At 40.2% G+C, this 72,089-nt stretch overlaps 1 protein-coding gene across 1 annotated transcript; it reads left to right on the top strand.

The window, feature by feature from the left end:
- Positions 1-27,162: 27,162 nt before the first annotated feature.
- Positions 27,163-69,939, top strand: LOC119650315 (palmitoleoyl-protein carboxylesterase NOTUM). The gene is made up of 4 exons (XM_038052969.1): positions 27,163-27,693; positions 60,247-60,619; positions 66,610-67,113; positions 67,201-69,939. The coding sequence occupies exons 1-4, from the start codon at positions 27,667-27,669 to the stop codon at positions 68,022-68,024; spliced, it is 1,728 nt and encodes a 575-aa protein (XP_037908897.1). The 5' UTR covers positions 27,163-27,666; the 3' UTR covers positions 68,025-69,939.
- The last annotated feature ends 2,150 nt before the right edge of the window (positions 69,940-72,089 follow it).

Here is a 72,089-nt window from a genome sequence, read left to right as displayed (position 1 = left end):
GTTTTATACTCCATTGTGGATACCCATCCACGTTTCGCCCTGGGACCTATACTACCACCCCTGGGGAAATTCCCATTGGGTATCACGTTAACGCTTAGGAACTTCCTGTAACTCAGGCTATCGAGCTGAGCAGAAGCAGTTTGAAGCTAATAATGCTTCTAATCAACTGCGTTTTCCTACCGATTGTGGTTGTTTTAGTTATTCATTTTGATCCTTCACTTTCCTCTGTCAACCAATGCCAACCAACATTACTTTCAGCGAACTCCGACTAAGTTATATTATCTGATTTAGTGCATGGCCAGGAGCAGGATTCTTTAAGTCAGGCCAAAATCGCTTTATCAATAGGAGCCTAGCATTGTGCAGACATTTGTCTCCAGAATATTTAAAGAAAATGGCTAAAACAGTTCCAAAGTAAGTTCCTCGATAAGACAGACAAATAGTCAATTATAGGGAATTGAGCAGACATCAGGCGACTTACATATTCCTCGCTGCAGGTATCGAGTGCGATCAGCATAAATTGTCTTATTAGTTGGAATAATTATGTAAAGTCTGGCTACCAAAATACACCAATTTTCAGAATGCCTGAAATTATTTAAATGTAATAATTAAGTGGGATAAAGATCACAATCATTAAGTTTACGACTCCCCTTTTTGATTCAATTTAGATCTGCTTTTCATTTTTTCAGCTCCGTCTCCATCATTAAAAAAACAATTTGCCTTCAGTTCAAGACAATAATCGGAATCAAAACTGATGCCGGCAAATTTCAAAGTGACCGCTATTTTTTAATATCATGAATCGTAACTATTAAATGATATTTTTTCTCCCCGTCAAACAGAAACATTAAAAGACTAATTACAAAGGAAAGGAAAAAAACAGTTCAGCCTCGTCAATATGGGCAGTGAAAAGTAGGCGCGCTAGCCTTCTTGGACCAGTCTTAGATTTCCCTTCTCAAGATATTCACGGGTGATACCGCGAAGCTGATGGGGACGAGTTCAAATCCCAGCCTGAGCTAGTTATAAATAATCAATAGAGTTATAAAAGTCAGACTGGAAATGTGTTTTTAAAAAGATCACTTTGGATTTGGTGCTTTTGATGATTTCGATGATTACGATATTAATGGAGCTTTTCGTGGTATCAAAATGAATCTCAGAACCATAAAAGATGAAATTAAACATTATGGCGCGGTTTACCGCCAGAGATTAACCTAATAATCATAAGTTTTCGATTTAGAAGCTAATAAATGGCAATTTCAGTGATTTTAAGTCGTCATCACTCAGCCAATGATCAGACTAGATAAATAATTTATTTCAATCAATTAAATGTGTTCGTTATTCTCCGCGATGAAAGCATTAATATTAAATTATGAAAATTTCCTTGAAAAGTCATGTGTGGTGTTTTGATTGCATTGGCAGCCAGTAGGGGATTTTCGCTGATTCTGAATAAGCTTAAGGTTTCGGATCAACGATTATCTCTATTTGCTCCTGCTGTTGAACCTTTTTGTAATGGCACCAAAAGTATTGTACCCACGTACCCACGTCAAAGTGTCCATGTCATAATTCACGGGATCATTCCCGGTCACGGAGACCTAAGAATGTTCATATGTCGCACCATTTTCTCCACAAGGTTTCCATGTTCTTCAGAACGCACGTCAGGTTGAATCGGTTGCTGCGGCTAGAAGAAAGAACCGTACCTCATCGGTTTAGTATCACGCCTGATGTGTCTGCGGTTCACACTGCCGGTGATGCATCTCTGCTGTGCCACCACATCACTCCGCCACCAGCTGAAACCGCGAAGGTTCAAGGAAGGAACCCGGAATATGATTCCGTCAATGGTGTTACCGGGCGAATCTGACGCCACGCGAACGCTTTTTTGGAGCGTCCTTCGGTTCAGCGAAAGGTTTCAGTCTCGATAAGGAGACCCATTTGGCGCCGCCCTGGACAATGAGCTAGAGAGAGTGTTCTCATCACTCCAGGACTTTAAAGGGGTCCTCATATGGTAGGTGCAGCGGCTTCTGAGAAGCGTCGACCCTAATAAGGACCTACAAGTACGTCTCCATGTCCCAGGTGGTGTTGACCTCCGACGTCATATGCCGCGAAGGCAGAGTTGGCCGCAGTTTCGAAACCGCAACCCTGAACAGACGCAACAGGCTCGAGTCGCTTAACCTTCCGCAGATATTCAGTGCAGGGTCGGCGGGGAGCCGTGAATTCGCCCCGTAAGCCCTCTCCGTGGGGCTGGTCGTGAATTCCTCCCGGTGGCCTGTGAGAACACCCAGAAGGATGAATGGCAACAACTGCGACACGACGGATCGTCGTGAGCCATTAAGGCGGCCTTCAGCGTCCGATTCGAATGTTCCAGCATTCCACTGAATTGCAGGTGTTATGCAATAGTCCTGTGGCGTTTGAAACCCAGAAGCTTGCGTAACTCACTCACACTGGTTCCTTGTGAAAATTGACGGGAATAAATAAATGGTCTAGGTCTTCTGTCTGAGATCTTGCAGAATAAGTAGGAGTTTGAGTCAAAGGTAGCAAACTCTTTGAACTCGGAGTCGGAGTTTGTCCTCAAGATCTGAAGCTCCGCTTCGTCCTCCTGCACATCAGCCATTACCGTATAATAAACCGTGGTGAGACTGTAACCTCCAAGATTCGTGATAAAGCATCTGCAAAAATATTGTCTTTTCCAGACACGTGTTGGATGTTGGAGTTAACTAGCTGATGAAGCTCAGTTGCCAAAGTTGGCGAGGGGACGTTATGTCGTTCTTTTGTTTAAGTGCGAATGTAAGGTGCTTGTGGTCAGTGAACACAGTGAATGGCCTCAAGGGAGGACGGAAGTATTTAGTAGAGAAGTACGCAACGAATAGCCCACGATCGTAGCGCTGTAGGTACGTTGAGCTGGGTTGAGTTGTTTAGAAAAGAGGCTCAATGAACTGCTAAAGGATGAGATTCTATGAGAGAGGTCTGCACAGCCCATATTTTTGTTTCATAATTTTCATTTTTTTTGTAAGTATGTAAACACTTGCATTTAAATTTTTCTTCAAGCTTGCATTTTATAATACATATTTGAAATAAAAATTTTTCCTCAATAACTTCAATAACTATTTCTTGTTTATCTGCTTACAAAAAAAAAGTGAGAATTATGAAACTTTCCCATAGAATCTCCACCCGCATCCAGTGATAAAAAGTTGGTATAAAACCTTATAGTATAGAATCGAAAAAAATCTGCTTTTGAAATGGAAAATTCTCATCTTGAAAGTCTGAATGTGAAATTTGTCCTACTCCATTTGATATCCAGCATTATTTTCCATAAAACAAATTATGACTATAGGACGACCACGGAGTTTCTTTATTTTTGTTTCTTATATGTTTTATTTTCAAGGGAAATCTGGCTTTTTATGTAAGACATACTGGCTAGGCTTGAGTTGATAATTGTCTTTTGGTAAATCCCCACCCTTTGCTTATTTTTCGTGCCCTTCTTTGCTGTAAACTTTGTTCATTGTTAGGTCGTTTTAATTACAATCCCAATTGTTGGCTTTCCTCGACCATATAATGAACTAATAAGAAAGATGTTTACGGAAAGCTTGAATTGAAAATTTTAATTCAATACGGATAGCCATGAGAGTAGAACTATCAATGGAACTGCAAATTTGAACCAGCACCTAAATGCCGATCCTTTTAAGTACTAATCGACATATGTTTCACAATGGTTAGGCTGGAAGATTAAGTGGAGCTACAACTCCAAACACTTAGGCCTTGTATTAGGTCCATTGTACTATAAAAAAATTGCATGGCTTTCTTCCCGCCCTGTTCGTAGGCTTTCGGGAATATGAAAACGTTTTGTAGAGCCTTCCAGACTTTTCCTTGAAGGAAACTGTTCCGAAGTATATACGTTTAAAGTCTGAGAATGCCAGGCAGCTCCGTATAAATTCTGGGCCGACTCCTCCTCTTCCTTATATTGGCGTAGTTATTAATAATTTAAGAAGTACTAGAATTCGCATGTCCTCTTGCTTCAGGGACAATAAAAATGCTGCTCTGGAGGTCTGGAATTCTTTTACAAAGTATCTCCGGTTGCCAAAAGAAATAAAGAAATTCAAATTTTTTCATCGACTGCGTGAACCCTTGCAACTTCAGATGAGGTTTAGCAGTGGATGACCTAACTCCAAGTTCTGGGTGTGATTCTTCAATCATGGTGGCGGACCGATGTAGAATGTGTCTAGGCCTCTTTATTGCAAGCGAGGCACGAATGTCCTGGCACCGAGACACCACCAATGTTTCGTTTAGTTGGCAAGGTCCAGCAGCAGTTAGTGTCAGGACCAAAACACTTGGCTTGGTGAAAATCCCATCGGTGGAGACTATTATGTCTTTGATCTCAAAATACCTCTGCAGACCATTCTGAAAACGTAAATATCCCTTATAAACCATTCAACTTGTCTCTCTAGTCCTTTTAGGAGGAAGTTACGCTAATCGGTCGGTTGCTTTCTCCGTCTGTGTAGGTTGTTTTCCCTGGTTTGTGAATAAATATCGGGTTTACACTACGCCACATAATTGGAATATTAGTGTATATTAGTCTGCATATATTACGAATATTCAGACCTAGGAAAAATGCCATCTGGGACGGCAGGTTTATATCTGTGGAACAAGTTAAACTCCAACTTTACTTGCTCAAGTAACGATATTTTACACGCCATAGTCCTGGGTTAAAGGTTGTATATCTGTGAGTAGAATGGATGCTGTAGTTTCTGTGTACTTCCGCTGTTTTCCAGCTGTTGGTAAAATTGATAAGGATCGGCTTCAACTTCGAGAACACCTCGAGTAAGTTAGTCACTTTGCAAAAACATCTCCCTAATGATCTTTTAGCCGATGTTCTTCAGAGTTTTCTAAGCCATATTGTGGCCTTTAACTTTCTTTGTCGTACTTAATAGACAGCTTCGTTTTGAGGCCTGTTCTTATATTAGTTGTAATATTTTGGGTTATTCAATTCGGGCTTCCCATAGATCTCCTATGTTTCCTGTGGATTCTCAAATGCAGCGCTTGGAGGCAATTTCACGTCCAATATGAAAGCAAGCAATTGGTTTGTATGTCTTCCATTCACTGTTTTCTGGAGTATACGCCGCCCAAGCAATCCTTTCATTTTCATTCTTCTTTTTTTTAAATTTAAATTTTAAATCAGGCTGTCCTTAAGTTTCTTTACCATTGCACTTATGCTGTGCAAGTAATAATAATAATTGAGAGGCTGGCGCTCCGTATCCTCAACCATCGCGTTGTTTAAGAGCGTGATCTCGTTTGATAAAGAAATCACCAAAACCAAGGCGACCTTTTAAAATCACCATGCAGGAGGTTTACCGCTTCTGGATGTCAAAAGTGTTAGCCCTTAATTTTCTCATTAACAATCCCAAACACCGTTGAAGGAAAAGCAGTACTGCCTGAGAAAATAGTTCATACTTTCGTGGGCAAAGTTTAGGCGTACCATTTTAGGCCATACAACTAAAATTAATAACACTGGAGGTTATTAAAAAAATATATTTTATTGATCTTTATGATCCTAATACTAGTACAGTCCCAACTAGACTCATTATTTCTAATACTTAATGCTATCTTAACACCTACGATGCTCGCTCCATTGTTTACTTTTCCCATGATCTATTGTTTTGTGCATCTGTTATGCAGATGCACCTGCAATATTGTTATGCTGTTAAATTCAATAATGTTTATGATTCTATTAAAATGATTCATGTTTACAATGTTTGGCTTAATAATTCTCATGGGAGTTAACTGTGAATGGAAGATAAGCTTGGTGACCCAAGCGGATATTTAACCTCTCCCCTATTTAACTTAAAATTCTCCGGAATTTTACTGGATTGCGAGCTTTTTACAACAATTTTCAATTTTTTTTTGTCCATGATATAGGGTAAGTATTATGATAAATAGTATTAACAGAAATGCGATTACAATTGAACCAGATAGGTAATTTATATTTTTGTGAAATTTTAAAATATTGATATGTTCCAAGTTTCTCTTATTTTCTAAAACTATCTCTTTGAAATCAATGTTTTTGGTGAAATTATAATCCGTATTTTCGTTATAAAAGAACCTGTCAATAAATTTTACATTTGTGTTACCAAAGGTTTGATTTAGTATCTGGATTGTACAGTTATTGATGTTGATTAAATAGTTACCATTTAGGTGTATGTCTCTGTCGTCACAATAATTAACAATATTAGTTTGTTTAAGATTCTTACAGATTATAGTGTTATCATCAACCTTCACAATTTCTGTTCCAGTATTTTCTACAAGTACGCAATTATTTCTTGTAATACAATTACTCAAAGGTTTCAACTCCCTTTCATAATTCAAGTTTTCATCATAAACATATTTTGTTCCGTTTATTTCTATAAAATACTGATCTTCTAACATTGCTTGTAAATTATTCGATGTAATTAATTTGTACTCTTCAATTTTGTAAGAATTTGGAATTTTAAGGGCCAAAATTATTGTGTTTTCCTTATACTTCAGTAGTCCGGTTCGTACGTTTTTGAGTTTATAAAAGTCTAGTTTAGTCGTCAAAATTTCGGTTGCTGTTAGCATACTAGGGTGAATCAATCCATGTTTCATCATTGCTATGTTGTCAATAATCTGATTTAACTTCTCTTCCAAAATTCGGAGTTTTAAAATTTGGTCTGTTTTCAGTTGGTTTTTTTACTAATAATTTTTCGTTTTCTGTGAGTTGTTGAAAGGTTTTACTAATTGCGTTTCGGTCTGACTCTATCAAATTTTTAAGGTATTTAATCGAGTTATTAAAATGAGAGTTGAGTTCAATTTGTTTATTAAGGCTTTGAATTGCGTTTTCAGAATTCTCTTCTATTAGCTGGATATGTTCTGCTATTTCCTGTCTATCGTCATCATTCATGGTCCCAAAAAGCCATTTGTAAACGGTGCCTACCGCATTAAACCCTCGTTTCATCCTTTGATTGGGATCAGGTTCAATAGCACTAATTCTTGCGTATATGTTCGCCAGTTCCCTACTTATCAATGTATCGTTTTCTATCCTTAGCCTGCTAATGTTGTCTTTTAGTGAGTCTGCTGTCTGTTTGATTTCATCAGTATTAATCACGTATAAAATTGTTTTAGTGTCCTTAATTATTTCCGTCTGTCCCATGTAAATTGTGGTAAATCCATTACGCGTTTGAATTTCTGTTACTGTCAGGGTTGCGTCTATCTGTGGTGTTGCTAATAGTAGAAGTTGTAGTGCAACTACCCAAACTGAGGTCATCACCTGCAAATTTACGCGGACGTTTTATATTAATGGGATGTTCTCTATCTAATTCTTTAATCCTATATCTAGGTTCGTTCTTATAGTAATTACGTTTATAGTTCTTAACTGGAATAATTCTCCTAGTCTCCCTATAATCTTCTCTTTTCTTATTAAGCTTACTTATATATTTATTCTTGTAGTCCTTCAAGGTCTTTTCAAGCATTGCAGGATCAGCCCGTACTGCTTGATTCGGAGTCATTTTGATAGAAGAGTGATATCTATCGTTATAATTACTTACTGCCCTATGTATTTTCTGTAATAAAGTTAGATCTAATTTCCTCATGGATACTAGTTTTTCCTGTAATGTTGAGTGAAACCTTTCGATATCACTATTCCCTGTATAGATATTAGGTTTCGTGAAATGTAATGCTATCCCTTGCGCTCTAAAGAAGTCCTTAATATTAATACTAGCGAACTCATTATCGGTAATAATCTTCTGCGGTTTACCAAATTTAGAGAAGTGTTCTTCCAACACTTCGATCTCCCTATTCCAATTTCTATTTTGCAAATGATAAATATAAGCTTTTTTCGTCAGCTTATCAATTAGCGTTAGAAATGCCTGCTTCATGAAATAGTATATATCCATATGCAAAATTTCGTTTATACTAGTGGGAGTTTCACTAATTTTGTATTTAACTCTGAAAGGCTTACGTTCGTATTTGGTTTCCAAACACGTTTTACAATTATTAATAACTTTGGTTATCTCTTCGACTAACTTCGGGTAATACAATTTATTTTTTAGACTATTAAAGGTTTCTATAATCCCACTGTGCATACTCTCAACTGTGTTATATAAGGATATCTGTCTATGGATTTCCTCTGCTGTTTTTATTTCTCTAGCCCTCATTGTAGCTTTGATAAATTTTATGTTCTTATCGTGTCCAAATAGTTCAATTAATACTTGCTGAATTTTATTAAACTGATGGTATGAAAGTTCGGTGTAGAGTCCTGTTATACCTGGTCGAATATACCTTCTTAAAAGGTCAACCCAATGGTCCCTATCCCTAGTCATATCAATATATATTATTCTATGGCTATGCAATATTTCTATTTCCTGATCTACGTCATATGTTAGTATTAACTGCGTTTTATACTTATTTACTATTGTCTCTTTAATAGGAATGTGATCCAACTGTTGTTCATCTTGTGAATGAACTGTAGCGTTATCTGACAAATCATTGATCGATTGGTTATCAGTGGAATTTTCTTTTTGATTAGTGGCTTCTGGAATGCGACTCAAGAAGTCTGCAACCTTGTTTTCCTTACCTTTGATATACTCTATATCAAACTGATACTCTTGTAGTTTCAGTAACCACCGTTGATTACGTTGACTAAATTCTTTCCCCTTATACTTCTTTGTCATATACTTTACTGGTAAGTGGTCTGTTATAAGTTTGAATCGATTACCCCACAAGTAGGGACGGAAATATGTTACAGCCCAGACAACTGCTAAAAATTCTTTATCGGTAACAGAGTAATTTTTCTCATGATCATTTAGCGATCGAGAGGCATAGCACACAGGTTGATTATTCTGTGTTAACACGGCCCCTATCGCATAATTGCTCGCGTCGGTAGTGAGTGTAAAAGGTTTATCGAACTCGGGAAATTTTAAAATCGGTTGTTTAGTCAAGACTAATTTTAGTTGTTCGAATGCTTGAATATATTCTGGATCTCTAACATTAATTTTTTTGTCCTTTTTCAGGTATTTGATCATCGGGTGTCCAATTTTTGCATAGTCTTTTACAAATTTTCTATAATAGCCTGTAGCACCTAAAAATCCCCTTCACTGTTTAATTGTTGACGGTAGTGGATACTCTTGTATACACTTTACCTTATTTGGGTTAGGCTGCATACCCTCAGCTGTAAGGACATGTCCAAGAAATTCGGTGTATTTTTGCATGAAAGAACATTTGTCAAAACGAATTTTTAAATTATGGTCAGATAAAATTTGGAATATTTTTCTTAATGCCTTAATATGCTCTTTTAGGCTAGTGGAGAATATGAGAATATCGTCTAAGTAGACGATGCAGATTACGCCTACGTAGTCTCGAAGTATATAGTTCATAAATCGTTGGAAGGTCCTTGGGGCATTCTTTAGCCCAAAGGGCATTCTAAGGAATTCGTATAGGCCGTCGGGTGTAACGAAGGCAGTTTTGTGGATATCCCTCGGATGTACTTTTATTTGATGATATCCATGAACCAAGTCCACGGCTGAAAAATATTGTGCTCGTCCGAGCTTATCTAATAGACTCTCTATGTTAGGTAGAGGGAATTGATCATCCTCTGTGATTTCGTTTAACGCCCTGTAATCTACGCACATGCGAAATTTTTGTTTACCTGATTTATCTAATTTTTTTGGTACGATTACAATAGGTGAGGCATATCGGCTGTGTGATTTCCGAATTATTCCCAGTTTCTCAAACTCCCTCACTTGCCGGCGGACTTCCTCCTCGTGTTTTGGAGGAAGACGGTATAGCCTCGAAAGGATTGACTGATCCGTTTTTGTTTTTATTTCGTGCATAATTGTGTCGGTGTTAGTTAAAGGATCCCCTTCCTTGTAAATTAACCCACTAAATTCCTTCAATAATTTTTCCATTTCACTTTTTTCTTCTTTATTTAAATGACTTAAGTCAACTTCCCCTTGTTCGGCATTAAGTTCAAAGCACTTGAGATTTTCTTCATTTTCTGAAGAATCTATAGATATTTTACTCCCATTATTTAGGATGAGACATTTATTCTCAAAATCGAAGATTTTCATAATTTTGGATAATATGTCCATTCCGATTAAAAAGTCATACGACTTCCCTAATAAATCCCTCTTACACCATTTGATTCTACCTTTTGGATCAAAGTTAAATTCTGTTGGAATATTTGTAATTACTCGTTCAACGCTTTCCGTGGTTGTATGATTTATAGTCTGCAAACGGATGTTAGTCTTATCGAAGATTTTAAACTTGCTACAATCTACTCTAGCAGAGTTCACAATGCTCATTGTTGAACCTGTATCTATCAAGCACTTGTACAATTTATTATCAATGGTAAGATTAGCAAAGATTTTGTTTCCGAGGCCTAATTCAGAAAAAAACTCAGGTTCAATATTACGAAACTCCTCGTTTACTGAATTAGACCCGGGTGATGGGTCATTTCTATTTTGGTTTGATCTTCTATGGGTCACGGTGCCTATCTCCATAGGTTCAGGTGGTGGTCGCCTAACCTGGTCAGAACGATTCCAGGAATGTTGTCTATGTTGAGTAGAATTATTATTACTTCTAAACCCAGAATCTCGGAAGTTATTTAGTCGAGAATTTTGTCGATCCTGCCAAAAATGTCCCGAGCTACGTCTGTATTGATTTGATTCTACCCTATTTGGTCTACCAAAATTTGAATTGTATTGTCCATGATTACCGGATTGTTTCTGTCTATTGTCCTGTTTGTTATGGTGTTTTCTATAGTCCTGACTGTTATAATTCTTTCTTTCCTGATATAGTGTTTCTCAGTCTAAATTATCTTGATCGTAGCCCACGTACGAGTATAAAATTTCTTTTACTTCATGTAAATCAAACAAATTTTTTATATCACGTGACAAATTACCACTAACTATTTGCTTAATTCTATTCACTAATAACGCGTAGAAAGTTTGGCGAGTTTCCGCTGTATTCGATTCATAAGTGGCGAATGTATTGATTTCTTGTATAATATTTTCAATTTTAGAGTTAAAATCGGACATAGAACTTACTTTGAGTTGCGTTATTCTTCTCGAAAGGTCCTTGTAGTTCGTAGATGGTCGAAAATGTTGTTTGAGTAAATTTCTAGCCGACTCCCAGTTTTCCGGACGATTATTTAACAAAAGTTCCTTTGCCGCTCCTGTAATTTTTATGTTATAAATTGCCTGCCAGGCTTCTTCCCGTGATTCCTCATCGATAGCACTAAGATGACCACCAACGGTTGTTAAAAACTGCGTTAGCTGCTTCCTGTCTCCCGAAAACTCTTTTATGTAGGCAATTTGTTTTATTATTGTTTCTGTTCGATTTGGCCGTTGCAGATTAGCTAAATTCTCCAAAGCTGCTATCAATCGTTGCGCTAATACGTTATCCATTTCGGCTTGAAGGATGCGTCGATGGTAAATAGCTAGTCTGTCTCTACGTTGAGTTTTGAGGTGAGTCTATTTCACTGCACTTTTATATTAGATTTGTTTTTTTTTATTTTATTGCTAGGATTCCAAACCAGCCTCAGAATGTGTTTTAAGACGGATTTATGCTTGTTACTCCGCCTCCTAGCTTTGTATTTATTTAGTTAATATATTTTTTTTTTTTAATTGATTAAACGAATCGCGACGCTCGATTTTTTTTAGTTAAAACAACTTTGTTTCTAAAAAATTGCGCCGGTTCTTGAACGAATTTAAAGCACGTAAGTTGGCGTATCACTAGATCCTGCTCGATGCATGGATCCTACCGACTGCGCCACTAAAATTAATAACACTGGAGGTTATTAAAAAAATATATTTTATTGATCTTTATGATCCTAATACTAGTACAGTTCCAACTAGACTCATTATTTCTAATACTTAATGCTATCTTAACACCTACGATGCTCGCTCTATTGTTTACTTTTCCCATGATCTATTGTTTTGTGCATCTGTTATGCAGATGCACCTGCAATATTGTTATGCTGTTAAATTCAATAATGTTTATGATTCTATTAAAATGATTCATGTTTACAATGTTTGGCTTAATAATTCTCATGGGAGTTAACTGTGAATGGAAGATAAGCTTGGCGACCCAAGCGGATATTTAACCTAGATATATCTACCGACTCAGAACAAAGCTTGATGCACCCAATGTTATCATATTTAGAAGGGGTTTCTTTTTAAGCCTTTCGCACCACTCACTATTGTAACCTGATCGATCGGTATCATCATGCAGTGAACAATTAATATCAGATGCAAAGCTGAAAGATCTGGAAATAGGGAACATACAACACATAACATAAGTTCCTAACGGTTATAGGTCTGCTTGAGATACTATGATCAAGAGATACACTATCACCAGTAAAAGGGGCACAATAGTTCTTCAAGGACGCGGTGTGACTTTCCCTTAACAGAATAATAATAATATAATCTTCCATACAGTGCCCTTTCATCGACCTTGACTTTGTCTAAAGCAGTTTGGTCGGAGACGTTGATACTTACCCCTGGATAAGATTTTGGCCTCAGTAGGTGGTGGCGATTGGAGCCTATAGCCAAGAGTGCGGAGGGCTTACTTCTGTTCGTCCGTTATGGATTGAGTACCATTGGATTAGTTGGTTGAATATATGGCGAATTGGCGTCTAATCTCAAGTTCTCTATCGATGAGCGGTGTCCCCTTACTCAGGGTCAGATCGACGAAATTATAATTTTGGTATTGATTTTTCTTAGATTTCTGGTTTTTGCTTTAGGAGGAGGGAGGAATTCCCTTGTTATATTTGCTTTACAAGGCAAAGCATGAAACAGAGTCGAATAGCACCCAGATTTTACATTTACGGCCAAATGTTGGTTTTAATTCAGATTTCTCTTCTAGTTCCCACAGCATTTTCCATACTCTCACCATGGCAAAACATGAACTAGACTATTTGTACGTGAAATTCAAGAGGTGAGGGTGAGCAATTCGAATGTTCCCTTTTTAAGGTTTTGTCTGCAAGTTTATGGGCGGGGGGGGGGGGGGGGGTTCTCATATATGCAAAAGGGGAGTGTGCATTATTTTTTTCACTGAATATATTCGTGTGGGGTATCAAATTAAAGATCTCTGTTAGTTCTTTTCAAAGTCAGTATTAGCTTTGACTTTAGTTGTAAATCGACGAAGTGCGGGGGCTGGAGAGTGACAATTTATTTAAAGGCACCATTCTCAGAAACTATCCAAAAGAAGCTGCCGCTATACGGTACCTAGGACTTAAAATAATCTCTACACCGATATCTGCTGAAATTAGTTGTGCAAACGGGCCTGAGCAGTTGCGATTTTCAACTATGTACACATGGAACTTTCAATGGAAACAAAATACCTTTTATACCTGGAGTGCTAGCTTCCGATTTCATGATTTATTTCTTGTTGTGGACATCGTCCCACGGGTTATCCAACGATTAGCGCTCTATACCCTGTTTTTGCAGATGATGTTTTCCTAGCGTCTCATAATAATGCTGAGCTCCAGTAACATTTTCGAAAGTGGAATGGTCGCTTCATTCCACATGGACTAAGACGGAATCTGAATAAAATAGAATTGTTGACAGCCAATCGACATGAAACAGGTAGTATTACTTAAGCGACACCGACCTGCCAAGAACTGACGGATCTAAAAATCTCTGCTCAATGATATCAGCCACTGGAAAACTGCAGTTAGAATTTACTTCACGCAATTTAGATAAAGTGACCTTCCACAATTGGTAAACCACAACAAGCGTTCTTTGTGGTCGACGCATCAAAGAATGGTCAAATTCAAAATTTAATGTAGTGTCATCTGCCGTGATTTTGAATGTTGGCACACAATGAACAGGGCCTCGTGGTAACATAGTCGTGCAAAATGCCTCAATCACATCCGAAATGAGGATACCCGCGTTCGATCTGAGGTTGCATCGACCGTGGAAAGAAAGTTAAGAAACTAATGGATGCATCTCTATCCAACACGTTAAAACCCATTTGCCAATTTGGGAGCCGGGAAAGGTTATCTTTCACATTCTCAATTAGTTGGACTCTAATGAGTATGTGGTCCCACGTTGGGCGCCATTTATAATAACTTTTTAAATTGCCGAATAGTTAGGTCACTTCGCCATCAGGTAATTTAAGAAGTCATTACAAATAAAGGAGCCTTTTCAATAATAATGACCGAAGGATGTATATGGTGGCAACGTCAGCACCGAAAACCAACCAACCAACAACATCAAACAGGAAGAATAAGGATAGGAGAATACAACTTTGAGATCGTTGAAAATTTCTCCTATCTTGGGTCGAAAATTACAAACGATAACAGCTATAACGATGAAGTCCGCGCTCGATTGTTGGCAGCCAACAGAGCCTATTTCAGCTTACAAAAACTGTTCCGCTCGAAACGTCTCACCATAGGGTCAAAGCTCTTATTGTACAAGACAATGATCTTGCCAATCCTTATGTATTCCTGGAAGACTTGGGTTCTTAGCAAGAAAAATTGTGAACCCTTGGCCGCGTTCGAGAGAAGAATCTTCTGAAGAATTTTTGGCCCCCTACATGAGGATGGACGATTCCGTAGCATACATAACGACGAAATCTCTGAGCGATTCCAGGACCGTCCGGTTGTAGATAAAATCCGACTGAATAGGTTACGGTGGGCGGGTCACATAATCCGTATGGATGAGGATGATCTTACCCAGAAAGTCTATAAGGGAAATATCTATGGTAGAAAAAGAAGACGAGGCAGACCCTACCTAAGATGGAACGATGGCATAGGTCAGGACGCCAGACAGCTTGGTGAACCTCGGCGCAAAACTGGGATATCTAGACTTCCTTATTAAGGCAGGCCTAGATCGGATACCGGTTGTTGCACCGTTGGTGATGATGATGAAAGATGTCAAAGTAGAGCAAGGAACCCCAGCCGCACCCAGTTATCATAAGAGGCAGGAGAAGTACCAATTAATGATTCGAACTTTTGTGGATCTTCTCTCCCGACGCCGGCATCTGGGCCACGACTTTGCCGGGTTCACGTTCGTAGCCGAGGCACTATTTATTTTCTGTTTTCTATTTTCTATATATTTTCTGTGTAATGTAATAATGTATAATTTGATAATGTGTAATGAAGTAATATAGCTCTACTGAAGTGTCCTGTCAACACGTGTTTACACGCCTCTATGTCAACCAAGCTTGGGAATGTTGGTGGGGACTTTTTCACATTACAGTCCCTCTAACGTCAGTATTCTTATTCGTTTTCCTGTATCCTTCAATATTAGAAATACTGCACCGCAATTAAGCCTTTTTGCTTCAATCGGTCAAGACGCTGCAAGCAGCATCCAACGTGGGGTTAAATGTTCGTTAAGATTTACACTATAAAACTGTAGAGGATGGATAAGAGTACATACATTAGTTTCTTCATTTTTTTAACGGCGAGACTCTATGTGCAGTTGATTTTGTAGTTAAGACTTTAGGTCACACGCCTTTTCTACGGAAGAAAGTGTTAGTAAGTGTGGTTCCTATTCCGCGCCTCAAAGCTTGTCATTTCCTGTGCTCGCTTTGGGGTGTATCGCCTAATAGGTGATTGCCTTCCAGAAGTATTGAGGTCTATGGACTTAAGCAGCTATAAGCGGAAAGGTATTGTCGGCCGAGTTTTTGAAGAGGGCCTTCCCTGCCTTAATTTGAAATAACAATAACGTCATTCAATTTTTTGAAGAATTTAAGGCAGGGAGTTGACATTTTTATAGAATACGAGGCAGGGGAAACATTTATCGAGGATTCGTCCCACCGTAGATCTTCACAGTAGATCCTCGCATCCCCGGAATTCCTGAATCTGAATAAAGCAGCAGGTGCCAGCGCGTCTCGTTGGGACATTTTACCACCATTCATTTTTCACCATTCTGTTTGGGCTTTTGAGAGAGATAAGCTAACGTAGTTGATCCTGGTCAACCCGGATAGTTATTTGGTCATCATGCACTCTAAAAAGTCATTACAACTTAGTCGCGAGAAATGCATTCAATTCACCTAACTGAAATTCAATAAGGAAGTTCTTAGCGACGATTGCTGCTATAATGGAGCACTTTATTTCCTGGTTTTGTTGGTCGGTTACCTGGAAAACATAATGCTAGTTATAATTGCAAGGCATCTAGTGGATTTTGAATTACATTTATGCGAAGCAATCATTGGTGTTATAAATTAGTTGGGGAGTTCTCTTATTAAGCACTATATAGAAATTACATTGTCATTCACAGCGCTATTTCCAAACCGATTATGACAAAATGGGTGCATTCTTATTACAGCTGCAAAGTATATATCTGACCTTCATAGTGGGAACCCTGGAGGTGAAACATCCTGAGGATACCACTGACACCAATTCTGTTGATATTTTTCCGGCTCATTGAAATTATCGCCACCTTACCAATATGTGGCAAAATGCCTACTGCAGTGAAGGTTATATCTTTTCTTGCTGGCTCGATCAATGGCCATTCTTCCGCAATGAAAGAAGGTGGAATATAGACCAGCAAGCAAATACTGAATAAGATTTAAGTAACTATGTATTTTCTTTTAAAATGCATATTCTTATGTCATGTCCCAGGAAATCACAAAAAGCCGTTCGTTTCTCTATGAAGAACAAGCATGGCTTAATATACAGCTCCCAAGTTAATAGTAAAATTACACATTGACGCTCATCCAAGCATATCAGGTAACATTTAAAGCTCAATTTACTGCCTCCCTGAACCTCGACCGAACGGCTCCAAAAGTACTTTTCGAATTCTTAGTCAATATTTACGCTCTCATGTTCGTTTTCTGACAGAAATAAATAAATACTCAAGTGCAGTGAATGAGAGCATGTTGTCGGCCCAATCATATTATCACAATACAATTTTCCTCTGCCTGTTGAACGAACAAATATTTACAATCTTAACTTGAAGAGAACGCTTCCGTTGGAGCACGCTAGCCGCTAAGAAAGCCACCGACAAGTTACTAGCAAACAACAGAATTGCCGGTAAATATGAACAAATTATGCACTAGGAAAAGTTCTGAAGGCGATTACAAATCCACCGCTAACGAGATTATGGAGAATTTCAATGACTCCTATTTATGCTGCTTTTCTCGGATTCATTGTTTCCGTATTCTTAGGGAAATGCAGGAGATACAGGAGAACAAAAGATAAGTAGAGGTTTGTTCAATTTGCATTTTGAAATCAAACTTGAAACTTTAATGAAAGCGCATAATCTTCCCTTATGTTGGGGATAATTTTGAGTTTTTTTTTTATGAAAGGTATGTGCAAAAACGCAACAAGTCCTTTAAAACCGAAACGCATTTAACAGGTAAATTGCACCTGTAACTGCGTAAAAAGTAATGATTATCTTCGCTGACCCACAAATCTTATTAAAGTCCATTGCAAATATACCATAAACCAGAAGGAGGTGAGAAACCAAAGCGGCTCGGCTTGTGGACAGCTGCTAAATGCAATCTGCTCGACGGTTCCTTTCATCCTGCCGAACCTATTGTTCCCGCATCAAGATGCCACTATTATGTAAACAATCCGGGCCTTTGAACTTAACCGAAAGATAATGCCGAACTACGGATTAAAGCGATGGAATACCTGTAACTGTGCAGTCATTTGCCCAGATGTGAAGGTAGTCGATATTTCCAAGCAAGGATATATTTTGGAACTGAATTAATTGGATTTTTGTTAGATAGTTACAAATTTTTTAAAATATATTTAATATTTTTTAAAATTTACAGGATTCTTTCTTCGTGCACTAACATTAAAATAAAAAAATATACTATATACTCGTTTGATACGCGACTAAAGTTTGGATTGAAATCTCCAGAGATGTGAACTGCAACAGAATGATTGATAACCTCAAGAGCTTTAGAGTCAAAGCGAAACCCCAATTTCGTCAAAGTGTAATCATCTGTCATCCCCTTGTTTGATAATTCGCTGTGGACTTATCTGTCTACTTGTTAGGTAGCTGAGAAGAAAACTATACTTATAACTACGAAATGGTTCAAAACGGTTCAGTTTATCCTTTGAATTGTAGAAAGATGGGCAGGTTCAAAACTTACTGCAGTTGCTAACTGGGACTAGCGTTTTTATTCATTATTTTACTTCGGGTTCCTCCTTCTTTAGAACATAGTGTATATGAGTATTGCAACCGATTTTAAAGGTTATTTCTGAAGCATCAGCGGCAGTTTCCACCAAAGCAACACATCTTCCACAATCATCACCATGGCCGCGGCGATAAAGATATGCGCGATACCCTCCGTATAAATACGCCCAGTATTTCGGTGAATCGCTCGTCCTTTCATCCACCCCGGAATCGATTTCATCCGTGCTAATTGCCGACGAAGTCTTGATCGACAAAAAACAGGCTGGGTTCCCTCTGGTTCCTCCTCTACGTTAACATCCTTCGGTGTCTATGAGGGGCTGCGCACTCTTGTGATCTCCGCGCGATCTGCTTTTCATTGATTTCGAGGAACGTTTCCGCAGCGTGGACAGGGATCTTCTATGCAAGATGGGCTTTCCGGAGAAATTAATAGTTCTTATCGGAACGACATACGAAGGCGCTAAATATCATATGTTGTTTGTAAAATCTTCGAAGAATTTGAAGTCCAGTATGCTATCTGAAAGTGTTGCATTCTGTCATCACTAGTGTTTCTATGATGCCTTGGCGGGAGAGATTTAGTCAATCATGCTATCTTTCCTCAAACATCTTTGCTATATTGAAAAGCTTCTTTTCTCATTGAGTTATAATCAGAGCGACAGATGACGGTGCAAAATATCATAGGCTGCATCGAGGTAAAAATTTAGAGGAATTAGAGAGACTTCAAATGTTAATCTCCACCCTGGAATGTTAGTAGTATGTTGGTCGTACGCCTAGATAAAGGAGAAGAATTTAAAGTAACAGCAGGAAATCCTGTGATCGGGGAAACTGAGAAAAATATCGGCGGACGCCCAGTTTAATTGGGGTTACTTCACCATGACGCCTCTTTATCAAAGGGGCCTAATGCAATTGACCTGGTCCTCCCAGTTGGGGGTTCGGAGCAATGGGCTTACAACCCGTTATTCACCAAAAAACCAAACATCATATAGAGAAACAGGATGAACAGGATTGATACGACAGAAACGATCACCAAAACGGATGAATGACTGCGCTTTTGCAACATAGAATATTTAATCAAAGACCTTTATCAAAAGGCCAGTAAGTACTAGGGCAGGGTTCCAGCAATCCAGGAAAGGAATTGGAAGAGCTGCGAGAAAACAGACATGAGCTTGTGCACAACCTTCAAAACCAACCGCCCAAACGGCATTAACTCCAATCGGAGAGACGACGTTCTTATCACCAAGAAACAGTCATCCAGCATTCAGGGATCATATCGAGGAGCAAACTGAGACACTGACATGGTAAAAAGTGCCTACAGGTGCCGAATTTCAAAAACTTGCGGAATAAAAACCAGCCCAAATTGAAAATTTTAGGTGGGAAAGCCAAAACAATATTTAACAACGGAGTTTCGCGATTTCTCTAGTTTGAAATGACTTAAAACGCGCTATCAAAATAACAGTGGAAGAAGTGGTTGGGCACGAATCTCCGTCCCGGGTATATAATTGATTTGGCGATAAATGTCAGGAAGCACTTGGCATAAGAACGAAGAGAGAAAGTTACGAAAATCCACGTGTAATTATACGGTATTCCTAGTGATTAAATTATTTGAAATAATTAAATTTTGCTTTTTCTATTCGCTAATATTATTTATTGATGTTGCAAATACCGATATTTTGCGAACCACTTGTTCCTTTCATCAGGACTAAAATAATACTAGTGAATAGAGAAAGAAAGTTTTAGTTATTTCAAATTAAGGTAAGTGAATATTACATAATATGAAGTTTTCGGACTGAAAGGTCGGTAATTGACCAACTATTTATGGCCAAATAGGTGCTAGAAATATGCAGGCAATTCAACATCGATGCCCATCAAATATTCAAGCACCTCAAGCAGACATATGACAGAATGGACTCTGAAATGTACTATACAAAGTAATGCTTGGCTTGTCAATTCCAGCCAAACTGGGAAGCATTACCAGAATGGCAATGCCTCATACAATAGCGCAAGTCAGAGTCAATAATAGCCTGACAGATACGGTTGAGACAAACGTAGAAAATGGATGCACTGGCACACCTACTGTTCAATCTGGGTTTGGAGCAGGGTATTTGTAAAGTGTATATATAAGAAATTGACGAAATAATACGCCGAATTCACCTTGCAAACAGAGCGTTTTACTCTGTCTTGTCGATTTTAAAAGCCAGCTGCATACACATGAAAGCGGAGCTCCGAGTATACAAAACTATAATATGAACACTAACAGAAATTTCTGAAAAACTGGCCAAAACCTGAGGGGAATAATGAGAGCTAAATGAAAGGACGAACAATGGCGATTCAGATACAAGCATAAGCTGTATTTGACTTCTCTGAAGTCTGCAAAATAATCAAACTTCAAGTTTTAATGGGCTGGCTACGTTCAACTTATAGACGATGCTAAGGTATTTAAACCGATATTCGAATTGAAAACAGAAGAACGAAGACGAAATGACGGTTCTCAGCTTGACCGGTCATGAATTGCATGAATGGACAGAATATCGAGGGCTTCTAACAATTTGCATATTTTGAAAGTGCACACAGTCTGCTTGCATTCTAAATTTGGACATACTAGTCCGTATCCGCCGCTGCACGTTTTCCCGGTTGGGTTACGTCCATGAAAGTATTCCGAATGCATAATCCAGTGAAGGAATAGTGAATACATTCAATGCGCTTATCTTATTCTTCCCTGAGAGATACGATGTCAGTACCAGCTTTACACGTCGCAGGAATTTCATGCCTTCTAGCACCATTCAGTAGCCATGAAAGGGGTTCAGTACCATGTAAAATCAAAAGGCCTCATCGAATTCCCCTGAAAGGTGCCTCTCCGCATATGGATATATTGTGAAGTATTGATACCCGCAGATAAACGCACTGGTAAGGTGGTATGCCACCTTTCCGTGACTGTCGCCAAAAACTTTATTAGTTTCATAACAATGCGATACAGACGTTGGACATCAGTTAGCCAGGGGTGCGGGACGCTATCAAAAGCCTTGGAATAATCAATATAGCAACAAAAGGGATTTCATTGGCCTCTAGTTGCATTTCCTATAACTACCGAGTCGATAATGAGTTGCTCTTTGCATCCCCTTGACCCGACTGGGCAGACGTTCTGCCCCTCAAACAAAACGCTATTGGTCTCGAAGTTCGCATTGATAATAATAATGGAAGTTACGAATTCGTAGAGAGTTGGTAAGTAAATAATCGGTCTTGTGTCTGCGGGCTCCTGCATCGTGTCCTTTGAAAGCCAGAGGACCTGATGGCATCACATCTGAGCTCTGGAAAGCGATGAGATGGGGTCCTACACTATGGCTCACTAAATTCTCCAATCGGGTTATTGCGGAAGGTAGAACACCATCTGACTGCCAAGAAAGCATTACCGTTCCAATATGGAAAAAGAAAGGTAGTCCAGCAGAATGTTCAAATTACCGTCCGATCCGCTTTGCTTTCCCATACTATGATGACTTTTGAACATATCCCTTAATCAAGCCAGGTTTGCTAACAACTGCGGAACAATACACTCTGCGCGGTTAGCCATGGTGAAACACCCTGAGATGCATTGTCCTCTTTACATTATATTTCGGGATTTAGAGAAGGTGTCTTACCGTATGCCACACGAACTCATTGGGTATGGTCCGCCGCACCACCTAATTCCAGAAGCACTCGTGCGTTAGGTTAAATTGCTCCATTGTGTGGCGAGCATATGAAAACCGCTTCGCGTCTCTCTCGATATTCATCAAAGAGGCGCCCCTTCACGACTCCTCTTTGTTCTTACTATGGGCACGACGATATTTTCCTAATAACCTAGCCGTCAAAGGGTAGTATAGATCGCGAAATGTGGATTGGTTCACACCATGAAGCGTAAAAACGCCTGCTGAACCGATAGCTCTACTACCAAACCTTATCTCCACGTGGTGAGTGCTGGGAGCTCCTTCGTAACAAAAAGCTGCAGACGGAGAAGAATAAAGGCGATCCTTCCGCGCCCAAAAACGGGACAAATTATACCAACTGGTCCTCCAGGTTGGGGGTTGAATAGGACTGACAATCCTACATGGAAAACAACTTATTATGAAGCCACAAAAGGAGCCTCGGACTGGATTGACTGTAGAACGACAAACCCGGCAGCGAAAAAGGAATAACGATTTGTTCATTTTCTCATGGAACGTGTACTCCCTGTACAGAGATGGAACTTCCAAGCAGCTAGCCGATGCGTTGGATAGGGACCGGTTTCCAGGAAAAGAGTCACTACACTGTGCTCAAAGTAGGTTTCTTAGTTAGCCAAAAAATGAAACCTGCTGTTATCGGCTTTGAAAATATTAGCGAGTGGCTATGCACTGCGCTTGCGAGGCAAATTTAAAAATATAAACCTCATTAACGTTCACATCTCTACAGAGCAGACTGCAGAGTCGGCGAAGGATATCTCCTACGAGGCAGTAGAACGAACCCTCGAAGCCTGCCCCGGATATGATATCAAAATCATACTTGGGGATTTTAACAGCCAAGTAGGGACGGAGCTCGTATGCAGGCGATATGTTGGCCCCCATAGCTTACACCAAAATAGAAATGATAACGGACTGCGGATTATTCAATTAGCAATGTCACACGAAATGGTTGTTGGAAGTACCTGGTTTGCGCGAAAGCGGTCCACAAACATACGTCGGGCTTTCCAGACGGGACCACTTTCAACCAAATTGACCACGTGCTGATTGAACGCCGCCACCTCTCAGCCTTGATGAATGTCAGAACATATAGGGGGCCAATATAGACTCGGATCACTATCTCGTTGGCATGGTGCTCCGAGCTCGAATAACAATACCACCTAGAATCCCCTCTGGCAATCAGGTGAGAGTGAACACTGAAGCCATCCACAACACAACCCTCCGCGACACCTATAAGAGGGAAATGGATGCCGCAATAACCGTAGTCAATAGAGGACCTGGAGATGAAGCATCTACAAATGATCTTCACAACCACCTGAAGAACGTTATCATTTATACGGCCACAAACATACTTGGCTCCAGTCGCAAAAAAAAATTGGGAAGAGCTGGTTTGACGACGAGTGTAAGCTAGCACCCCAACGAAAGAATGCCGCATACCGAGTAATGTTGCATTTTTAAAGAATGCGGGCACGCGCACAGACTTATCACGGGATCCATCGAGCGGAGAAGCGAATTCACAGATGGAAAAGGAAGCCTGGGAAAACCAACAAGCCTGTGCACCAGCGAATTAGAGGTCCCGTCAACTGAAGATGACGGACAAATACTGCCACCACCAAGTGTAGAAGAAACAGTCCGTGCAATTTATCAGCTTAAAAACCATAAGTGGTTAAATATGGTGGTGACCAATCACCAAGTGGTTCATCAACTTATGTTTAAGGTGTGGGACAGCGAATCAATGCCTGACGACTGGCAAAGAGGCATTATCTGTCTCATACATAATAAGGGAAATGTCACGCAGTTCAGCGATTATAGAGGTATAATGTTGCTGAGTACCATCTATAAGATATTCTCCGCTATCTTACCAGGCCGGGTAGCTCTATACACCCCGAACATCATTGGCCCATACCAAAGGGGCTTCACTCCAGGCAAATCAGCAACAGATCAGATTTTCTCTCTGCGGCAAGCGATGGAAAAACAACGGACATCAGTTACACCATCTTTTCATCGATTTTAAGTAAAACTGTACACGGCCACGAGAAAATTCGGCATCCCAACGAAATTAATAAGACTGATTAGGCTGACCCTGACCAATGTGCGAGGCCAGATAAAAGCAGCAGGATCACTCTCGAGACCATTCGACATCAATAACGGTCTAAGACAAGAGGATGCCCAATCATGCGTCCTCTTTAACCTGGACATGGAAAAAGTGATCCTTGATGCTGGGGTAAATGCGAGAGGTACGATCCTTTTTAGGCCACCCAACTGCTGGCCTATGCTGACGATATCGACATCATGGGAAGAACCACCCGAGACGTGCTTTCATTCAGATTGAGCAGGCGACGGGAGATCTTGGGATGCACATCAATGAAGGCAGCACCAAAAACCAACCAACCAGCAACATCAAACCGCACTGGTGTGATAACTTCTCCTATCTATGGTTGAAAATCACAAACGATAACAGATACGACGATGAAATCCGCACACGGTTGTTGTCAGCCAATAGAGCCTATTTCAGCTTACAAAAACTGTTCCGCTCAAAACGTCTCACCATAGGGTCAAAGCTCTTACTGTACAAGACAATGATCTTGCCAGTCCTCATGTATTTCTCGGAGACTTGGGTTCTTAACAAGAAAAATTGCGAACTCTTAACCGCGTTCGAGGAAAGAATCCTCCGAAGAATTTTTGGCCTCCTACATGAGGAGGGACGATTCCGTAGCCTACATAACGACGAAATCTATGAGCGATACCATGACCGTCAGGTTGTAGATAAAATTCGGCTTAATAGGTTACGGTGGGCGGGTCAGTTAATCCGTGTGGATGAGGATGATCCAGACCGAAAAGTCTATAAGGACAATATCTATGGCCAGTAGTTGGGTGGACTTACATACATACAAAAGGGGGGTGTAATTTTTTTCATCAAATACAGTCATGTGGGGTATCAAATGAAAGGTCTCGGTAAGTACTTTTCGAAGCTGGTCTTAGTTTTGACATTTGTTCTAAAGGTGGGGAGTGCGGGAGGTTGAAAGTGATCATTTCTTTAACGCACCCTTTCTTAAAAACTACCCAACCGAAAAATTTGAAAAAACTCAGGAGACTGCCACTATATGGTGCCTAAACTCCGAAATGCCTTTCATATCTGTTCAAATAAGATTAATAATAGTACATTGCTATAATTTTTAATAATTGACAGGAAAACCCCCCTTAAGTTCATCCTAGAATCACAAAATTGCAGCAATGTAGGTTAGAGCATAGAACATGATCCTACCAAATTTGGTGAAAATCACACTATTAAGTTGAAATTAGTGTCTATGTTTTTTTGACAGTTGGTATATAAGTTGAAAAACGATAACTAGGTTTTTCTCCTTATCCTGTAAATATTTTTATTTTTTCCCTTATCCTGTAAATATTTTTTCCTTATCCTGTAAATATTTTTATTTTTTCCCGCATACGATCGTTTCGGAGACCACGTGCCTCCTTCCTCAGTGCTAGTACCTTCCTCAGTGCTAGTACCTAAAGATTAGGTACTAGCACTGAGGAAGGAGGCACGTGGTCTCCGAAACGATCGTATGCGGGAAAAAATAAAAATATTTACAGGATAAGGAAAAAAGCCCAGTTCTCGTTTTTCAACTTATATCACACTATTACTAATAAAGTTATAATAAGTCAAAACTCTCGTTTCTGTGCAAATTCAAGACTTTGAATGTCAATATCACTTGAAAGTGGATATTTTCACATAATATATGCATATACTAAGTGGTGCATACTAATGAAGCAAATGCACACTCAAATCCCTTTATAAAAAAAATACACAAAACCTTTCATACCTGAAGCGTCTAGCTTCCGGTTTCCCGACTTGTTTTAAAATTATCCCCTCCCGATGACAGTCGTTTCATTTTAGACAATAATCCAATGCTAATAGGAAAAACTCGGACCGAAGAAAGCTGTATCAGACATGGCGCTTTCTTGTTGAAATCATACGTGTGAAATGAAGGAAGGATGTTAGGCATCTTCTAGGGGCTAACGTTTAAGAGTGAAATAATGGGAGCGTGAAAAGCATGCAGCATTGAACTAAGGTATTTCCGGAAATAAATGTTAAATGGAAAGTAGATCTAAGGACGCCATTGATGATATAAACGGCCTCTGCGCGGAAACTTGTTGATGGATGCGGGTAGCTAACAAATATGATAGAGGCCAAAGATACAGAAAAACTGAGCTATAAAGCGTTCAGATACCATCCTTGAGATGGTGTTAGATAGATGATTAAGCTCATGCGCTTATATTATTCGCAAATCTTCCACTGGTCTTCGATGTAATGAAGGAATATGTTGTTTTACGTAAAATTATTGAAAACTCCAAAGCGCTGTATAGCACGTGTGTCTATTTGTGCGCTTCAGCTTCTGTCGTTTGAATTTCTACATCAATGATAAATACTCGTATCTTGTTTCGAGCATTTCTTCTGTTAAAACGTAAGTACACATGTCTGCATTTTTATGTTACTTTTACTGCCATATCGAATTCTATTTTTGTGCGCTTTTGCCATGGAATTGGTAAGATATTTTGCCTCCAACAGGCAACTTTTATTTTGGTTATCCTCCTCCTCTCATTTAGGTATGGTTCCGATTAAAGATTCATAAAAGACTGAATAATTTTTCTGACTCAAGATCAAATCTCGGCCAATCTTCAGTAAAAACTTCTTTGCCACCCCAGCAAAGTTCGAGTTTTCCAGAGTGAACTAATTTGTCCAGAAAAACGTTAATATCTCCACTTCCGATATCTCGGAGAGAACAGTGATAACACATTCATACACATTTAAATTAATTACACGCTGTTCGTTCCTACTGATCTCGCGCTGGTAAACAATCCGACCAGGTATCTTTTACCTGCGGAATGCCGGAGAGAAACCGTGACTGGGTCGCAACTCGACGGAGTGCGTGCTACCGCGATCAAAGCAGAAGCCGCTGTGCGATGGCACGTTATCAGTGCGCACCGCAGAGTCAACTCAGAGAATGGCGGCGCGCGCAATTGAACCGCGTCATGGCACAGGTATGAGTCGCATGTGGTTGTCGTCACCAGGTAAGTCCTTGAGAAGAAAGAAGGAAGAGGAGTAGAGTCTTTAAGAAGATGCCGACGAGCCGACAGTTAGTTCTTCGGCAAGAAGATATCGCTGCAGCGTCACCATATGCTGGCCATTGTGTCGCTGTGGAGTCGAGGGCCGACAAGAACCCGAAAAAGTCTTAAAATACGTTTCAGTTCATTTCTTCATTTCTTCAGCACTGGAAAGGTAGACGCAAGGTACACATATTTTTGTATGTCGGACGCAAGGTCTTCTGTATCTTCGGCGGCAAGATATCTGACTTTTCTCCATTCTGAATTGATCAGTCGAGTCGACGAGTTGTACGATCGTTGGTCTAAGGTTTTCAATGCGGAAAACGAATTTTCTGAGTTCATTGGGTTTGCTCCTCGCTGTATTTTGCGTGCTGGCTGGTGATGGCGGGTTTTTGTTTACATTTTCTTTATAAACAAAGCAGAAGTGCACGTTCGACTCTAGTTAAACATTTTCGCTAATTCTAATTCGCTTTTGAATTTTTAGCAGCTTTGACGCTAGAAATTGGTAAAATCATAATATTTCACTTTAAATTAAAAAAAAATCTAAATTCAAAGTGGAAAAGTGTTGGGAAATGATACGCGAACCGATTGTTTACATTCGGACGGTTGGTGATTTCTTTGATATAAGATGTTCGATATGATAGTGCAAATCACGGGAGAATGCCGTATGGAGTTTTGATTTGGGCATGAAACATATTTTTGAGAGTCCTCAAGTCGTGAGCAATCATAACTGCCGATAGTGTCTGATCAGTTGGTTCAGTGATAACGTTTATTTCGGCAACAAAATGTGGATTAATCTGAATGTTAGTTTGGTGAGTTAATGTTTTTTGAGTAGATCCAATTCAAGTGAATTAAATTTTTGATGGATTTTTTAGGACCCCCATCTCTTTGTAAATTTTAGTTGGTGTTGTGACTTCCATAAATATTTCTTAATTAGTTCAAACTGAATAGTGAATACTTCAAAGTCATTCTACGCATGGCTTCCAAATCCTACCAAATAATTAAAAAAATCCCTTCCAAAGGATTCCATCGTTGCGTAAATGATGGACTTAGAGTAGTTGATTTCTGTATATTATGTATGTATCCATATAGTTCGTATAAATGCAGATGTAAGCAGAAATAATCCTTCTTGGAAAACTGTTTAAGTACATATCTTCGGAAGTTCAATTTTTTGTTTACAAAAAGGATAATAAGTTCCTAATTTACAGGCTAGAGTAATGGCATTTCTTACAGGGCGACTTCGATTTTAAATATTAACAAAAAAATTTGCTTTACCCCCAAAGTAGACAATAGTACACCATAGTAGCTGGGGCCGACATCATGGTCCTTAACTAAAGTGTTATTTGACCATGTCATGTCATCTTTTTGTTTTTCTGCTTCATGATCCAGTTGTCGATCACCAAGGAGTAGACTCTTTATTTCACCGGCTACAATTAAAAATGTTCCTTTCTTTGGCATTGTTGACCACGCCACAAAACGGCGTAGTAATACTTAACTGACTACAGAAGTGTGGAAGCTGCCAAATCTTATAGAGTGCGTCGTACCATAGTAAACAGAAGCTGACGTAAATTATAGTGGTTTCGATACTGCAAGTCCTTTGGCGGTCCGGTAAAGGGTGTTAGTGGTTGGCACCTTATCAACGATGACAAGTAGCTGCTGAAGTAGAAAAGACTACTTCACCACAATTCTCAATTCTATCACCTTTGAGGAAAAAGTTAGTCACCATAAAATGTGGATAGAGACTGCTCCTCCAGTCTCTCCCATCTGGGTCATCAATGCACTCATCGAAATTGCTGTTTGTAAATGCAGTTTCTGCATAGTGGCTACTTTCGTTTACTCGCGAATGCTGGTAATCTCAGATCTTTCCCCACGATTAGAGTGAGGGAGAGATGGTTCAGATCCCGATCTCCTTTTCAGTATAATTGCTTGTTTAGGTGAGAGGGAATTTATGTACTGTCAGTTTCGCTAATTGCCGAACCCGGCTTTCGGTAACTCTATCACACCGTACTAGTTAGATTTTTGAATTAAGCTACGCTACCATAGTTACGACAAGGTTAGCAGTCTTCTTGAAGATGACTGTTTAGAGCATCTTCTGCGCTGCCTCGCAATGGTCCAAGTCGATTTGTATGAACTTAATTTCTGTATCACTCTCTATTATTGCTCAAATATTGGTCATCTGCTGAAGTTTACGACATATCATGGGTCGAAACCATCTCTCTCCGTAAATTATACGTTCGGAGCTATCTTTGCATTAGTCGTTTCCTTCACATTTCGTTCAGCTTTTCGCCTTGATTCACTCATTGATCAAAATCAGCTTATTTTTGTATTATTAATGCTGGCAGGCTGATGGCTTCAGCTTGTTATCTCTCATACGTCTTATTGAGTCCTATCTTGTAAGGAAAGCTTTCTCCTTGTCGAGAAACTTGTTTGACTTTTCCTGTTAGTTATCTTTCTGTGTCTTCAGTAGGGTTTTTCCAGAGTGCTATACTCTTTTAAGCACTTTTTTCTGCAAATTACTTTCATCATTTGATGCGACAGTAAGTGGTCCACCGACGATTCTAAGTGTCGATCTCCTTTCCTCCGCCATTTGGCATTTTGTATTTTGGCTGTTCTTCCATTGTCAGTTAACGGTGTGTATACTACTAATATACGGTCCACGACGTCGAGTTGCCGTTCATACCTGAGGAGCGTGTAAGACCTTTTTTCACGAAGGTAGTCATGTTGAGTATTAAATGAAAGACCTTAACAAGTAATTTGTCAAGCAGGCTTTAATTTCTACAGTGAACGTAGGAGAGATTTGAGGGGTTAAAAAGTACAGATTCAAGTAGCAGAACTCGAAAGAAAAAATACACAGGTGCCACTATATAAAATCTAACCCTAAATATACTTGTCATTTCGATATCTATAATAACAGTCAATGGCGCAACAATTTAATTTGCATCTGCGCTTTGAAGTGTGCTAAGTTAACAGTATGTAACAGTTAAGTTCTGGTGGTTTTACGTGGGCACCTACTATTTCGGCATAATTCCACGTTCCTCTTCGCTGTGATCAGCACAGCCGTATTCGCTCATACTGAGTGCAAGCTCAACATTCATATCAGTGGATGCGAGGTTTACCTAACGCCTCTACCTTAGGTAAGAAGTACGGCGCTCGAGTTATACAGCTTAATTCCACGCTTGAGTCCACAAGGAGCTCTATTTGCGATATAGGCACAACCACAGCAATCATGAAGTTCCCACAACGGGACCAACTGTCGGGCTGAGAACACATCCCCCAGGAATTCTATTGCGATATATGCTCTCAGAGGGCTATCCCGCTTTTCATTACACCAGTTGACTTTTTATGAGGCAAGAGCCACTTCAGATGAGTCCCTTGCAGATTCCGGTCTGATCGCCCTAGGACTCAGAGCATTTGGCTACTGCGTACACGACCAGCAAGTCAATATGTATACAGTGTTTCTTAGTTCTTTGGCCATTTGGTGTTGACTCAGTCGACAAAGTTGCTGTCTCGTCTGTCTCCTTGTCATCTCGGAACACCAGGAAGATATTAGCAGTACATGCATGATATAGTAATGTTATTCCAATTTATGAGTTTACGGGATAGCGCCCTTTTGGTTGATTCTAAGAATATATAATTTTGTAGCAGTACACGTAATAAAACACGGCATGATACTGAAAAGTTTACCAAATATCCTACTATTGTTAATGAAATACCCATTTACTAGAAATGTCAGGTTCCGTATGCAATGAATTTCCCCTTTCGCAATAAAATTGACGACACTAAAATAAAATAATATCCCATCGTTCTCTACAGATTTGAACTTATTTGATTCATATATGAATATTGAAGTCCTTAATCTAGTTCGAATTATATATAAGCTTTATCAATTAGGAATTCATCACCGTAATTAGTACCCCAATCTCAATTCCCCTTTTCAAACAGTTTGCCTGATAGTATTTTTCCTGCAAATCGGCGTAGTTGGCGTACAAGGGAATCTTAACCGCTCTAAAAAGGTGAACGTTTACTCACTAAAGCGTCTTTTAGATTATATCATGTCCAACTGAGCTTAGCATTGCATGTCGTACCTAAATAGATTCGCCTTGATGTTCTTCTTGACGTTACGTTCGTTATTTAGAGAAACCTACTTAGGTTTGTAATGGTTATTAGATAGTATTTTCGTTTCAGCTTCAGCTCACTTAGTTTTATATACTTCATTGGGTCGATCAATTTTTTGGACTAGCGTTAAACTAGAAATTAATGAATCTAGAGGTAGGGAGGCACTTTCTAGACTCTTCACGGAGAGATCTGCCAACTTTTTGCTGATCGGACACAGTTGCCTTTTTCCTGTTTAGTATGTAGGATTTATTGTCTAGATCTTTTTAGATCTTTCGCCCTCCCCCCTATAAGGAGTACCTAGGTATTATATTTTTATGATGCTAGATTTGCATATCTGGGGAGAGACAGAAAGTTTTTTTCCATTTTGGCTGTTTTTTAACTAGTTTTCGTGTTCTATAATATATTCCTCTGATATTGGTTCGATAACTTGTGAAAGACAGTCGGTATATTTTTGGGTCGGGACGCCTGCCGAAGCATTATATGTTTTTCACAAGTAGCCTGAGGGGCAGCCTAGAGTACTTGATTAAAGGGCCTACCCATGAGAAGACTACTAGGTGGTCCACTATGGCCTTATATCAGGCTCTTAGCTTAAGTAGTGTGCCATCAATGACGAGGCGGTTGATATTCGCCAACTTTTTATAGCCATTGTTCTACAAGGCCATTGTGGTCATCACATGCCCGAGAAAGGTTTTATCATTGGAATTTAGATGACGAATTGAAAAAAAAATTAAAGAAACTTTGGTTCGGCTGAAGTTTTTCGTTAATATTCCACAAATATGATATTTTGGAAACCGAGTATTCCCTTTAACTGCAGTCCGTGTCCTACCTGAAATAGGCTCTCCTTTCTTTTTTCATTGACATCAACCAGATACAACGGGTTTTTCAAAGTAAAATAGTATAATGCAACAAGAGAAGGGGGAGTGCCCACCATCTTACCTCGTTCGACTTCAGAATTTCTAGCCTGTTGCGTTTCAATTTTTGCTCAAGTTGGAGTACACACCCCTACTCGAAGCATAAGGTGCAGGTGTTAAGGCGTGATAAGTCCTCATTTACTTCCTGAGGCGTATATGTTTTTTTTGCCATCCATTTCAAATTGGTCAGTTACGCTTCTAAGAACATATTTTATATCTGCTTTTACGCAAAGGAAATTACGATCCTTAATATTCTTCAGAAACTGAATTGGTGATTGATGGAGATGAAAACATTGCATGTTCTACAATATTTACTGTAGCCTTTATAGTCCAGAAAAAAACCCTAGAAGAACCTTTCAGAGTTGCAGTAAATCATATTCAGGTTTTCCAAGAACTTTTAGGTCGAATTCGCCAATACTACACACAGATTACTATTTCTACTTCATTACTGACTTTTAGAACTTTCACTCAATAGATATAACGTTTTTCCGTCCCCCATAGAACTCTCATTTCAATGGAGTTCCAAAAATGTTGCGTGTTCCAAAAGTTATCTCTTATTTGATCGAAATAACACTGTCAAAACTCACATTTACATTCGAAATTAAAGTAACAAATAAACGCATTTATTTTCGTGCGAGGATATATGACTTGCATGTGCCTAAAGAAGCTGACAATCACCAAAACTGTCGCTGGTTGAGCTTCAGTCAACAACAGCTCACTAGAACCACACTAAAGTACCTCAGTAATAATAAAGTACAAATTTTCTTGCACGATCCAACCACAATGAGCAGAGTCCGATACAACTTCGCTAACGCAGCCGCATAATTGCACCGAGAATGATCCTTAACATGGTCGTAGATGAGATCGATCAATAACACCTTGTTGACCGGGATACTATCAATCACGGCAGTGCGGCGTTGAGCCGGCCTCATATTAAATCGGTCTCTCAACAAGGGGGCACCGCATCCCAATCGATCCGTGGTCACTCGCGTGCACGCAAGAAGACCTGATCCACGTCGTGCCGCCCCATTCCCATTGATCGCCGTACAATGTAACCGTGCCCGGCTACCCCGAATGAGAGCTGGATGCGAGTACAACCTATTCGTACGCCAGGTAAATCAGGTAAACCGCTTAATGCGATATGCTACGCGGTTTACGTCTAGCCGTCTTTACTACGTGTGCACATAATTTGTTAATGATTTAACGTTAATGATGATCATTGGACTGAATGTGCACTTTGTCGGCGCTGGACTTTGTAGTTGCCGAACATGGTTAGGATGCTGCTCGATTTATTGTTCCGTTGTTGTTATTGCAGGCGCTCATCTGCCGCTACTTCGACGTGGTTCTCTTCGAATGAGTGGCTTCAATATGGAAATGGTATTTCGACCAGCAGCTTCCTTATAATTCAGTTGTTACAACCAACCCTTGAGGATGAAGGACTCACCGTTGAGAATATAGTCATAAATGGGCAATTTTCTTGGGGATTGAGTTATCTATGTATGTGTCGATTCTATTTGATTCCGGTTATCATTTGCCTAAGAAATGTGTGATTGAAGTTAATGATATGACAGGTAACCGGAAGGCGGAAGCTTCAGGTATGATTAGAGTGCGCGAGAGTTCCATTTATGTGTAATTGAAAATCCTGTTGTGCACTACTTTTCAAGACCCTTTCACATAGGTAATTCACAAAAGTACGGTTAGTATCTAACTTCATTGTAAGGGTTGAATCAGCAAGCCCATAGAAGTTTACTTAAAATAGGTTTCAGCAAGTCCCTAACCAGAGGTTCCGCGCCTCAGGTATGAAAGGTTTTGTGGATTTTTTATGTAAGAATATTTGGATGCAGGATGCTTTGATCTGTATATACGTAGCTCGTAGTGTATGTACATTGAGTATGCCCGATAATTTCCTCCAAAAAGGTAACTTTCACCTATTGCCATTTTATTAATAATAGTAGGATTTCCGTGAAATTTCCAGTATGATATCTGCTAGCTTCTAAGAGTAGGTCCTTGAATTGGCCACTTTTTAACGTCCGGGACGTCGTCCACTTTACAACAGATGAACAGAGAACTAAGGCCTATTTCGGAAAGTAAGACCGGAAAGACCTTTCATTGGGTACCCCAGATGCCTATATTCGGTGAAAAAAATGTATGAGGACCCCTTATACTCAACAAAGGGCCATATTATTCATTGCATACTTGGGGGTTCACAGTTCCTACCTTTACATAACATTTCGCGTCATATCTATAAATATTTCTGAGCAAAACGCAGGTGCAGACTAGCAAACAGATAAGTGACAAGCAGTGAACTGATTTAATAATTAGCGCCCAATGTGGGTTCTCTAAATATGTGTATTGTATGATGCTTTTTTTATGAGGAAAATAGGGGCGGGTACTGCAGTTACTATTTTTCTGTATGTTGACTGCTACTTACCTATGAAGGTGAGTATTACCTTTCTGGTAAGTATTACCTTGACTGTGATAGATAGTATATGCACATATGTGCGAAAGAGAGAAGCGCGGGCCAGGAACTCGACGAAATGCTAATGTATTTATTATATTCCACAAGATGTTAGTAACCCTATGAGATACTGAAACTTTAATATACATATCATTTGTTGCGAGAAAATTAAAGAGAGTTCCTACCACCCGCGTCCCATCTATTAGACTCAATCTGCCTTAGGAGCAAGATCCCAGATTATGGCAACAGTACGCCAATAAAAGGAACCGGTAAAGTAAGATTCAATGACTGTCTCTCTGTGACACAGGATGTCAACTAGAGCGAGAATAAGCTGTATTTACAAATACCTGAATTAGAAAAAGACTCTCAATGAAACCAGTGAAAAATTTGTTAAAAATTTTCATTTTCAATTATTAGTGGAAACTTGGCCGAAGTCATAGAGAAACAATTCAAACGACCCTTGGATGTAACGATAACTAAATACTTTAAACAAGATCCTAAGAACTGCTCGACTCTACTCAAACCAAGCTTAAGATTGAAACAAAAAACAATGTTACTGAAGGGGCTATACGCTGAAGATATTGGAATACCGAACTAGTTTAGGGTGTTATGTCGTGTACTGAGACACAACCATGCTCACTCTCACAATATAGTTCTATGTCGTAGCTCAGACTTGTTTGTTGAGGGGATGACGTTCATTCTGTCCAGCTTTTTGTTAATGCGAACGGAGAACAGATCTAATTTCACTGTTTTCACAAAGTAAAGTCGAATATGGGCTGAAATATAGGAGAATATTTGCGTCCGAACAGTTTTCTTTGGTTATCTTACGCGCCAGTTGTTTTCTCTTTTGACAACTTGAGGGTGATTGGTGACTCGTTTTCTTGTCATAAAAGTAATCCACTTTGGACATTTTATCAGATCAAAACTTTTGCTGGTTTTGCTGGCAATTACTTAAAAGAAGAAAATGAATCAAATAAGACCGGGACTCACCTTTTCCATTCGTTTTTAGCTAACTATCCATCCGACGTAACACTCCACCAAAGTTCCATTACATATCTGATTCCATTCAAAAACGGTTAACCCTCTCCTAGAAATCTATTGAAAACTCACTGACAAACCTCGAAACGATGCCGAAAATTTGTAGGGAACCCATTTTGGCATTGGTGTCGTATAATTGACGTTGACAAGAATTCACTTGCTAAGATTGGTCAGATCATTGAAGCGGATGAGAAACAATCAAAACTCCGGCTGAAATAACGATATATTCAAATTTACTCGTATCAGACCTATGACCGAGGAAAATGGCTTAATTGATTGAGACGAACCAACTTCACTGCTGAACGGTACAGAGACTAAAGACGAAGAAAAAGATCCCACATTCGTGGAAACCACTTTTGATGTTTTACAATGCATTGACATTTCATTTTTGGAAAGACAAGGAGCCAAGAGATTTCCTTGACAGGTTTTTGTGTTTTTAATAAATATGAATTTTCTTCAACGGATGAAAACCAAAATAAATGTGAAAATACTTCATAATCTTTCGGGGTGGGAATCATTGATAATTTTAAGACTGTTGACATGGTAGCCGATGATAACAATAATAATATTACTATCAAGGGAAGTTGCGTTCCAATCTAAAAAATAATTCCGCCTCTTTGATCATTAAAATGGTTCCTACTTCTAAGTATTTTAACCTTGGGACTGTAAGTAAGTACTTTCCCAGATGCTTTAAATTACTTTGTACAAATCTTGGAGAGTTCCCCGCTTATAACGCACTGTATTCTCCGCTTCAGCCTCACTTAAGGGATGATCATTTTGTAAACGATTTATCAATCAGTGTCCGGATAGCTGAGTGGTTAGAGCGCAAGGCTGTCGTACGGAAGGTCGTGGTTCAAATCTCACTGGTGGTACTGGAATTTGCATCGTGATTTGACGTCGGATACCAGTCGACTCAGCTGTGAATGAGTACCTGAGTCAAATCAGGGTAATAATCTCGGGCGAGCGCAATGCTGACCACATTGCCTCCTACAGTCTACTGTGGTGTACTGTGGTGTGTCTTGAATGAAGTGCTCTAACACACTTCAAGGCCCTGATCCAACATGGATTGTTGCGCCAACGATTATTATTATTTATCAATGTTGGGGCCATCAAACGATACCGATTTGTTTCGTCCATTGCAAGTGTTTGCTAGTCCTAATTCCATTAATGAAGGCCATAAGTTTTCAATCTGTTGGCTATGTATGACGTCTTTCTGTCACGATCATATAATACAGCTTACTTTTCAGTTTCTGCGACTACATGCTCGATTGATATCTTCTTTGCCTCATATGCTGGTGTGTGGAGTCCCAATCCTACCTGATCCATCTTTTTCCCCCTTTCTGAAACCAAAACAGCTTCTGAAGTAGTCTCTTTAAATCGGAATACTGGTATTGATAAACCAAAAGCCTATCAGGAAACCTGACAAATATGAATTTCTTTTTTTTTTTGTTGTAATTCTTTTTATCTGTAATAATTTGATATATGTAGGCTAATATTTCCCTTTCCTTTTCTTCTTTCTGAAAAACTAAAATTATCAATCAAATCAAATACTTTTTGCCTTCTACAGAAATTTTTAATTTCCTGCTTATTTTTTCCACCGATCTATTAACTGGACCGATCAACCACAATTGCACACAATCCATCTAATTGACAATAAGATAATTCATAACTCAGCAACGGTAGAAAGTAAACAAATATTTTTACTTATCCCAGCTAGAAGATTTATAGGTTTAGGGTGGGAGAACATTAGTTGAAATTTTTGGTCACTTTCAAATTAAAGCAAATTATTAGAGTTAAAATAATATTAGCATAAAAAGTTGAAAAGCAATTAAATTTTTATAACAGTGGATTTGAAAATGGTGCTAACGAACTGGGAATTCATGAAAAAGGGTATCCTAAGAATATTATGTTGTAGGTGAGATGGAGGCGTGCTTCTACCTCTGCCGAAACCGTAAGTCTAATTTTTGCATTTTGGGTGTTTCACTAAGACTGAGGGGTACGTGGGCCACAGGCGTGGGAGTCAGTAGCTTCCCAATTGGTCCGCTCTGCCATCAAGTAGGTGGCGGACTTATGACTTCCTTAAATTTTAACAAAACTTTATATGTTATGTTTATTCAAAAACCTATCAGGTAAACTTTTTTTGAGACACCATATTTCCCCTTTTTTGAAGTCTCCAGAGAGATCTCTAGCTGCAGGATGGGAGAGTTGCTTTCCTTCGTGAATGATACGTCCTGGCTCTGAAGATCTGAGTCGGCTGGACTCTGCCTCCTTGCTCCAGTCACAGCAGTCATGGTCTTAAGAGTTTCTGACATCAAAACAGTGCACCACAGCGCTAATTGCACTTCGCCGAGCTGCCTCTGATATCTACTTACCTAGCCAAAATGTTTCTTGAAAGTACCACGAACTAACATCTCTCCTCGTTCATCTGCTTGGACTTTTTCTAAATAAGTTAATTAACTAATTGAATTTAATATTTTCATCAATTCAAATCAGTTAAATATATTATAATACATAATTAAATTGCAATTATATAAGTATACTACAATAGTTAATAAAAATTAATTATATTCAGCCGCAGTTGGCTCCCGGACCAGCTGTCAAAGGATGAGGAAAGAAAATAGTTTCGTTATGAGTTGAATTAAATTTAACCTGTGTGGTCAACAGCTGGCTGTAGACTGTCTCGCGGCTTTCATCCTGATACCGACAAGAAGGCGCTTAGGCGGGTGTATTCCAAACTGCTCAGTCGTGGTGAGTTGTCCTGTAATTTTGGTGTGTAATCCGGGTGAATTTCCGCTAAGCCGCTCACACACTGCAGCGCCTCCATAAAAATCTTCCTGACATTTTGTGTATAGGCTATGATTCGCCCCGAAAAACAAAACACGAAGTTGGATTAGATCAAAAATAAATATTTGCTTACGGTTTCGTTCGTCGGGGCAGAAGTAAAACCAGTAGATACTGATTCACCTCTACCTGTAGAGCAGAGTAACTGAAAACGGTTACAGATATTATTTTGAGGCAGAAATCGAAGACGAAGAAAATGTAGTATTCCCTAGATTACTTCGTATGAGTACGAGGAAGCTTTTGCTCAGCAAAACCATCATTCCCTTGAGGCAAAGTCCTCTCCGCTACCGGCAACCACAAAACTAACTTCCACACATACCTTCTATCTCTTTTGGGTTAAACTTCAGTCAATCATAACTTATAATTTCCACAAAAAAAGTGAGCATAGGTCAAGAAGGAAGAAATTCTTTTAAGAAAACTAAAAGTAGTAAAGTAAGATGCAAGTGTTGTTAGTTAGTTAACTAGTATTTTAATTTAATCAAAATTGGGGTAGTCCTGGTTTCTAAAGAGATGATCCTACATAGCTTATCTTGTGATGGGCCAGTCCTGTTTTGGGTCCGTTTTTGTTCTTTAAAAATTATTTGGTTACTACATACATTCCTCGATAGTTTTTCTTCCGCATCTTATATATCATCGGCTGAAATTAAATTTGCATCTTCCAATCTCGAGCAGAATTTTCCCATATTATACGAGGGCTTGTAGCATATTTGTTTGTCAATCTAGTTGTGCTGGATTTTTCCACTCTGTCTGAACTCTATGGGACGTGGTGATTTGATATATTCTTTGTAATCACTTAGGACGTGTTGACTAGGTCCTTCGATACCAGTTCACTGGTATCATAACAAGTTACAATTCATTGCCGAAATGGAATCTAAACATCAACTAATTTTGTGTTAGTGAGAACTACATAATCAAAAGGAATTCTTAATGGATTGGTGGAAAGTCATTGTAGTTAGCACTAACCCGAAGTAGCGAAATGTTCTATCCAATTCAGTTTCCCTTATCGGCATAAGTACTCAATCAATACTCCACTTCCTGTATATGAAGTGGGGGAAAGACAAAGCGTCTGGGCACTCAGACCCTAGTGGTCCATTGTACTCCCTCATAGAATTGGTTTTCAAAATGCGACTCGAGATTAAATAAATTACAAAATTGGAAACCTCTGTAAATTTTGATTATTAAAGGCCTTGGTATTGAGCATGTACACCCTGGGTGGGTGAACAATAAGCCCCTTCCTACACTCCAAAATAAAAATTTCCATATTAGATGGCTTGTCGCAACCTAGTCACTCAGCAGTTATTAGCTTTCCTAAAAAGTAATTTTTATCGTGTCACTATTCCACGCATTCTTCCCTGTCGGAATGTCATGTCGGTGAAACACTTTGAGGAATTTGATAAATTATTGTCGATCACGACAATCGTCATCAGCCCTCAATGTATCACATTCATTTCAATGGAAGTAGGCTTTCAATTTCTTATCTCTTTTGCTGGCAATATCACTTTGATGGCAGGCAGACGTGAAAGACCAGATGAACAAAAAACACCGACTCGGCTTCCTCACATCTCGTCAACATTTATAATATGATTCTGATGATGTTAGTCAGGTGCTTTGCTACCGAAATACCCTTTTTGCGCAATAGGGGAGATTGTGAATAAAGTAATCTGTGAAGGGATCATTAAGTGAAGACGAAAGTTTTGGCTTGGCTACTTGGCTTAGAGAGCAATGAACTGAAAGCGTTCAGGACACATTGTTCTCGGGTTGCTTCAGCCATTAGGTTCTCAAAGACACCCTAGAAGAGGGTGGGTCTTCCCCTTTCCTACTCCTTACATAGAAGTCACCGTTGTCGAGCCTTGATTCGTTCTGTACCCAGAACTAAGAAAGCCAGTCTCCTCTACCCTCTTGTATACCTGACTACATCCGCACAAACAAAAACAACTGATATTATTGCTAACTCATTCAAATTGACGATCACAAGCAGTAGCCGCATTATACGTAAATTGATACCACACGGTTGAGACGTAAAATATGGGAGCAGGACTCATGACTATTGGCAAATGGCAGACGAATACCGGGGGAAAATTCGGCAACCGGTGCACGCAAAAGCCCCGGCACTTGTATAATGATCATCATTTTGCCCCTAAAGTCGAATCAAGCGTATCACATGAGGTTGCTAATTTGTACGGACCGCGATCTGCTCATATTGGACGCAATGTTGTTATTCTTGTTGTTGCTGATACACGAGTAGTTGTTCTTGCGAATTCGTTGGCTTCTCGGCAACATATCCATCCAAGACTGGACTTCTTGCTTTGGTTGATCTTATTTTATGGTGTCTTATTTTATTTTCTCGTCTCCACGATCATTTTTTGCTTTTTGTTCCGGTACTACCTTTTCTGAGCTGGACCGATGCTCTTCCTCCTTGCGGCTTTTACAAAGGTATTGTGCTACTGATCTCTAGTGGTCAAACTCAAAGCTACCGCACAATCTGCAGCAGTCCGACCCGCAAATGAGCGAAGAAGGACGGAATGGCTGGAAGTTGAAGGCTTGGCTGATTGTGCGCGGCTTAAAGTCTGAAAGAATCAAGCCGACTTAATGCTCTGTTAAAAGTCTTAAGGTGTTCGATGTGCACCTGTTGATATATTGTTTTTTTTTCTGTTTTGAACGTAAGCACTTTTTTGAAAATATGTTTCTGTATGGTTTGTTCCAGGAGTTGTCATGTTCTCTTAGAGACAAACTGAACATAAGTGCATGGGGGAGACTTTTGGATTTTTGGTATTGTTTACTGGCTGCAATGAATTAACTGGAATACTCGCATATTCTGGGAATCATGTATTTACTTAAAGTATTCGTTACTTGCCGTAAAAGTCGACTAAAAGGGATAGAAATTTGTGCGCCAGTAAAGTGCAGATGTCGAATCTTATTTATGTTCTAGAAGCTGCTACCATTCCTTGGGGTAGACTGATTTTTAGGTTACGACCTCTAGCTATCATCGACTGTTTATAATGGAATTCTGGAATAAGCCAATCCTCCTCGGCGATGGTGCGAAAGCTCCCCAGAATGCTCGAATGTACCGGATCCAGCAGTAAAAGCTGGACTTTCTGAAATTGAGTCAGGTAAGATGATGAAGCTGAACTATTGCACTCTAGTTAGCATCCCGAAAGTAAAAGTGATTTCGGTGTCGGATTAATACTTATGTTATCCATAAGGCACGTAATCATGCCGATATCACGCAGAATACTGACTGTTAGATTCTCATGCGCGATAAGCCGTATCTCCATAGATCAGTGCTACAGTGTAATACAGTGCTATGCACCAAGGGATACTTCTGATTTACTGTGGTGTAGGAAAGGCTTCCTAAAGTTGAAATTGCAATCATAATGTGTGTCAAGAAGGATTTTCGTAAAACCTTACTTAAACATATGAAAATATGGCCTTGGTTTAATGGATGGATGGCTGCAGCCTTGCGCTTCCCAACCCATCAGATGATTACCAACAAAACCAAGGCCTTTAGACTGGTCATTTAATGTGCTCTTTTTATTTGGATAGTGGGCAAGATGTCGAAGGCTTCAAACACATTGTATATGTAGGAGGTGTTTTTTTTTGCTCACCGCTGCACCGAACTGATGCCGCTCGATATATTAACAGCGTTAAATCCGCCTTTGCGTTTTGTCCAAAATGAAATAACTAACTAGCTCAACTCGAACGTAAATCGTGATTGTTGCGAAGCTCTAAGGATTGATCAACTCTTATCTTTGTCATATTGTAGTAGTATTCTAATTTGAGGCAGTAGCAAAGAATTTGGTGGTCGGATTGGAGAGAAAAGGTCACAATCCACTATCCCAGAACTAACAGAAGTGGGCTACCCTAGAGCTATGTGGCGCAGAAAATTGAAGGAATAATGCAAGTTTCTCGGAAAGTCGTGTCGAGAACTGAAGCATATTACCGAGAACCGTGGAAGATGGCGTGTAGGCGTGATGGACACGCTATGCCCCATAAAGAGCTTTATGATAACCGTGAATTTACGTCATTTTAAACTGCAGATATGTAAAATCCAGTTTTTAATGGGAATGCTAAAATTCGAGGAGGGGGGGGGGATATATTTTTATTATCTTCATGAGCTCGAGAATAACAAAAGGACGACCAAAAGCGACTATTTCTTCAATATTATACCATAACTTGTTCACCTAAGGGTCTCCTTTTAGGATTTTTTTTAACATACATACTAATACTTAAAGTATCAAAGTGAAATAATTTGATAAAAAGAATCAATAGTAATTGGTTCTATTACGGTAACATAGTCTTTCCTAAAACACCATAAGTCCACGAAAGCACTATGGAAAATGATATAGCTTAGCGGAAGGGAACAGGGACGACTTGAAAGGAAATAGTTGGAAATTGGTGTTTTTTTCTCGAAATAGGAAGAGAGATCCGAATATTACTCTTAAATTAACCAGCCGTGAAAAAGCTTCTGTGGAGAAGCTGAGAAGTCAAGAAGGGATAGGGTTTTCGAAAATCCCTTTTCACGGATGCAACTGCCTCCTTGCTCCATCAACTGAATAGAATAGTAAGAACTTACCATTTCGCAAATATTGAGATAATACAGTCCTCGCAATTTAAGTCAAAATTCATGGTAGTTGGCCAGGTTACAATGTCGCCGCAAAAAAACTACAAACCCTAATGATGCATAACATTCAAAAGCAAAATCATCATCATCAACGGCGCAACAACCGGTATCCGGTCTAAGACTGCCTTAATAAGGAACAGACATCCCGGTTTTGCGCAGAGGTCCACCAATTCGATATCCCTAAAAGCTGTCTGGCATCCCGATCTACACCATCGCTCCATCTTAGGCAGGGTCTGCCTCGTCTTCTTTTTCTACCATAGATATTGCCCTTATAGACTTTCCGGGTGAGGTAAAAAATTCTTCGGAGAATTCTTCTCTCGAACGCGGCCAAGAGTTCGCAATTTGTCTTGCTAAGAACCCAAGTTTTCGAGGAATACATGAGAACTGGCTAGATCATAGTCTTGTACAGTAAGAGCTTTGACCCTATGGTGAGACGTTTCGAGCGGAACAGTCTTTGTAAGTTCAAATAGGCTCTTTAGGCTGACAACAACTGTACGCGGATTTCATCATCGTAGCTGTTATCGGTTGTAATTTTCGACCCTAGATGGGAGAAATTGTCAACGCTCTCAAAGCTGTATTCTCCTATCCTTATTCTTCCTGTTTGACCAGTGCGGTTTGATGTTGTTGGTTGATTCGTCTTCGGTGCTGACGTTGCCACATATATTTTGTCTTGCCTTCATTGATGTGCAGCCCGCCTGCTCGATCTAGATGAAGGCAGTTAGTACGTCTCGGGTGGTTCTTCCTATGATGTCGATATCGTCAGCGTAGGCCAGTAGTTGGGTGGACTTAAAGAGGATCGTACCTCTTGCATTTACCTTAGCATCACGGATGACTTTCTCGAGGGCCAGGTTAAAGAGGACGCATGATAGGGCATCCCCTTGTCGTAGACCGTTGTTGATGTGGAATGGTCTTGAGAGTGATCCTGCTGCTTTTATCTGGCCTCGCACATTGGTCAGGGTCAGGCTAGTCAGTTTTATTAATTTCGTTGGGATACCGAATTCTCTCATGGCCGTGTACAGTTTTACCCTGGCTATGCTATCACAGGCGACTTTAAAGTCGATGAACAGATGGTGCAACTGTTGTCCATATTCCAACAGTTTTTCCGTCGCTTGCCGCGCAGAGAAAATCTTATCTGTTGCTGATTTGCCTAGAGTGAAGCCTCTTTGGTATGGGCCAATGATGTTTTGGGCGTATGGGGCTATCCGGCCTAGCAAGATAGCGGAGAATATCTTATAGATGGCACTCAGCAACGTGATACCTCTATAATTGCTGCACTATGTGATATCTCCCTTTTTATATATGAGACAGATAATGCCTTGTTGCCAATCGTCAGGCATTGATTCGCTGTCCGATACGTTGAGCATAAATTGATGAACCACTTGGTGTAACTGGTCGCCTCCATTGCACGATGAATTGCACGGACAGTTTCTCCTAAACTTGGTGGTGGCAGTATTTGTCCGTCGTCTTCAGTTGGCGGGACCTCCAACTCGACGATGTTCTGGTTGTTCAGTAGCTCATCAAAGTACTAAACCCATCGCACCAATATGCTTATTCTGTCGGAAATCAGATTTCCCTCTTTGTCTCGGCAGGATGAGCATCGAGGTGTATAAGGCTTCATCCTGCTGACTTGTTGGTAAAACTTCCGCGCCTGGTGCGGTTGCTCCCTTTACTTTTCGAGTTCACAGACTTGTTGGTTCTCCCAGGCTTCCTTTTTCCATTTGTGAAGTCGCTTCTCCGCTCGACAGAGTTCGTGATAAGTCTCTGTGCGTGTCCGCGTTCTTTAAGAATGCAACATTACTCGGTATACGGCATTCTTCCGTTCCGTTGATACCTTACATTCATGGTCAAACCAGCCGTTCCGACTCTTTTTGCGGCTGGGGCCAAGTATGTTTGTGGCCATAGTAAAGCAAAATAGTAAACGGAAATCAAAGCCGCAAATCAAAAGCAGAATTGCTTTTCCAAAATGAAATTAAGCTTCCCATGTTTTGCCTCAAATAGGGTGTGACCAGATTTAAGAAATTTATTAAATTACAATCCATAAAGCTGCATTCTCATTAGACTTGGTGACGGAAGAACTCGTTTGCTTGAATGGTGAAGGTTAATTGAGAATGACATATTTTAGATGGAATCCTATTATGGCGGTCATTGCATGCAAATGCGATAATATTCTAGCAGCATCGGCTTCCCTGACCCGTTTGTAGTTTCTAGTTTCCGTAGTTTCGAATACAGATCATTCTGCTCGGCATTTGAATGATGCATTTCCTTATGTGCGACAATTTTCCTTCTCCCATTATATACTTTGTATATTCTAATCCCGGTTTTCCTCCTTTAAAAATTCCTAAATTCCATTCCGACTCCGCATCACATAAAAACATTAACGTGTTTCAAATATTCAATTATGGATAATTATTTTGATTAAAATTAAACTAGAAAACTGAAAATTCTATACTTTGTAAAAAATAATGCAAATGTTGACATTGAATTATCCGAGAATTAGAAAATTAGGCGAATTAGTGTTTTTGCGATAGAAGCGGAAGCGAATACCTTCAGCGCTCCAAGTGTGTTTAACATCTTCCTTTTCTTACTTTGTGTCCGGATAACTGAGTGGTTAGAGCACAAGGCTGTCGTACGGAAGATCGTGGTTCAAATCTCGCTGGCGGCAGTGGGATTTGTATCGTGATTTGACGTCGGATATCAGTCGAGCTATGATTGAGTACCTGAGTCAAATCAGGGTAATAATCGCGGGGGAGCGTAATGCTGACCACATTCCCTCCTACAGTGTTCTGTAGTGTACCGTTACGGTCTTGAATGAAGTGCTCTAACACATTTCAAGGGCCTGATCCAATATGGATTGGTGTGCCAACGATTATTATTATTTTCTTACTTTGAAAAAGTTACTCTGGCCGACCACTATTAGCAGGATAATTATTTGTAGGTGGACCTTCACGGTGAATTTTGTGATCCCTTTAGATTTTTGGGTATGTCTGGTGAGACAGCGTCTGAGGAGTTGCTTCTGCCCTGGTACGAAACCGTGAGGTCTGCCTTCTTGGTAATTTGACCATCCTGTCCTTAACGTATTTTTTAAAAAAAGTAACTATAATTGTTAGACATAAAGGCAAAGAAGGATACTTTTAGGAAACTTCAACTGAAAAACATTTTAATTTACATTTGCACAGTGCTAGGAACTACCAGATATAAGCCTTTAGATAAATATAAAAGGGGTGACAACGTTTTTGAGGAAATTTTCTTTTCCGAAGTTTGCCGACATTGACCCCATGGAGAAACGTATAGTTCATAAGGCGACCATTTCGATGAGATTTACTCTACCATTCCCAAGAACAATTCACGTGCTCTAATAAGTAGATTTTATCCATACGTACATAGAAACCTTACAGAAGCCCATCCCCTTCTTAGCTCTAATGTTGCAAATCGTTAGGTTTTACCTTGGTACCTATATTCGTGGGCATTCATGGTACACAGACCATGGTCGTTTTTTCCTTGTACCAGCATCGTTCCATATTAAAATGACATCCAGCAGCAGCAAATTAATATTCACTATGATTGATTTGTCGACTAGAAGATCATAGGAGCCGCCATCATACAGACTGGCGTCTATGATTAGTGGAAGGTTGTTTTTCCACGTTTATCGCCGTCGACTGGTGACTTAATTAGATCGAGTCTCGCTTGGTTAACGAATGGCTTTCTCGCGACGGTACCAGTCTGATACCTTTGAGTTATTACTATGCAGGTTCGGTTTTTCCATAAGAAAGATAATCCACCATGAGCGGAAATTAGCATTTGCTCAAACGGATTAATGATTGTAATTGTTCATATTATGGTGGAATGTGTGACACTTACATATTTGTGATTAACTCATTGATCCTGGCAAATTAATCAAAATACAGATTACTGCAAGTGACCCACTTCCAACGTATAGATTTTGAATTATCTTGAAATTTAACTGCAAATTTTGAAAATGTGTATTATATTTTCAAGCATTCTGTTGACGGTGGAATGGCGGTTTTTCAATTTTCCTACAAGCTTGCCTAATTAATAACTGTCGTACAATTTGCAACGCGCGTGTGAAGTCTAAATTGAGTTATCCGTACAATTATGGAGCAACGTTCATATAAATTTTATTGTAGCTTAGAAGTTTTATTTAGATAAAAATTGGCCTGCGTTTTCAATAATTTCTTCATCTGTATCTCATTAGATTCCTGACCTTGACCCTTTTGTATTTATCTGGAGTCCAGGACTCTATTTTTTCACAATTTGGCAAGAAACGGCTGGAGGGCTTAATTGATACAGATAATAGATCGTTTTTAAGGTTTTTAAATTAAGGTACGCGGTCGTTTGACTGAAATATTTGGAAGAAATGTATCCGAAGAGTTTCAGAAAGGCCACCTGCAAAGTTGGAGTCGCATTTTTCGACAATCATACGGAAGTAAATTAGTGAAAACTTTGTTACCACAAACGAAACACATTGAAGTTAATCTCTATGGGGCACGGAATTGCCAGCATTAGCACTTTCGCCGATGATCTGAAGACTGAATGGGTGCAATAGTTGATATTACCTTTTGTCAAAGTAAGGGGAATTTGCCATTGCACACACGGGTAAGCAAACAGGTCCTTAGCACTTAAGTCTAGATTCATGGACGTGACCCTCAACAAGTCGAACAAACCATTGTGCCAGGCAATTTGGCTGGGGGAGTGGCGGTGAGTGGGGGTTTTGTCACTTCTGCTCCCTGTGTTAAAAACTAATATACTACCATGTTGTCTTTGAGCAACACCACAAGGGTGACTTTGAATCCGACAAATAGCAAAACCCAACTATCTGCACGGCAAGATTGCCAAAAGAAATAAATCATAGATCAATTGCGAGGGAAAGGAACAGTCAAAAATAGTGTGAGTGTGTGAGCTCCGGAAGGGGCGAGGATGATCGAACTAGTCTCCAAGGTTACTACCACAGATTTCGGGCATGTGCACGAAACTATCTATATCGATTAATTGGAAAACGGAGAAACAACAACTGGAGGGTACTATGCACCGGGTGAACTCAGAAATCAAAAATAAACGCTCGCATTTTGCTTTTATCATGACAATGCATGAATGCAGTTTCAATAGACACAATTACGAAATTAAAGTTAGAATTTATCGGATTGGTTCTCAGTGCCTTGTTTTAATTTTTGAACTTTAGAAATGGTTCAGTGGGAAACGGTTCATGACGAACGAGGAGGTCACCATCAAAACAGATACCTATTTTGAAGAACTTCCCAAATTTTGTTCTAGATGGTTTAAAAATGCTGGAGCACTAGCAAAAGTGTATAGAGCCGAAAGGAGAATATGTCGAAAGAAATATTGATGTTTTTTTTTTACAAAAGTACAGTGAAACCTGCGTGTGAATACTAAAACAATTTTGGAGACTACCAAACCTGGTGAATACATCCGTCCGTTTTGAAGACAGTACCAATGGATATCATCGGGATGTCTTAGCGAGCTAATGGTTTGAGCAGCCTAAAAAGTTTATAGTAAATAGCGAAAGGGGGATGAATACAAGATACGCTGGGCGCACTTTAGCGAATCAAGAGGAGTAATCGGGGAAGTTTGACCGGGAAATTTATGAAGTGTTGATTTCCAGGTTTTCTCAAATAGCTTCCACTTTGCATGGTCGGTTTGCTCTATGTAGTTCCAGAACAACGCATTCTTCGCATAGTTGATTCCAATGCGTAGCTGGCCAACAAGGAATTATCGGATCTATCCACTGGCTCATACTTTTCGGATCCATTTCTGCCAAGACTTCCAGGACGGCTCAATTTAGATACTGCCCATCCCATCCGATAACACTAGCGGTTGTTGTCCATGAACGAAAGTCTGTGTCCATTTTTTACAACTTTGTGGAGTGTACGGCACCCACCTAGTCACTGTGCTGCTATTGTCCTCCCCTCTCTAATGCTGTGAGATTGATAATCCCATAGCAAATAGACAAGCACAAAGACGAATAGAAACATCCATGGCGACTGTGATTGACGTTTATCCATCTCGCTATTATCGGTTGGTTTGGTTTATGATATGACTGCGGATGTAGCGGTTTACCACTTAAATAACACTGGGAGGAGCGTTAGGGTTGTTGTGTAAGTTTGAAATTTTAGTATTACTATAAAGACGACAACGGGTTGCTGATGAAGGACGCCAAAACTCAGAACGAGTTTAACTGGTATCTGACCGGAAGTTTCATCTTTTTAAAAAATCAACTTCCGGCGCACTTCATCTTTTTATGAGAATGTAATGTTGGCTTTGGATGATACATTAAGGTGGCATGGATTATCCCTTTTTTCAATCGGGTGCTAGTATTGAAGACAATAAAGATGTTAGGTGGACCTTACACTTGACTTATTGCAGATAAGTTCAGTGTTTTTCGTTCTTTTATCTGAAGATGAGAGGAAATTGATGAACCTCCTTCTTTTCATCCTTTCGTTGCCTTATGGGTTTTGAAATTAGACCCTTCAGGTCGATATTTCCCAATTCGGCTTATCTGTTTCGTTTGAAATTCCTTCCTGCAAACCTGTAAAGAAGTCCTTGTAAGCACAGGAGCAGAAATCTATATTGTTTGTGTCAGAAGTCATCAAAATATTGGTATCTACTCCGTGACAGGTGTTGAATAAACCTCTGTCGTTAGATTTCATTTACCTTGCTGACTGCCCCAAACTTAAATTATAGTTCAGCATTTTTTAGGATGCAATGGAGGTTTTATGAATCTCCAGACTTATTAACACAGCAGATGTTGTGTAGTTGTGTATATATTCTTAGAGATGCATAACCTGATAAGCTTTTTGGTTATTTGCGGTCATTTCTTTCGTAGAATTTCATGGTAGTTCAGATTACGTCCACATTGTGGTTAGAAATTGTAGCAGGCCCAACGTGTGTTTTATACTTTACAACTTGAGGTTTTTAGCCCTTAATTGTGACAAAGCTGATAGATAGGCATCAGATCGCCTGTTGTACTCAATATAAACCAGAACCGCTTGAGAAGTCACGGCGAGGCTTTGGTTGTCCGTATACATACAGAACAATGGACTTATGCTTATACAACAGGTAGAGCAGGACCTTCGAGTCCTTAGATGACTGTTCTGGCTTTACCTAGGGGTATATGTCGAAGTTAGTGTATAGATTTGCAGGAGAGTGTGCTAAATTTTGTAGTAAGCTATACTTTGCAAATATTTTACGACGAAGTGTAAGCCTGCAAAAAATTGTGCATAAATACCCCACTCGATTTCAGATTCTGATTATCCACGTCATGAAACAGCTGATGAATTATTTTAAAAGATTGAAAATTGAAGAAAGTCGATTACTGGCGAGAAGGTAGTCGTCACTTGCCAAAAGAACTGTTTTCAACCCTTCATGCAAAAAAAGTTTTTCTGATCCCTCAAGAATGTCTACAGCTTGATAAGGTAATTTTGTTGCATCTTCCGTACAGCCCAGAGTACCCTGTTATTGTTACGTATTCCAATTTTGGTAGATATTCTAACTGTAACAAAATGGGGTCAAAAGGAAACTGCGACAGGGAATTGTGTGAAGTATGTTGTTTGCGTAGAGTCGTTCTTGCATTGTAAGAAAACTAGTTGAATTACATTACGTACACCCACATTGGGCGCCAAAAAATGAATGCAACGAAGCGTGTCATTAATCCGTCAAAAAAGTAGTCATGAAAATGCAAATGTTATTATACATATTTCATCAATATCGTAACACGAAAACAACACGTACAGCCTACGCAAACATTCCAACTAGACACTAATTAATATAAATCACCTTAAGGCAAACCTTATCGGCAGGGGTAATCGAAACAAGATCAACCTGTACCGCAAAGCTTTGCTTATTAATCTCAAACCCGCCAAATTGCTACTGTATCCGCTTCTCTTCTATCTTTGCCGAATGTGATCTATTAATTCAATCAATAACTGGAATATATGTACGCGCATACCTACATATTGATACGTACGAAAAAGCATCGAACTTGTCTGCATGCTTTCTTATAAAGAAAAACCGCTAGGCTAGATTAATCTAGGAAAATAAAAGCAAACCTTATTAAACATATATTCCGAGCCTGCACCCCTCTTGGCGTGTCTGCGTTTATATCCATATCAATGAGGCACGGAGGAATCAGAGGAAACTGAAAAAAGTTTAAACGCTCTGTGGCGCGAGAGCAATTTGTATCAATCGACAATAAGGAAGGAATTCAAGATGATCTATCAATATCGGAATATCGGATTAAAGTATCGGCCATAGCGAGCCGGCGATGCATTATTTACACAGACTTGATCATGTCGTTCATTTATATGGACGACGAACGCCAATTTATTGACGCTCGGCCACTATTGAAGTGAAAGATCAATCAAGCGATCGCCAGATTGATCGATACTTCAGTTGTTGAATGTTTTTTCTGTTCTTGTTGTTTGTATGTTCAGGTATTTGGAGCAAAAGGAAAACAACAAACTGAAGCAGAAAGTATAAAAACAAAAACACACCAAATCAAAATAGTAGATGGGGGAAAAGCAACGCGAACAAACAGAGAGACCGACTTTTTTATAACATCAAACGCAATTTGCCGACTCTGTTCGCGATCCGCGTAGAGAACCACGACCAACTAACAAATACTACAAAGAAGTGCGCCACAAGGTAGTAGAGCTGAGTATCTTTAGTGATGCCGATTCATATAAAAAAGTTACGGAATAAATTACTTGCCCAATAAAGTGAATTTCCTGGCAGGGGAGTCGTCCGAGGAGCACATGACTCAGCGAGAATTGAGTGAAGCCGTAGGAATCTGCCTGACGTGCACGTATTTGACCAATTGGAGGACACGTGAACAGTACAGTGCCAGCTAGTCGGACCATAGATTACCAGAAACATGAACATGTTATGCCAGTAAATGATGTCCCTCTCCCATCCTACCACTGGGAATATTCTCCTATCAATATTGGCGTTTCGAGAATCAAGCAGGACCTTCAAGTCCGGAGTCCCACTGAGGATCTTTTTGGTGAACCCCCCATATCACCATCATTAAGACGCTCCAAGCTCCTGAATCTGGCCATGATTCACAAGAAACTACACACTTTAATTCGATAAAAATGTTTCCTATTTTCTCCTCCTTCTCTGGTCTGGAAAATTTTCATTTTGACTTCCTGTAGGCGCACCGCCCCGTACATTTCCAATCAATATATCAAAGTTTTTCATAACTCGGCCTCGCGTGCGGACGGCGGCAGTCAAAGTCAGAGTCCATCAATCTTAACCGGTAGCTTTGGTAGCAATAAAACAATTTCTAAACATAAACAAAATGATAACGTGCCCCACTTGCGTCCCGCTCCCAGAGTTGGGGTCTGCGCCGCGATCGGACACCTAACACAACGTACTATTAGCCCGCCTCGTGCGACGAATCAGACTATCTTTTCTAGACTTCAATCTGATACATGCATATATCGAAATGTAGCGCAGGCGCAACATATGATCGTGTTGTAAGTGTAGCGCACTTATCGTGCGTTCAATCTACGGAAAGATGCAGGGACGGCGCCAAGCGGAAAATGCTTGTCAATTATAAAATCGAGAAAATTTCTTAATTATACCGCGGCATGCGCGGCCTTATTCAATTATTGGGCTTGGGGAGTTAGTTTATCGCTTCACGTACTGCCACTTGTTGTTATTATTTTTTGTTATTTCCTTCTGGTAAATAAATGCACTCATGTCGTTGGTTGGAAGAGCTACTTGGCTTTGGGAGAAGATCCGCTTCCACGGTCAGAATGATTGACAGCTGAAATGTTGGAGGGAATCATAGGATGATGGTCTCCGTTAAGTGATAAATAGCAATTGCAAAGGTGGATATCTTACACCCATTGGACGAAATGATGCCGACGCTATTCTACTTGTTTAGAGGCAACTGATTTCAAAGATGCAAGATTCGCCGAAAGTAGCAGCATCAATTCAGCTAGGGTCTATTTCGACATATGGAACGCTTTGTCCTCCTTAAATGGTTGCCATTTGTAGAGCTGAATGTCTGCAATTTTCCTTCAATCTATTATATGATATATTGATGCGAAATTTATACTTCAAGCAAGCATTTGAGCATTTGATAATGTGCCATTATTAACTTTATTTGGGAAGATATTGTTAAGAGGTATTTTGCGGCTTAGATATCGTTCGGAGGTATTAACATGGTTTTTTGTAGATATTTCGGCTGGATAATTTTTTACAAGTATTAATTGTCCCAATCGCTCATTTGACACCCCTACCCATATCCCTTTTGCATGTATACGGACCCACTTTAAGCTGGACGTAGGACGATGTCAAATGTTCCCACTAAATTTCAAAATTTTATGTCGGCAGGTATCATCGTTTCCGGAAAAGCGCATGTAACAAATAGATAGACATTAAAAAGGTTTTGTTCTGCACAAAGCGCTCTACTAGCAAAACGATTCGGAGCGTGTTTCAGGATGAAACATAAAAAATTGGATTTGAGCAGATATCAATATGGAGGGTATTTCGGAGTCTAGGCACCGCATAGTGCCAGTTTCGCAAATTTTTCCAGATTTTTTGGTTGGGTAAGTTCTGTGAATGGGTTCGTGAAAGAAATAACCGGTTTCCAGCCCCTGTCTTCCCCCTTTTGCATTAAATGTCAGAAATGATATACCCCTCCTCCCCCACATGACTGCATTTGGTTAAGTGTCCCTTTTGTTTTACACAAAAGCTTAAAAAGGAGGTGCAAAAAGCCTATAATGGTCCCAAAAAATATCAATCATGATTAAACCAAACCTTTTTTCATAGATTATTCTTTTTGCAAGCTTCTTTCTTTCTCTAAAAAATCCAATGGTACTACTTCGCTCCCAACTTTTTTCCAGGTTTGCAATTACCTAGTGCTTCAGTTACGAGAGTAGCTTTTGCCGAATTCTAGTTGGAATGGGAATGAAGCACAGGAGCATTACCTCAAGCATGCCCGTGGACGTGGAACCTGATCGGGAACAAAGTTGAGAAATTGATGCCATATCTATTTGCTGTGTTTCCTGTTCACTCAATGGGGAATCTAGGGCATCCGCATAGTCAGATTGTGCTTCAGTTTCACTATCATCACACTTAATGCTGTGCAAATCATAAGCTCACAGCAGCAAAGCAAAAGCAAGACGAGCACTGACACCCACGACGTCTGGGATTCTACCCCCACAATCATCAAGTCGTTTGGGAAACAAAAATCCAACGTTGGGGGTCATTTCGAACAAGCATAAATGTAGTAGATGATCAAAGAAGCAAAGGTATAGGGGCCCTTGGGGTGCCCCCATCTGAGCTCAGCGCCACAGAAGTATTCCGCAACACTCGCTTGCGAACCTCTACGTTAACCAAGTTCAAGAATGTGGGAGAAGCAAAACTTCACCCACCAGGATTTTCAGAAAATTCATATTCAGAAAATATTGCAGAAATATGCAAAAAGTTACAAATCCAGTGGAAAGCTTATGTGGGGTTGACTTCGAGTTTCCGCCCTACCTGAGCATTTCCCGGCCATAGAAGATAAAGCCAGTGCGACTTGTTGGTATGATGACGCGATCATTGTAAGGAATTGAGTCCACCCTCGCGACTATGAAAAGGTTCAATATCTTGCGAAGCTGGTTGACAGTTGGTAAATTGTTGATAACGTAGCGACCAAGAAGTTGAAGAAGTTTATCTATGTTAATGCGCATTGTTGAACGTGGGCGAAAAATTAACTGAGAGTGGCTCAAAGTTGAATTGGCTTTGTTTTTCAATGCTGAAGTAAATAAGTAAGTTGTTCAGGGTTGCAAACGATTTCGTTTACGTATTGAAAAACCCAAGGCGTAGAAATTGCCGTCTTTCAGATGGAGCACTCGGCGCGAGATCTTGGGCAGCACATAAATGAAGGCAAGACAAAAGATATGGTGGCAACGTCAGCACCAAAAACCTACCAACCAACAACACCGAACTGCACTGGTAAAGCGGGAAAAGTAAAGATAGGAGACTACAACCTTGAGACCGTTGATAATTTCTCCTATCTAGGGTCGAAAATCACAATTGATAACACCAACTGGCTGTTGACAGCCTAATCCTGATCCTATTTCAGCTTACAAAAACTGTTCCGCTGGAAACGCCTCACCATAGGATCAAAGCTCTTAATGTACAAGACAATGATCTTGCCAGTCCTCATGTATTCCTCGGAGACTTGGGCTCTTAGCAAAAACTCTTGGCCGCGTTCCAGAGAAGAATCCTCCGAAGAATTTTTGGCCCCCTACATGAGGATGGATGACCGCCAGATTCTACATAAAATCCGCCTCAATAGGTTGGGGTGGGCGGGTCACTTAACCCATATGTATGATGATGATCCCATCCGAAAAGTCTATAAGGGCAATATCTATGGTAGAAAAAGAAAACGAGGGAGACCCTGCCTGAAATGCAATGATGTCGTAGGCCAGGACGCCAGACAGCTTTTAGGGATATCGAATTGGTGGACCTCGGCGCAAAACCGGGATGTCTGGAGTTCCTTATTAAAGCAGGCAGGCAGGGATACTGGTTGTTGTGCCGTTGATGACGATTGAAAAATCGATAGTTGTCGAAATGTGGGGTGAGCATTTTATGGAATTTATGAAAGGTGTTAATTGATTGCAAGGCCTTCTCCTCCATTTCATTGTAGCTTTTGGTCCTCTTTATTCTTTCATCGGCTAGTAAAATTACCATCATATTGTTTCTCGGTGGCGGCATATTAACAATATCACTAATTCTACCTTTTTCCGTCCTCCACTTTTTCCGATGATGTAGCCAAGGCAATTGATTCCAAATGACTAACATTATTATTTTATCAGGCGAATTTTGAGCCTGCATTTCTGAAAGCAATGAAGCACTTCATATAGCTGTTCTCTATGCTTCACCCGGAGCATTCAGGGACGAGAAACCGAAAAACATTCTGGTAATCATCATGTCTATGATTGATTGAAAGAGACTATCGACTTGACTCCAAAGTAAGTACGTTGAAACTCAGAAAATCCGCGAAGTGCTACGATATTTCAAAGGTTTCTGGACAATTCATCATTTCTTGATGAAGAATTGACGTAGACGGTCCTTGAACTTCGCATAGTTGAAATTCATTGCTTCAAGAGCAGCAACCCTAACCTGAATAATTGCATTTACTGTTAAAGTGGGAAGTCGCTATCTCGCTGAGGTAGTAACTCCCCGATGAGCTGGATGTTTGGAAATCACTGGAAGTATTCCTTGCTTTTCGCAAAATCCTACTAAAGTGAATAGCAATTTATCGATTAAATGCGCAACGTAATCCTTAAATATCATTTATGCTTCAGAAATGGCTGCCTCGACTCAGAATCGGATTAATTTTTCTACATTTTGTTTTCGCCAACGGTGTATGATTGGATCCTAGGGTGTACGACGTGAATGTCACTCGGTCCTCGGGTTGGCTCCATATACAAATAGAATATCAGTGATATAGGATGGGCATTCTGGGGATAACGTGATTAAACGCAAGAACTTTGGGGAGTACTCCTCCAACTTTTGTGCACTGTGCTTTTGTATTCTGGCAAGTCTACCGGAAATAAGCGTGAATCCTGTATCGGATTAATGTTTACTGCAACTGATTGGCGCGGTCTTATTTCCTGTTATCAGGCAGCATAATAATGGCGGGGAGTTAACTTCAGGATTTGCGCAATACGAGAGGTACTGCCATCAGCCTCGGGCTAGATCATCACTTGATGGTGGTTTGCCTTCGCTAGCATATCGCTTCGGCATCTTCCCGTAGGTTTGTGAAGCTTCGTGCTCTAAAGCCCAAAACGGTTCGCTCCCGGGAGCGGGCTGTCATTCGACAGTGAGAAAACTATCTTCCTGGCTGAACGCAAACATAGCTCGCCGGAGAATATTGATGAGCCCTGGTTCGCCATCAAAAGTTCTTTTCTCCCGGACGCAAATTAGATTGTTGACCACATTCTGAAAGGACACCAAAGGACGCTAATTGAGGAGCATAAGATACTGAAGGCTCTTGTCGCTGCGTGGGGTAGTTATGCATTTAAGAGCATCTTATCGTACGCCGTAGTAGCGCGCCATAAGCAGTCGCAAGTCCCTTGATGGTACTGTGACCATCCTCCTCCGATGGCAGACGGATTATTACATGCAGATAGGGGCTACTGAAGGGAAATCATCTCGGCTACCGATGCGTTCAAGAGGGGTGAGGCCCCGACTTAAAGGTCTCCCTGCGAAGTATTCATCGCAACTCACCCTGCCAATACAGAGCTACTATCTTTAATCATACGTAACTCTTGCGAATCTGAGATCTTTTCCAGACAGTGGAAGAAGGGGATAATCATAAACAGGGAATGTAAGGGAAATGTTCTACAGAAGAGGGGCATTCCACCAGGACAACATATGGTTGAGCTAAATGTCGTGTGCTGAACGAAGGTAAAATTCTTTGGAAGTACAAAATTCAAAGCGAAGCTTTATAAGGGTACTTTCTGTCGTAGATGCCTCCTTGCCCAGAGAATGTGGAGGACTTCAATAGATCATTACATCTTCTCTAGAACACCTCGACAATGCAAATCACATCTGCTTACGCTTTCAAAGGCATCGAGCTTGGTCAAATTGCGCTGAATTTGGAAAGTGGGGAAACCAGAGTTGGACTGAAAATTAACACTAACAAAACCAATGTTCTTGATCTGGTTAGTCATCGCATTCTTACTATTTCCATTAATGGGCAGAACATTAAAGGTTTTGGTCAGTTTGTCTATCTAGGAAGTATTGTTTCTGCCGACGGCCAAACCTGATGTCACACGAAGCGTTTACGGGGATAGATCTGCCTTCGCTGTTTGGCCCAAAATCGAAATTGCAGACAAAGCAGTATCAGTAGTATGTTGCAGGTGTATGGGAGCAGCACAGGGAAAATACCACGACTTCACTAACACTTGCCAACGTGCCATTAGCCTACTTTGGCCGAGGAAAATTCAAAATGAAAAGCTTAGCGTACTAGCCATTCGCGCATCCTGAGACTATGTCGATTGAGGATGTTGCTTTAGACGCGCAAAAGTTGGAAAGAAGGAGGGGATTTAACCGTCACATTGTCTTCTGCTTGGTGACTGAGGAAATTCTCTTTGTGCGTCATCAGTCGAAGCGTAAACCGGATCATTGAAGTTTTCGTAGCCACGTATAAGTTTGTACATGTGGCCCTATTCTAGTGCATTATCATTGGAGTTGCTTCCCGTTTTGAAGCACAAACTAACCAAATTGAAACAAAAGGGAACCGAATTCAATCTTCCTCGAATGCAAGGACAAAGTGAAGATGAGAGCTTGAGGACGGAATAAGCACAGGTTTTATCTCACCATTTATTTCACGAAGAAGGAAATATATAAAAATTTTCAATTGAAGGGACAAGTTGCCGTTTCACCCAACGCTAGGGAAGGATACTCCTCTGAAGTTCGAATGGCAATGCCCATCAGTATATGGTCGCACCTACAAGTGGACAAGTGCCAAAACGAATATAAGAAACGACAAGCTCTTAAAATACGCTACTATGGAAAGGATAGGAAACTCAACGAGCTTGGATGAAATGATCCTTAGGAATACATGCTTCCGGAAAAAAGTTTGAAACGAAGTCAAGTGCCGGTGGAGCCTAGCCGGGGAACAGTTGTCGTCACACCGAAACGGGCGGCATGCAATAATTATGTGTTTAACACGATGATCAACAGAATTATAAGAACTTGATCAACTATCGTTTCAAATTGCTATATCTAGCGTTATTACCTAAAGTTGTTTCACAATGGCTGAGATGATCTCCGATGCATCAGATCATCAGATAACACGCTCGTACTATACATAAATTATTACCACAAATTTAGTGAACTTCTCTTATTCTTATAAGGTGGATCTACGGACAATACCTGCAAATGTTTTAAGTACCGGTAAAAGATAGGTAACTATCTTTAATCACCGCCAAACGGGACCCACACATACTGGAAGCACCTTTTTCACCTTTGCGCGCCCAACTGCCCAACAAATAAAGTTAAGAACGCATAACGTAATCTTGTACAGCGTCCGACCGCCTGCCGCCACCACTCATCGTGCCGCGCGTCACATCGATCCGTCGGCGGCCGATTTCGCTGTTTCTTTTTTCTTATCTGTTTGGCGGCATGATCTCTTTGATGTGATCGGGGAGCTCCTTTGCCCGCATTCTGATCAAAGAGATTCCGCCAAAAACCGTCTGTTTACGTTCATCTGAATCTTGAGGCGAAATCATCATCAGAGCATCGAACGTACACATAATTCAGTCAAGAGCAGCATAACATACTCACTACATACCTGCACACGTACGCGATCAGCGACAAGGTGGATTGTTAGGCGCACCTTCCACTTTTTGGGTCCCGGCCAGGTGATTTCAGTCGATCTGCAAGTGCACTCTCGTCGCGGGTGCCTCCCTACCGTTTCAGCCAACCTGATTGGCTTTAGCTGCTTTATTTAAGCACCGAATTCCGATTAATTGGGAATTTTCCGGGTGCCGGAAGCTGAATCTTCCACACCCCGGGAGATGGAAGCGTAGTTCATGCTGCACCCGTTGCAATTCGAAGGAAGGCAGCTGATCATGCCCAACTGTCCTGATAAAACCGATTCCTGTCGGGTGGTTGCTGCAGCACTAAGCGATTGGCCGTTTCTCTTTTTGAATTGGAAGTTGATATTCTGACTATTTGCTTTTTGGATAATTCGACATGGTTCAATTCAAAATTTCCCTTAAACGAAGGAAACCCCCGACGGTTTCGTAATCCCTGGGTCTACTGATTCATAAATTTCTCCTGTTTGATCGTTCGAAATTATTTTTGATTGATTAAGGCACATTCAAATTTGAGAACTGAAAATCCGAAATGGTCAACGGAACTCCACTATGGCTAACTTAACTTTTCTATCGGTTATTGCTAATAACGGTCGGTAGTCTCGCCTAATCTGCATTCTGAGAAGCTCGCAGTCTTAAGAATATCCAACTCCAAAGTAGCTCTCACCTCAAGAAATAAACTCCCGCCCCAAACGTGATATTTTCTGGGCTCCTACCCTAATTATTTGGAGAGAAATAACTACCCACAGAGTCTCCACGTAAGTGTATCTGATTCCAGCCCAACCAGTCGGTTTGTAGTCTAACTAATTTTCCCCTAAGTCGAGTTTAAATTAATGAAATTCATGTTGGCGCCAAACGACCCGATCGTGGCGGCATTCTTTGATCTTGTATGGAAAATAATTTCAGGTTCTTCTAGCCTAGCCCGCTAGCAGTCGACACTCGAACATCTATAATGCTCCCAGCCGATCTGTTTGTTTACTTGAACTTTCTCACCTTCTTTCTCTCTTTCGTATTTCCAGGTGAATATCATCTGTTTGGGTACGATCTTGGCGATCAGCACGAGGACCGTTGAGAGCCGCGCTTTCGGCTCGATAAACGTTACGACGCCGCGGCAAAACCTCTCCATCGAAAGCAACACCATCCAGCGACGAATAGCGGAGGCAAGTCCAGACACGAATCGATCATTGAAGCGAGTATTCCTATCGAATCGAACAGTGACGTGCAACGATGGGTCGCAGGCAGGCTTTTACCTGCGGAAATCGGCTGCATCAAAGAAGTGGGTGGTGTTTTTGGAAGGCGGCTGGCATTGCTACGATATAAAGTCATGCAGAGCACGGTGGCTGCGATTGAGGCATTTGATGACTTCCTCTCAATGGCCGGAGACAAGAGATGGTGAGTAACTCTTGCTTTTGATTATTTGTTGGCAAATTCTCTGGCTGAATTTCAAAACTAAATATTTATTTACCTTTAAACCAATTTACTACCTGAGATGAAAAAAGATACATTTTCAAATTTGCTCTGAACCTAACTATGCGTCAGGAAACAATGTCTACTCTTTTCAATTGAAACGTTACAAAGCCCTAATAGTAATGATGAAAGGCATACATACATGCTTGACAGACTATTCCCCATCAGGGATGTCGGATGCCGACATGCACCTTATTCTTCCCTAACTTAGCCCAAGCTTTGTTGACTCTCTCGTAGTTCTCCCTGGCAACTATTATTATTATTATTCTGTTAAGGGAGGGTCACACCGCGTCCTTGGATAACTATTGTGCCCCTTTTACTGGTAATAGTGTACCTATTGATCATAGTATCTCCAGAAGGCCTATAACCGTTAGGAACTATAGTATGTTCCCTACTTCCAGATCTTTCAGCTTTGCATCTGGTATTAAGTGTTCTCCCAGATGCCTCGACCTACTTTGCACAAGTGCCGGACACTGTCCCAGGACGTGTATAGAGGTTTCATCCTCCTCCTCACAAAATCTGCAGGCAGTGTCCGTAGATGTCCCTAGTTTCCCTAAGTGATAGTTCAGGCGACAATGACAATTGAGAATTCCCACTATGATTGAGGGGTTCTTTTTGGTGAGGTTTAAGCAATTCTTTGTGCGTATGGTTTCGTATCCCCCAATAAGCTAGACTACTCCATCCTCGGTAGGCCCGCCCAGTATAGTTCCCTCAACCGTTCCTCTTCATTTCTTAGATTCATAGCCATGAAACCGTTTCCGATTCCACAGAAGGGTTCTGGCCCGTGTAAAGGCGTCCCTGCTCCCTTCTTGGCTAGTTCGTCCGCTGCCTTGTTGCCTTCCAACCCAGCATGGCCCGGAACCCAAATTATCCAGACCTTATTGGACGAGCCGAGTGTATTCAGTCTCTCAAGGCATTCCCATACCAGCTTAGAGTTCACCTGGTTGGACCTAAGTGCCTTGATCGCTGCTAGGCTATCGGTGAGAATAGCTATGTTCTGCTCCCTATAGTTCCTTTGCAGATTAAAGGAGGCACATTTGTCTATGGCGTATATTTCCGCCTGGAATATGTTAGTGCACCTGCCCATTAGCTCAAAGTACATTTTTCTTGGACCAATCACACCGGCACCCGCTCTCTCTGCTGTGAGGGATCCGCCAGTGTACCAAGCAATCAGTTGCTGCTTTAAGCCATATGTCGCAGCCGCGCTCTCAAAGTTTCCCTTGTTATTCCAACGTGTTTCAAACTTCTTATCGAAGTGAAACCTCGTTGTCATGTTATTCCTGGGTATCAGTAATTCGGGATACCGCCTAGAAAGAATATCAATCGCCTCACTCATACTACCGGCCATCCTGAATATTGATCTCCTTGCTTGCCTCTGTATGTGCAGATGGAGTGGGGTTAATCCCAGAAGGACTTCCAGGGATGCCGTTGGGCATGTCCTTATTGCCTCACTGATACACACGCAAGCCAACCTTTGGAGCTTATGTAATTCCCTGGCTTGTGTGCTGAGTTGGGTTCTTTCTGCCCAGATTACCGCTCCATAGGTAATCATTGGCCTTACTATTGCAGTATATATCCAAAGTAGTATCTTCGGGCTGCAACCCCAATTTTTTCCTGCTATGGATCTGCAAGTCATCAGAGCCCTCGTGGCTTTCCGACATGTGTCTTCCAGAGTAATTTTTGGTCTAGCGTAATTCCCAAATATTTGACCTCTGTTGCTCGTTTCACCTCTATATCACGTAATGTTATGGCTTTCAGGTGATCAAGCTTACGCCTCCTAGTGAATAGTACTATGGTGGTTTTGGCTGGGTTGATCCGCAGTCCCATCTTCCTGCACCAGGCACTAGTAACCCTTAGTCCAGTTTGGATTCTATCACATAAGGTCTGTCAACTATTAGTGGAGTCACTAGAAATTTCGACCTCAGACCTTTTAGGGCTTTATTTGTTATATTGAAAAGTGGGACAAAAAGAAAGACCGGCGGTTTCGTCCCTCATCTGAATCAGACGCTTCCTCATCTCTGCCCTGGGAGCAGTGTGACCGAGAGTGGCAACGCGCGTGGAAAACGCTCCCTCATATAATCACAAAAACACGACAAGGGTTCGGTTTGAGCCCAAGGTAGGTCAAAGCTATCCCAAACGAAAAATGAAACCTTTACACCGAAAATTTTCTTGTGCTTCCAATTTTTTATTATTTAAAATATAATTGTAATTAATAATATTTAGGAATTACCATTAGGCGCTACCTCACAAGGTGAAGTAAACTAGCCCTCCTATCTTCTAAACGCGCGGCTAATTACTATGCTTTTCCTAATTTGCATTGAATGGATCCGATCATGTAACGGCATCTTACCTAGAATTTCCTCTAAATTTTTCCTCTTTTCACGATTCAGATCGACAAAACTGAGCGAATCATGTACGGATACATGACTCTGCAGGGCAATTTCCACTTCAGATTCGTAAGTGCTCTGCGCAAACCAACCATGCAACTGCTGAGTTTTATTTGATTTTCTGATTGCATTGATTGCCTTTCTGAATTCCAAGCATTTGCTATTCTTGTCCTTTCTCCCAACATATTGTGCGAGTCGATCAATGCCACTGGTGCGAGCCTTCATGAGGTATCCATTATATATTTGAAGCACCTATTAAATGAGGTCTTTTCTCTTCCCACAATTCAAACTTTTCTGGTAAATAAGAACATTTGCGTTGCCTCCAATGATACTCGTAGAACTCTTTTGAAGCTTTGGCCTCACAATAGATTTTTCGCCAAATTTCCCCAACTGTAATTAAACAAGGCAATAGTGATTTTTTCACTGAGCGTCATTTCCTCAAAATACATAAAGTTTTGGCATACACTGCAGTATTCTCGCCAAGTGGGATTTTGAATTCGTCGCCATCAACCTTACCTCTTTCTGGGTGCTTCGGTTCCTGTTGACATATCCACTTACCACATTTAGTCGAGGTTATCTTTGACCTTTTTAAGTACCACGCCTCCGACATATTTCCTTTGCTGGAGATAACGGTCGCCTCTAGGCAGATCACTTTTCGCGATCACAATGTCACATTTAGGAAGCACTTCTTGGACTGCATTCAATTGCTTATAGAAAACATCATTCTTCTCTGCATTAGAGGTCTTCATTGGTCTATAGCACTGTACTATTGAAATGTTCTTTGTTCTAGACCCAAATGTAGCAGTGATGTTCCTCTCTAACCGGTTCCCAAGCCATGATGGAGCGCCTTACGCATCGTACAGTTCTGTAAGGTGGGAAGCAATGTTCTCCAGAGTCTCACCCACATAAATTAGTAAAATTCGGCCCAAACTGCACTCGAGAAACGTACACACATTCCAAAAATCAAATTGTGTCCTAGTACGATAGGCAGAGATCGTAACCGATAAATTCGCTTTATTTGAGTTATGGATAATAATGGATAGCAGGAACTAGAATTGAAATTTGCAGCTTACGAGCTCAAAAATGTCTATGTTTCTCGCCTTTTATGACAAGCGCAGAATCATCATCATCATCAATGGCGCAACAACCGGTATCCGGTCTAGGTCTGCCTTAATAAAAAACTCCAGACAAACATCCCGGTTTTGCGCCGAGGTCCACCAATTCAATATCCCTAAAAGCTGCCTGGTGTCCTGGCCTACGCCATCATTGCATCTCAGGTAGAGTCTCCCTCGTTTTCTTTTTCTACCATAGATATTGCCCTTGCAGACTTTCCCGGCTGGATCATCATTAAGTGACCCGCAGACCGTAACCTATTGGGCCGGATTTTATCCACAACCTGACGATCATGGAATCACTCATAGATTTCGTTGTTATGTAGGTTACGCAATCGTCCATTGTCATGTAGGGTGTCAAAAATTCTTCGGAGGATTCCTCTCTCGAACGCGGCCAAGAGTTCACAATTCTTCTTGCTAGGAACCCAAGTTTCCGAGGAATACATGAGGACTGGCAAGATCATGGCACAGAATATATTGAGTGAATTCCTTATTCCAAGCTGCAAAACGAGTAAGCTATCTCCATGGAGTAAAGGTGCGATAAACCAATAGTGAATACTATTAAGGCACGATCCACTTCTTTGGATACCTGGGTGTTACGCAAACATTCAAATATACTCTTTTCTTAACAGACTTTGGACAGTCTTTGGGGTTTTTCAATGCCCTGCTTACCTGTTGTACCCGCGATCTGGAAAATTCATGAGAAGTAGTAGCACTATATCATCAACCACAACGATTTAACACGGGCCTTTGATAAGATCGGACTGATTCAAAGTTTAATATGAATGGATTGTATCACTGAACATTATTGACCGCCATTTGTGGTGCAAAATTGATTTAGCTTGATCAGTAGCATAATTGGATATGATCATGTTACAATATTCGTGATCATTATAGCGCTGCGACCATTGTGGGGAAGTGACAGGAGGCGACTTCATTGGTATCCACGCCAGGGATGACTTGTTAATTAAGATTGGTACGAACATCCAATTTGATGGGAAAGGCCGACCAAAACAGGGGTGACCTGATATGCAATTTGAGCACTATGTGACCCCTTTTGAAACAAGTTTACGACCGAAAGAAAAAGCAAAGTCGTTCCGGGGATTTTGCGAAAAGCAGACCAAAATCGTACGATTTACCACAATTAAATAATCTCGAGGACTCTGTTAAAGATGCAGTTTACGCTAGCGTTCCAATGCTATCGGTGGAAAACAGTTGTAAATCTTCTGGTTCTTCAGACTTTGTCCCGATCAGTTGCCGGGTTGGTTCGTCTTGATTGAATTCGCCGTGGTGATAGGCTTAATTTGGATGAAGTTAAGTGGGTGTCAAATTAATATCTAACGTATCAAGCCATCTTTGTTTCGGTAGGCTATTTTGGTCGTTTTCCATCTACTTCGAGTTTGGGACAGCAACTACATCGGATTGTGATTTGAGTTCTCTGCTGGACCGCCTTTATTTTTCTTAATTGGAATGGTTGTCCTTTCTTGCCACTGCCAGATTGTGTTTTACTCTTCCCAATAGCGACTCGATCAGTAAACTCACCAAATCAGAGAGTTAGGCGCTTTGCTTTCTGGAACTCAACTACGATATTGCTCGCTCATTACGTGCTCCAAACCCTTTTCCTCTAATGGCATCAGTTGTCGTCTGCCTTTTCAGTCTCATGATCATTACGATCGCCCACTATGACAATATCATCGATGACAGGTACGTTATCGATGTTTGGGTCAAGTAGTTGCTATCTATGCTTTGTATATGGTGAAGAAATGAATCGTGCTGTCAGCTAAGATAATAGTTTTTTAGCCGATCATCAAATCTTTTAAATTTAACAGAAGTGGTAGTCGGCTACACAGTTAATGCGTAGGCTCCCAAAATAGGGAAGTTTCGAAGTATTTTTCCCGCTCTCGGGCAGCCTTTGGAATCGTATCATAGGATTCCTTGTAGAGCACAGATATCGATGCGCCTCTTCTGAAGGGTTTATGTAAATTGCACCATTTTACCAATGAGGGTATCAATATTTAGTGTGCGGGTTTGTGTGGCTTCAACTGGTTTGCCTACGCCTTGACACATTCATTGGTGATTTCTCGGTAAGACTGGATGCCATCCAGCTGTTAATTGCTAGAAATGTCACCACAAGGAAGGACTACTTACCTCAAAGTTTGTTTTTTGGACTGAAGAATATTTCCACTTTTTTGTACATTTTTCTGTTGATTTGAAATTTCTGCAAGTTAACGTTGCTTTAATTGTTTATAAACAAATCTTGATTCGTGGTCAACAACGAATCAAGACTACTCTGAGGTTTTCCACTTGATCGCTTGGGGATCATCATTATCAAGAAAATAGACTATTTGCAACAAATTAACTCAATTCACCTGATTCATTAAATACATTTTTAACATATTTGAACTTTTTCTTACAGTGAGCGGTCTCCTATCTCCTCTGCCTGAAGACAATCCCTATTGGCATACAGCTAACCACGTTCTTGTACCTTACTGCAGTAGTGATTCATGGTCTGGAACTAAATCACAATCAGGAACAAGAGATAACTGGCGCTTCATGGGTTCATTAATCATACGTCAGGTCATTGCCGATCTGATACCTTTGGGACTGGGCCGGGGATCCGGCTCTGAGTTACTTCTTGCCGGATCGTCAGCAGGTGGCCTTGGTGTCATGCTAAATTTAGATAAGATCAAATCCTTCCTTCATAACGAAAAGAAACTGAAAGTTACCGTAAGAGGTGTTAGTGATTCCGGATGGTTTCTGGATCGAGAACCGTACACTCCAGGGGCAGTTGCTGCTTCAGAAGCTGTTCGCCAGGGATGGAAAATGTGGGAAGGGTCACTCCCCGAAGCATGTACGAAACACCATAGCCTGGAACCTTGGAGATGTTACTTTGGACATAGACTATATCCAACCCTGAAATGTAAGTATTTTCTTTTAATTCTACAGCAACTGAATTAGTTCTACTTTTACAGTACAAGTTTTTCATAATCGTATTTTTTCGTTTCAGCTCCACTCTTTGTGTTTCAATGGCTTTTCGACGAAGCACAGATGAGGGCAGACAGTGTTGGAGCGCCCGTAACGCCACAGCAGTGGAATTACATTCACGACATGGGTGGCGCCTTACGAGCATCGCTGGATAACGTGACGGCTGTGTTTGCTCCATCTTGTATTGGACACTCGGTCCTAACGAAGCGAGATTGGTTAAATATAAAAATCGATGAAATATCCTTGTCAGAGGCCCTGAAATGTTGGGAGCAATCAACAAGTAAAAAACGACATAATTCAAAGCGTGGTAATGGATGCAAGAAAAATAGAAAAAATTGTCGGAAGCAGAACAAAAATGGTAACAATTTAGACAAGAAAATGTCCGGCCAAAAGGAACCAAAACGTCGTCATAATAAACGGAATCACAAGCGATCACGATCGCCAACGAGCTTGAATGAAGACAACTACGCTATTTCTGACAATAGAACGCATACTCAGCGGCCTAGACATAATAAAAAGCGGAAAAATTCAGGAAATGGAAATAGAAAGAACGCCAACAGCGGTCAGAAGCGACACCAGCGGCGACATAATTCCTTAGAACGGCAGTCTGACCTGCAGAAATGTTCGTTACGACTATTGGAGCGATGTAGTTGGCCTCAGTGCAATCACTCGTGTCCAACACTGACGAATCCTCTTACTGGAGAGGAGATCCGATTTCTAGAATTATTAGCGTCATTTGGACTGGATATTGAGGCTGTGGCCACAGCCCTGGGGGTAGATATGAAGACATTGAATAATATGGACCGAGCAGAATTGGTGAATTTGCTTACGCAGCAAGTTAGCTAGGGATAAGTTATTTTAAGTACGAGGAGTAGCTTTAAAGTAAGAAACTGCAGAATTCCAAGAATTTCGAATCAGAAAGTAAAATGGAAAATTTTGGAGGGGATAGTGTTATTAGATTTACAGCAAGAGCAATTGTTGCAGGTGCGTTAACTACGAGCAGATTTGCAGAATTTTATCAATTTCAACGTCCAAAGCATCACTTCACCCGATACTGATGCTCTCAATCTTCTTGCCTCGAAACTGTAGAAGTTAATTTTTACTATTATGCAGTAGCAATCCCCTGCAATGTTGCACTTGCAACTTCAGTACAAACTTATAGGAACTAAAAACCCAACTCGATATTTTCTGAAGAAGTATTCTTTCGATTCACGAAGATAAGCAAACATAGCTCTGTAAAATAATTGTAAAGAATGTAAATAGATACCGCTTTCAAATACAATTCAGCTGATAATGAGAATGAGTGAGATTTATTTAATATGTATGCTTCGTCTAAAAATTAAAAAATTAACTTTACAATCAAGGATATGAAAGTACTCCGCAAAACAGATCTATGTAAATACAAGTAACCTAAGGCTTCAAATCTATTTGCGGCCAGTCAATAAAATGGATAACAACATCCCAGTTAATTGTAGTGAATATTTCAATTGTGAAAATATTTTAGAAATTTTATTTATTTCCAAACATATCAATCTAACTCTATTTTTTAAAAAATAAGATAGACTCATAGGATCAGTATCTTAAGTTATTTATGGTATTTAAAAGATCGCAGTAGCACTATTGGCCGCTTGGTAATGGTTCTACTGTTTTAAAGTTCTCAAATATTGTTACATCCTTTGGTTGCATTTATCCTTATTTGATAAGAGCAAATGCTGTCCATAAATACTCCTAAATAACTCTGTCATACAGTTGTGAACCCTCACGGTTGATTTTTTTGAATTCATTACCACGGTAGATAGTGAAAACTGCAGCGCTCTCTATAATCATATATTCGATATCCTCACTACAACAATAAATTGCGAAATATGTATATATTCGTAAACCACAGACAAATGCAAACACAAGACTGTTCATATTATAGATAAAACATAATTTATTTTTCTTATAGTAATTATTTATAAAGAATATAAATGAATAATCACACAAACTATGCATATTGAGTACAATAAGTAAACCAAACCAGCTAATGGTTGCCGAGAAATGCGTATGAACTAATAGAAACCAAATAACAGCTATTTATGATTGAAAATACTAATCGCGGAAAGAAGAGAATGGAAAACCAACTTACATTTTGAGAACAAACGTTCACTGAAAATGTTTGCGGGGGAGTCCGAATTAACATAGAAACATTGTGTGACCCTGGAACTTAAATAGTTTACAGCAACTAAATAAACTAGAAACTACCTCATCATAGGGCGCCAAGCTTTTTATGCCAACAATGATAATTCTCGTAAATTCAATCAATTATTCAATGCCAACACTACATGCATATAACAGCTAGTTTTTATTGATATTATATTGTACCTGTACCTGCTCACCTAAACACCACTCCGACCCACAACAATGAACTGATAATTTTTAAATTGCAAATATCTCAAAGAAACGGACATAAATCCAAGGAACAAAAACAATATTTTTTTACAAAAGGACATTAATATGCATTCCATAGTTTAGATAATTTTGGGAATTGAAACTGTTTCTAAATTATTATTTTCTCGTGTAGAAGAATGAGTATGAACAATTGCGAAAAGGAATGATTACATGAAATTTATTTATAAGTGTAAGAGTAATTGACATTATGAGGAAACTCCTAAAAGTAAAGCAATTATTGTAAATATTCTGATTTTTTACATGTTTAATCGTTGATTCATGAAAATAAACAAATAGTTATTATATTGGAAAAGATTTGTGTTTTATGTCTCTCCGAACTTTGCTGTCTCACCATACCCTCGTTCCATTCTTCTTGGTCATTAGATTGCATAGGCCAGTATGTAAAGCTAAGCAGCGAATGGCTCCTATTATTCACTGAGTCCCCGTATCTACCCCGGGGTTGCCCAGGCGGTCGTTTATCTTCCATTTCCATCCATGTTTCTCCTCTGCCTTCAATCGATTCTATGTGCTCTGCTCACTAGAATTTTTGAATTTTGATTCTGGTGACAGTTTCAGATTCGTCATATAATGAGCAATGAACTAAGCCAGGATTTGAAACCTTTTAAAGAAATGCGCAGAAACCGGTCTTAGTTTTGACAGGTTAGAAACATGGGGTGTGCGGGAGATCAAAACTGATCATTTCTTTCACGGACCCATTCTGAGAAACTACCCAACCGAAAAATCTGAAAAAAATCAAGAAACTGCCACTATATAAGCTCCCAAATATTTTCCATACCGATATTTGTTCAAATAAAGTAAGTAATGTTACGTTACTATTATTTTTGGTTAATGACTGCAAAGCCCTCTTAAGTTCATCCTAGAATCATAAAATTTGCAGAAATATAGGCTATAATATTGAGCATGATTCTACCAAGTTTGGTGGAAATTGCACTGTTATTAACAAGGTTATAATAGGCCAAAGTTGTCGCTTCTGTGCAAATTCAAGACTTTGAATATCAATATCAAGCGAACGTGGATATTGTCACATAATATATGCATATGTGTTAAGTACTAATGGGACAAATGTCCACTCAAAAATTTTTTTTGAAAGGAATACACAAACCTTTCATAGCTGAAGCGTTCAGCTGCCGAGCATCACACCTGCGGTATTTAACCGCATCCTTGCTTTTTATGGTCTGGCTTCCAACCAGAATTTTGAAATATTGCAATTCTAGCTGGTTATCAAAACGGCTTCTGTTTTGTAATCCGCGAGTACTCATTCGGTAGTATCTAGCCAACTCTTGATCTTCCAGATCGTTTCATTGGCTGCTGCCTCCATCTCGTGGATGTTCTTTGCAACTTCAAACACATCAATATCGTTGGTGATACTTTTACCTTTTCTGGTAAATGCAGATGGAAGACTCCATCATACATAATGTTTCACAGGAGTGGACACAGTACCGACCCCTGACGCACTCCAGTTGAGACACGTAGTAGTATGTAGTAATAATTTGTACCTTTGTCGCTCTCGTACTTTAGCTCCCTATCCGTAAAGCAGTTAGACACAATGTTTCTCAGGTAGCGTGGAGTGTCCATTTGCATCAGGGACAGTTTGCTGGCCATCCAGTTTACTCTATTAAAAGCACTTTTTTGACAGCCATCGCCATCTCTCACGACGGATCGTCAGTTTGTTTGTTTCCTTTTTGACAACAAAACCAAACGCTGCTGTGTCCATTATTTAGGGAACATCCCTGGGAACTCTTCTCAGCATTGCAGTATCGCACGCGTTGACAACAGGTCGAATTAACTATTTGATAAACTTCTAGTCGCTAAGAGATTTTTTCTCCTGTTTCACTAAAATTAAACAAGAGATCCCTGTTTGGGTCCTTCTAATTTTGGACACCATTTTGCCCATTTCCTCCAATTTGGGTTCGATTTTGACACTGCACGATGCTGGATGTTCGGATGGCTCAAGTGGTTAGAGCCCTGGGCTCTCGTAGTGAAAGATCGCGGTTTAAATCTCACTAGTGGTAGCGGGATTCATTATCGTGGTTGGATGTCGGATACCAGTCGACTCAGCTGTGAATGAGTAGAAGTGAGTCAAATCAAGGTACTAATCTCGGTCGAGCTCAATGTTGACCACATTGCCTCCTACAGTATACCGTTATGGTCTTGCCACTTCCAGGCCCTGCTGCAATAAGGATCGTTGCGTCAACGATAATTATTATTATTATTTGAAGCTGCGCAGTATATCCACATACGTAATTTCCCCCGTCGGGCCTTGGTTAGTTGAGTTCCTTGCTCATCTTGGCCATTCGTTTCTTTCGTAACTTTTGTCCAAACTTCTTCTCTTCTCTCCTTCTCTTCTTCTCTCTTCTGCTTTATAGCATTTGCAATCTCCATTCCCGGCTTCGGTGTCATTTCCTGCTTGCGTCTCGAGTTCGAGGAGTTTCCACTGAGAATATTCTTTCATTTTACCAC

The sequence above is a fragment of the Hermetia illucens genome, chromosome 2, assembly GCF_905115235.1.
Source record: "Hermetia illucens chromosome 2, iHerIll2.2.curated.20191125, whole genome shotgun sequence".
Taxonomy (NCBI): Eukaryota; Metazoa; Arthropoda; class Insecta; order Diptera; family Stratiomyidae; genus Hermetia; species Hermetia illucens.
The sequence above is the reverse complement of the archived record's forward strand: the minus strand, read 5'-3'. Positions and strand labels throughout refer to the sequence as shown.

Excerpts from the sequence above, each read along its gene's own strand:
- LOC119650315 (XM_038052969.1), top strand. The coding sequence starts at position 27,667 with ATGTGGATTAATCTGAATGTTAGTTTG. Across the intron at positions 27,694-60,246 it reads TTAATCTGAATGTTAGTTTG|GTGAATATCATCTGTTTGGG; the intron begins GTGAGTTAATGT and ends TCGTATTTCCAG. Across the intron at positions 60,620-66,609 it reads ATGGCCGGAGACAAGAGATG|TGAGCGGTCTCCTATCTCCT; the intron begins GTGAGTAACTCT and ends TTTTTCTTACAG.